Source organism: Pinus tabuliformis, chromosome J (genome assembly GCF_031772625.1).
Source record: "Pinus tabuliformis cultivar Carrire ecotype Pingquan chromosome J, CPIR1, whole genome shotgun sequence".
NCBI lineage: Eukaryota > Viridiplantae > Streptophyta > Pinopsida > Pinales > Pinaceae > Pinus > Pinus tabuliformis.
The window spans coordinates 346,652,756-346,724,844 of record NC_142295.1 but is presented as its reverse complement, the minus strand read 5'-3'; the positions used below and the strand labels follow the sequence as shown (position 1 = coordinate 346,724,844).

The 72,089-nt window shown below is 36.4% G+C and overlaps 4 protein-coding genes across 4 annotated transcripts; all 4 read left to right on the top strand.

Moving 5' to 3' along the window:
• Nucleotides 1-2,888: 2,888 nt before the first annotated feature.
• LOC149227162 (uncharacterized) lies at nt 2,889-4,205 on the top strand. Its single transcript, XM_089375437.1, has 2 exons — nt 2,889-3,227; nt 3,313-4,205. Exons 1-2 carry the CDS (start codon nt 3,114-3,116, stop codon nt 3,898-3,900), a joined length of 702 nt encoding a protein of 233 aa, XP_089231563.1. The 5' UTR covers nt 2,889-3,113; the 3' UTR covers nt 3,901-4,205.
• Nucleotides 4,206-19,209: 15,004 nt separating this feature from the next.
• Nucleotides 19,210-20,131, top strand: LOC149227161 (uncharacterized). The gene is made up of 2 exons (XM_089375436.1): nt 19,210-19,446; nt 19,527-20,131. The coding sequence occupies exons 1-2, from the start codon at nt 19,333-19,335 to the stop codon at nt 20,067-20,069; spliced, it is 657 nt and encodes a 218-aa protein (XP_089231562.1). The 5' UTR covers nt 19,210-19,332; the 3' UTR covers nt 20,070-20,131.
• An 11,979-nt stretch (nt 20,132-32,110) lies between these two features.
• LOC149227160 (uncharacterized) lies at nt 32,111-34,906 on the top strand. The gene is made up of 3 exons (XM_089380420.1): nt 32,111-32,556; nt 32,742-34,497; nt 34,661-34,906. Exons 1-3 carry the CDS (start codon nt 32,111-32,113, stop codon nt 34,904-34,906), a joined length of 2,448 nt encoding a protein of 815 aa, XP_089236546.1.
• Nucleotides 34,907-36,863: 1,957 nt separating this feature from the next.
• Nucleotides 36,864-37,428, top strand: LOC149227159 (histone H1-like). The gene is made up of 2 exons (XM_089380419.1): nt 36,864-36,977; nt 37,075-37,428. The coding sequence occupies exons 1-2, from the start codon at nt 36,864-36,866 to the stop codon at nt 37,426-37,428; spliced, it is 468 nt and encodes a 155-aa protein (XP_089236545.1).
• Nucleotides 37,429-72,089: the final 34,661 nt, after the last annotated feature.

The window sequence follows — 72,089 nt, the reverse complement described above, 5'->3', positions numbered from 1 at the left end:
ATCCTTTCTAACACACCATTTTCTTGTGGTGTTCCTGGAACTATCTTCTCTCTATGAATCCCATGGTATGAATAGTAAATATCAAACTCCTTGCTGCAATATTTGCCTCCATTATCTAATTTGATACACTTCAACTTATCTCTTATCTCATTCTCAACCAAAGTTTTCAATTTTATAAAAGTATCAATGACATCATATTTGTTGCTAATGTAACAAACCCAAGTTTTCCTAGTTGCACCATCAATAAAAGTAACATAATAATAAGATCCACCAAGAGATAATACTTGAGTTGGTCACCATACATCTATATACACAAGATTTGAATTTAACTCTTATTTTCCTTCCCAACTCTAAGAAATCTAACTCTTTTTTGTTTTCCATAAATACAATGATCACAAAAGTCTAAATCAACCTACTTCAAATTTGGTAATAATTTTCTTGAGTAGAGAATCTGCATCCCCTTCTCACTCAAGTTCCCGAGTCTATGATGTCATAGTGATATATCCTACGAGGTGTGGCATGAAATGAAGTCATTGAGTCTATCACCCAAGAATCAATAATGTTATCTACTGAAAGAATTAAAGATCTTATAACACACCACTTGCTACATTTCCTTCCTTATTATTATTCTCATGTTTTCCATCTCTCTCTTTTTTTTTTTAGAGACCAACAATCTTTCTTCTTGTGTCCTTTCTTCCCACAATGCCAACATTCCAATCTCCCTTTGGTTTTGGATATGCCTTTCTTAGACTTTCCATGATTCCTTGGGCTCTTTCACCTCTCTCCCTTTGTCTTCCCCTGTTCTCTATAGTCAAAGCATTACTTGGCATCTTACTTGTGCTTTTTTGTCACATTTCTTGCTAAGGATAAAACTTAACAACATCATCAAATTTTAAAATGTTTGAACGAGAAATATAATTACTCACAACCATGAATAAGTGATTCCAAGTTTTTGGAAATGAGCACTAAATCAAAAGGGCTTTAACCTCATCATGAGTGTTTACTCCTACAAAACTCATTTGATTGGTGACCGTGTTAAATTCATTTAAATGATCAATAATAGACCCACCTTCTGACATCTTCATATTAAATAAATTGTTCACAAGAAATACCTTGTTGGAATTGAGGGTTTTTCATACAGTTTAGCCAATGTTGTCATCAAACTCTTTATTGTATTTTCTTTCGAAATGTTGGAAGTAATCAATGTTTCCAAACATAACCGTATTGTTCCTAGTGCCTTTCTCTCAAGAATATCACATTCTTCGTCTTTCATAGTCATTGGCTTCTTTGATATTCTACCCAAAGGTATAAAACAATCGTTTTGATATAGATAATATTCCATTTGCATCTTCCATAACTGATAGTTTTGGTCGTTAAACTTCTCGACCCTAAAACGTTCTTTCACCATTGCTCCCACTCGAACTAGGAACCCTCCTTTTCTATGAATTCTATCCATCAAATAAACCTTTGACTTTGATATCAGTTGTTAGAATAAAATCACAAAGAAATACAATCAAAATGAATGCATATTTAAAACATAGAATGAAACAATACAAAAGAGACATCGATATACGTGGTTGAACTGATTTGGGATATATCCACAAAGAAATAACTAGTCCTTTGTATTCCATCGAATAAAATGAAGGGATTATAACCTGCAACACAATCGCTGCAACCTCCTCTAGTCTCCCTCACAATATCCTCTCCCTCAATTATAATGTTATCTCAATAATACATAACAACAACACAATTCCCTCATAAAAAGAGGGCGACCTTTTAGGGAAAAAAAACACTAACATAACATCTACTATAAGATCTATGACCTAATGATGAACAATCCAAATTGACTATGAAATTAATATATCCTACAAAGCAAATTTCCAAAATATTCTCTTTAGGGGCACTTCCCCTGAAACCCTACCAAGGGGTCTCCAAAGAGTTGTCACCACACCTTTCGATATCCCGGTGATGATAGTTAGGGGATAAGCCTCTCTGCGCCCCTCATAAGGAATTAAGGTCCCAATGCAGCTAAAAACAAGATGTCTAAATCAGGAAGATAATCAAGCTCCACAACCAACACATTAGGCCTTAAGTTCAAATCTCATAGAGAACATTGAAAATAAGAGTCAATTGTGAGATTTACACAATCTTGGTGATAAAGCTCAACATATTATTTATAAAAATTAAAGAAAAGTAAAAAATATAACATTCCTCTAAACCACCTTAATTAAACTTAATTATCCTTTTAATAATAAATATAAGTACAAACACTAAAAATTATACCTAATAAATATTTATTAAAAAAATTCAAAACTATAACATATTGATAAAACAAAAAATTCTATTATAAATATTTTAATAAAAAACTTAAGCCTTTATAAAATATAAAATATTAATAATATGAAAATTTCATTCACCAATCTTGTCCCATATGATGTGAAGTGAATAATAATTATATAAATTTTATTTTTTTCTTTGAAATGAAAGAAGGATAGCAAAAATAACATTAATGAATATTAGTGGCCAACATTTTAAATAGAAAGAGGTATTAAGAGAGGTAGCCTTGCATTGAAATATATAACAATAAAATGAATTTTAGGTGGAAACTTTGCTTTATGTTTGAAAATATAGATGTAATTTATTAAAAATGTTTCTATAAGTAAAAGGAAAAAACAATTAAAAAATGTTTAAGTAATCCCAAAGGAAACCACCGAATTTACAGGTATGCTTCACAACAAAGTACAGCTCCTAGTTTAGTAAGGTATATACGCTTCAACGCACCAAACCGAAATTAAGAAGTTTCCTTTATAGCAATTTAAAATAAATTGATATAAAGATTTCGTGAGTGCGGTGACTTTGCTTGTGGAGCATTTCAGCGACCCAGAACGAATCTCGCTTTGAATACTCAATCAGCAAAGAACGGCCTAAAAATGAGCCGGTGACCTCCCTGGCCGACCAGGGGCGGTGAGCATTTCTAGGTGCTCTTGTCTTCCCCTGTCTATATAAGCAGCCATAACAATCCATTTTCTACCATCTAAACGTTATTTTCTCGAGATCTCGTTTCCTGTATCATTATCTTTTGTAGTTTTTGAGCATTTTGGCAATTTAAGCAAATGGCTTCAGCTGAGACAACTGCAAAGCCTGTAGTTAACAATGTTGATAAAGAAAAGAAGCCGAGGTCTTCCAAGGGATCGAAACCCTCACCTTCTCATCCTACATATCTTCAGGTTTCAATTCTTGGCCTCTGAATTGTTTTTTTTCACATTGTATTTAGAAATCAGGGGTTTCATTTTTTTCATTTTTATTTCGCAGATGATCACGGAAGCGATTACTTCTTTGAATGAGAGTACCGGTTCTAGCCAGTATGCTATAGCAGCCTATATCGGCAACAAGTACCAGTCCCAACTCCCTGCCAATTTCAAGAAGCTGCTAACAGTTCAGCTGAGAAATCTTGCCAGATCTGGCAAGCTCACCAAGGTCAAGAACTCTTTCAAGCTTTCAGAGGAGTTGAAAAAGCCGGTAAAGCCGAAGGCTGTGAAGCCAAAAGCCCTGGTCAATAAGCCTGCAGCTAAGTCCAAGGCGGTGCCCGGGCTCAAGAAGGTCTCGAGGCCTGCTAAAGCCCCTGCCAAAGTAACCGAGGTTCTTAAGGTCTCTACGCCGAAGCCTGCTAAAGCCCCTGCCAAAGTAACCGAGGTTCCTAAGGTCTCTACGCCGAAGCCTGCAACGTCCACTGAAAAGTTAGAGAAGGCAGCGGCACCTGTTAAGAAGGGGGCAACTGTAGAGAAAGAAGCTCCAGCCAAGAAGCTTGCTGTCGCCAAGAAACCTGCCAAGGCTGTAAAGAGGGGGGCTCCTCCTAAGCCCGAGAAAGCGGTGCCTGCTGCAAAGAAGGCCAAGAAATGAGATCGAGATTTCTAAATGTAAATTAATGTGATATTGGACCTCTTGTATGGCCTGCTGTTGCCATAGATGTCCAACAGGGGGAATGACATCTATGGCAACAGTAGGGGGGAATCAGTGGTCATGTAAATTCAGGGTTTAACTTCTTCTCTGGATTATAATTCTTTCTGGTCTTAATTAAAAATTGACAGAAGAAACAGCAAAGGGTTGATGTATTTAGTTGAGTTGAATTATCAGTCAAGTCAAGACCGATGTGATGATTTATCTACGCTTTATCACCTGTTATATAAAGAATTATAATTTCTGTATTAATTCCGCAATAATCATCGGGCAAAGGGACGTTTGTTGAGAAAAACTATTGTATACTTTTTCACATTCATTGGAAAATTGGGTCATGTGAAACATTTAAAATGATTGTAGATTGTTGTTGCCCTCTGGAAAATTTGTTTAAGACAATTCGTTTTGATGAATTTTTTTTTTTAAATAGAAATTATGACATTGACGTGAAAAGAAAGAAAGGTGATGTAATTTATCGGGCATGGGATAAGAAAGTTTTAGGGATTTTCTAAAATTGAGATCAACATGTTTTATAAAATTGATATCAACATGTTTTATAAAATTGATATCAACATGTTTTCTTAAAAAGCTAAAAGTTCGTAAATCTTTGTTGCGTTAGCTAGAGGCACTCTCCAATCCATATTTAGAAAATAAAATATTTGTCAGTTAAAATAAAATAATGAAATAAAAATAATATTATAAAAAAAAAAAAAAAAAAAAAAATGATCCATGGTATTGAGAATGAAAAGATAATTGATTCCTCACACTTGGTAGATCCAAATTTAAGATGGATCTATGCTCGTAAATATAAATTTCATAAATATTTCTAAAATATGTTGTATTGCACTTTAAACAATTTGAAGAGTGATATACTTTATACCTCGGTTATCATGTTGTAGATGTCACTATTACTAAGTTAAGAAGTCATTGCTTGGCACCAAAACATACTAGGATCATGTTACTGGGGTTTTTCTTTATGTTGTATTGCACTTTAAACAATTTGAAGAGTGATATACTTTATACCTGGGTTATCATGTTGTAGATGTCACTATTACTAAGTTAAGAAGTCATTGCTTGGCACCAAAACATACTAGGATCATGTTACTGGGGTATTTCTTTGCCATTCCTATTATGCAATTGTTGTTCCTATCATGTAAGCAAACCAGTGCGGTTCATCGTCAGGACAAGTTGAATGAACAGATCTTGCTATGCATTATAAATAGATCAGGCAGAATATCCCATGACCAAATTTCCAGAACAGGTAACAGCTAAAATGATAACAGCTAGATTTGACCCCGAAACAACTAGCTAGACTATGAAGGGCATAATTATAAAAATATGTTAGAAAAAGCGAGTTAATATATCATAAAATAATTCAAGTAATAGAAATTAGTTCATTATATTTTAAAATATAAGTTAAAGGGACATTTAATTCTTAATCTAAATTAAGTAAATACATGAATAAATTAATTAGTTATCAAATAGTTAATCAATCCTCGGCCATCAAGTTCACAAAGGAACAAGAAGTCGAGGGTTGCCTCCCGTTCCTTGATATTCTTATATCTAAGAATGAGGATGGTTCCCTCTCCCACCGAGTGTTTCGCAAGAAAACTCATATGGAGCAGTATCTTCATGCTAGTTCCCACCATTTCCCAGCCCAGAAGTTGGGGGTTCTCAACACCTTGGCGACTCGTGCCTTAAGGATCTTTGATGAAAAGAGCTTCGAGGATGAGAAGTCCCATCTCCTTAATGTCTTTGTTGAGAACTGTTATAGTAGACATTTGGAACAAGAGGCTTTCCTCAAAGCAGCTAGAAATTCGTGATCCATAAGAGAATCTAAGGAACGGATTCCTGGTGTCCATCTTCCTTATGTTCAAGGGACCACAGATAGGATTGCGAGGATTCTTAAGAAGCATAATGTCCCCGCAACCTTTAGACCTCTTAACACCATTTGTAAGTCCCTCATATTTGTGAAGGATCCTATTGACCCCAAGGACATGAAAGGTGTTTATATTATTCCTTGTTCTTGTGGGATCCCCTATATTGGTGAGACTAGTCACTCCATTAACCTAAGGATTAGTGAACACGTAGCGGACCTCAAGCATATGAGAACTAAATCTTCTCCTTTAGCAGAGTGTGTGGAGAAAACCAATCACCATGTCTGCATCGAAGAAGCTAGTGTGATTGCTAGAGTGTCGCAATTCCATCACCGGAAATTTAGGGAAGCCCTTGAGATTGAAAAAAGGCCGAACAATCTCAATAGAGAAGATGGCTGGAAGATCAGTAGTTGCTGGGTCCCGGCCCTCTTCTCCTAGTCGTTTTCTCCCTTGAGTCCTTTTTTTTAGGATGGTAATTTTTATTTTATTTATTTATTTATTTTTTATTCTCTGATATTTATTTAAACTCCTATTTATTTATTTATTATTATTTTTTTAAGTATGGTAATTTTTTCTAATTCTTGAATTCTCTGATATTTATTTAAACTCCTTTACTATCAAATTAAGATTAATTTTTTTTTTAAGTATGGTAATTTTTTCTAATTCTTGAATTCTCTTATATTTATTTAAACTCCTTTACTATCAAATTAAAATTAATATTTTTGTTTCTATTTTTTTTTTTTTTTTGAATTCGTTAATATTTATTTATTTAAACTCTTTGACTATTCCTATTTTATTTTTAATATATATATATATATATATTATTTTTTAACTATTTTTTACCCTTATAAAACTACTAATTAATATTGTAATTTCTCTAATATTTTTATATAGGGTTACTCTTTGACTTTGAATTTGAAGCTAATCCTTTTATTTTAAGATATATTCATAAAAATATATGTCATTTTAGCTTATATTTAAAATAGAATTAACTATTTATAGATTATTCTATTTTAGCTTATACAACTTACTAATATTTATTAACTATTTGATAACTAATTAATTTATTCATGTATTTACTTAATTTAGATTAAGAATTAAATGTCCCTTTAACTTATATTTTAAAATATAATTAACTAATTTCTATTACTTGAATTATTTTATGATATATTAACTCGCTTTTTCTAACATATTTTTATAATTATGCCCTTCATAGTCTAGCTAGCCGTTTCCTGGTCAAATCTAGCTGTTATCATTTTAGCCGTTACCTGATCTGGAAATTTGGTCATGGGATATTCTGCCTGATCTATTTATAATGCATAGCAAGATCTGCTCATTCAACTTGTCCTGACAATGAACCACACTGGTTGGTTCGAAACGTGTCGACTAAAATATTTCTATGTGATTTTCCGCCGAAGATTCTTCTCAAAATTAATATGGATCAGAAAAGCCTAAATTCATTAATAAAATAGTTTTATTCATATATTATTTTTTAACCTCAATGGTAGTGAATCATTCCCAAAAATGACATTAAGAAGGGTTTCTTCAAGTCATGAGGAGCACTAGTGATCAATTTACCCCATTGCTTACAAATCATGGCATGGCCACTTGTACATTGGATGGTGAGGGGAGAGAAAGCAACAATGACGTCTCCATGTGTGAAGGCATGCTAGGAAATTCATTTTGTCATGTGAATTTACTCTTTGGAGCCAAAATTGGAGGGTCGCGTTCAATGTGTTTAGCATTCCAAAATGATGTGACTTCCCAATAAGATGGGCAAGATTGCCATTTCTACATTGCTTTTATAAGATTTGGTAGGATAGTCATGGGGCAAGTTAAGGAAGGCCTAACATGGCTTTTAAAGCCCATTTTGTATCCTAGCTGATGAGCATTGACTAGCACCAACTCAATCTATGACTCTTTTGGACTATGACTCATAGATCTCTCTCTCTCTCTCTCTTTCTCTCTTTTGGACTACATAGAGCATGATATATTTGGAGTGACAAATCTCTCTCTCTTTGAGTGTCACTCCAAATAGATCACGTATCACTCCAAATAGATCACGCTCTATGTAGTTCAAAAGGAGAGAGAAAGAGAGAGTGAGAGAGTGAGAGAGAGAGAGAGAGAGTTGAGAAACACTCAGAGAGAGAGAGAGAGAGAGTTGAGAAACACTCAGAGAGAGAGAGAGAGAGAGAGAGTTGAGTGACACTCAAAGAGAGAGAGAGCTGAGAGACACTCAGAGAGAGAGAGAGAGAGTTGAGTGACACTCAGAGAGAGAGAGAGAAATCTACGACTCTTTTGGACTATGTATTGCATGATCTATTTGGAGTGACACTCATAGAGAGACAAAGAGAGATAGATTAGAAAATTGACTAAGTTGCCAAAGAGACAATTCTAAGTATACAAAAGACAGGGTATGAAAATATATTGTATTATTATTTGCTGATCATGTATACGATATATAGACAGTTTAGGAGGAAGAATCAATTTGATTAAGTTGAGGTTCCTAATGCATGCACTTAGTTAACTAGAAAAACACTTTCGTTACTTAGTAACTAGAATAAATTAGGAGACCCTAAATTAGAAAATATTCAATAATAGATTTAAATGAGTTATAAATTAGTTAGAAGTGGTGTAATAACTCTCACATGTAATAACTACCTAGTCAAACTCTAGAAATAGATTTGAAAGTTAACTAACAGGTGGTAGGTGAGTGGAGTTAGGTGGCAACTACGAAATTTAAGAAAGGGAGTGCATATTCAATATAGAAAGGCTTGTGCATGAGTTAGTATGACTTAATGGAGTGTAATTAGCCATGTCATCATCTAGTTAGAGTCTATTCAGTGCCATATATTATCATGGGTGGTACTTCCTTCTAAAAATAGACTTATTAGAAATAGAAAATGTCGAAAATAGGAGATGATCCCAAATGGTAGGGAATGTCTAGTAGTGAAAGAAAAGTGGTCACATGTTCCCTTAATAATGCATGGAAGAGGATCAAACAATTGCCATAGTGTAGGTCTTGATGAACTACTAAGTGCATTGTACCTCAACACTCTCCTTGAAGCACAATTAGGGAATATCCTAGTTAATTAGTCTCGACAGTTTGTAGCTATGTAAGGTACTCATGTACAACATAAATAATATATAAATTTAGGTAAATGGTAAAATCCTATGGGAAGAACCAACCCCCCTTCCCCCCCTCGCCCCCAATAAATAAGAGTGGCAAGGTCAAAATGTTTAGTTGCTAAGCAATTGTGTCTTTCACTCTAAGAACTCTCGCAAAGTTTTGAATCTCTACTAAGTGAAACTCTTGGTGAATATGTATGCAATATGCTTAGAAGAAGGAAAATAGTGAATATGATTCAATGACTCTTATATGGATATGATTTTCAATGTAGTGCATGTGAAACTTTTAAAAATGGACTGTTAAGGAATGACATTTTACTTTTCATTACTGATTCACTAACTTCAAATAGGGGAAAGATGAATTATGCCCCCTTCACACTCATAGAGATGGGAGGGTGAGGGAGATGGATATAGAGATACCATCCACTTAATCTTTCCAAATGTAATACTATTGGGATCTAAAATTTTCAAATCCCAACTCTCTGCATCAACCTATGGATAGAGAGAGGGTTTCCCCAATGAATGAATTCTTGGATCAACCAGAGTCTACTAGTATCTAATGCTTAAGACCCTTTATTGGGTGGGGGGATATGAGTTTCTTTTCTGATAAATCCATCACACTCCTTCACCCATTGATGGGTAAATGTTCAAATCCTCTGGTCTTTAGTTTAAAGAGAATATGTTCTCCTCCCTCTCCCTCACCCATATGATGGATTTCATGTTCATAACCTTTATTTTGGGGCAAGGGAACCTTGTAATTAGGTAGGGGATCCAAAATAGAGTGTTCATCCCTAAGGTCCTCACCCTTTCCCTTACTAGGTTGAGTGAGTGACTTGTACCTTTGTCCCTCACCCAAAGGATGGGTTAGCAACTTTGTTCCTCTCCCTTATGGTTGAGCATTAACACCCTTAGGTTCAGCAATAAGTTCCTCTCCACAATTTGAAATATGCTCGAGGTAAGCTTGATTTAGGGACAAGAAAGTTCTAGGAGGGAGTTCCCCCTAGACCCCCCTCTAAGACCACTTAAAAATAATTGGTTTCATTTTCTCTGAACTAGGCCTCTACGAAACTTGAAGTTAAAATCTATAAACCAATCTTTTTTAGAAAGTGTTACAAGCAAATGTAGTGTAACAATGCTCACTGCACCCATGTATTATACCTCTATTGATGAAATATTAGTAGTTTCCTGGTTCTCAGTGGACTGACTAATCTAGGTGGATGTTGGATCGCTGCTAAGAAATGCAGCAAGATTGTCTCCCAGACTAGGAAATTCATTTTCTGTCTTGTTCGCTCCCAAAGTAAGGGGAAGATCATAGCCACATCCATGACCCTCGCGAAGGGTTCCTCCACGCAGTAGCAGCAACAAAGGGATGCGGTCATGACAGAACATAGGAACAACTTTCAGGTGGGTGACAAAGTTTGGTTGCATCTATAGAAAGAACGCCTGACAAGAGCCCATCAGAAGCTCAGACCACTCCGACATGGTCCTTACAACATTTCCAAGGTTGTGGGAAACAATTCTTTGGAGCACAACATTCCTCCATTCCTTCGCTTGCACCAAGTGTTCACTGTATATCGCCCTTGACCATGCTTCCCACCATTGCTGGGCACATCCGAGATTGCAGAACAACTCAATAGGGACCAAGTTTATCAGATGGAGGAACTCAACGCAATGGGGACCATTGCTTCCTAAGGGGGGAGGAATGATCCAAGTGGATGTTTGTGGCCACCCACCTATCCCATTTGGACCCCCACAACTGTCTCTTTCAGTTTTTCAGTTTCCGTAATTGTAGCACAATTTACTATTTTTAGGAGTTTTTCGGGTCCTCAACTTCGAGAGCTGTTTTGAGGCCCTAAACGACGTTTTTTTGGGAAATCTGGGAGCAACACTGGTCCATGGACCAACGTTGCTCTTCCCAAAGTTGTAGTGCTCGGATAGATCTTTCTAACAAGATTTTGTACACGTCAAGCGAAGATCGGGTGCCAAAGTTACGACCCCGTGAAGTTGATGTACCAACTTACCCAAAACGGGGCCCACAATTTGGCGTTTCATCTTCTGGGGTTAGGTTTTGGGATGTTAAGGGTTTCCCATTGTTTCTCAACAATAAATAGGCCTTCGAGCCTCATTGTAACAAAGTTCAAAGGCATGTAGAAGCCACATCTCTTCTTAGAGATAAGCTACCATCGCCCTAGCTGGTTTATTCCATTGATGTTTGTAAGCATATTTCAGTATTATACATTAATGAAATGAAGTATTATTTCCGCTGCATCTCTGTGCTTATGGTTATCTCTGTAATTTGTTGCGTTCCTGTTTAAATTTGGATTAGTTGTATCAGAGCGGTTTGCGTTTTCTCTGTTTTTCTTTGCATGTCCCCAACGAGGTCGGGATATAAGGAGTTAGGGCTTGAATTGGTCGAACCTTTGCAAGGCCAGCCTCTCAAATCCCGATAGCCTCCCATGGCGGATGAAAAGAAAGATGAGGGGGCAGGAGATCATATCAAAATCTTGCTCGAAGAAGCCCTCGAGCAACAAAGGAACGCGATGATGGACAGCGTTACCCAGATCCTTTAGCAGCTACCCAGGGGTGATGCATCGGCTTCCAACAGGTACTCTGGAAACGCCACACCGTTTAAGGTACAAGTTAATTTTGAAATCCCCAAATTCGAGGGTTAGATAGACGTAGATGCCGTCGATAAATGGTTAAATCTGCTAGAGGGTTATTTTTCTGTTCATGATTTTTCCAGTCGGGAAAAGATTATTTTCGCTCTTCTCAAAGTAGCCCCCCACGTCAAGGACTAGTGGGAAACCTACTACGAACAGAAGGATGATAGTACGGGCTCACTATTTTCAGCCGCACCCACTTGGAATTCATTTTGAGATGCCATCAAGGAGCAGTACTACCCTGTCAAAAGCTATGATGACAAATACATAAAGTGGACCACGCTGCAGCAGGGAAGGGACCAAGATGTGGCAGAGTTCACAAACATTTTTCATACCCTTCGCACACAGTTGGGTATCAAGGATTTTGAGTTGCATTTGGTACTCAAATACCGCGAGTGCATACACAGGTACATCCAGGAAGAGATGGAGTTCCTAAACATTTCCTCACTTAGCACAACGTATCGATACGCTGTCAAAATCGAGCAGAAGTTCAAATAGAAGAAGCGAGGCTTTGGATCTGCGAATTCGAAGACCAAAGGACAAAGCCAAGGTGGGGTGACCGAAGATAACCCATCGAAGCCGCAAGACAAGAACAACACCACGAAGTCAAAGAAGGACACAAGAAAGTGGTGTGAGTTCCATAAGATCCCCACTCACAACACAAGTGAGTGTCGGACCAAGCAGTCACTGGTGGCCAATTTGAAGGCTTCAGAGTCAGATGCATGTTTCGACCCTGAGTCAGAACCCGACAAGGGGAATGGCAAAGGGAAGCAGATCATTGATGCAGAGCCCAGCGTCATTGTTGCCATCGCCAAGATCCAAAAGAATGAGCCCGAAGACCCAGAGGAGGGGGAGCTTCTTTTCCACTCACAAATGTGGGTGAAGTGTTCACTTCTGCAATTCATTGTTGATAGTGGGAGCCAGAAGAACCTCATTTCAGCAAAGGTCGTGAAGCGGTTGGGCCTACCAACTACACCACACCCGCAACCGTACAGTATCGGGTGGCTTCACCAAGGATGAGATCTCCGAGTTCGCCAACAATTCCGCCTTCCTTACAGCATCAAACCCTTCATAGACGAGGTATTGTGTGATGTTACACCTCTAGATGTTTGTGATGTACTATTAGGCCAACCATACTTGTGGAGGCGACATGTTGTATATGAGTCAAGGCCTCGTGCTGTCATTATTTCTTTGTGTAATTCATTATACAGGATATTAGAGGTAGCCCCACCTACCGCCACATCTTTGATCGCTGCTAAGAAATGCAGCAAGATCGTCTCCCAGACTAGGAAATTCATTTTCTGTCTGGTTCGCTCCCAAAGTAAGGGGAGGATCATAGCCACATCCATGACCCCCGCGAAGGGTTCCTCCACGCAGTAGTAGCAACAAAGGGATGCGGTCATGACAGAACACAGGAACAACTTTCAGGTGGGCAACAAAGTCTGGTTGCATCTATAGAAAGAACGCCTGACAAGAGCCCATCAGAAGCTTAGACCACTCTGACATGGTCCTTACAACATTACCAAGGATGTGGGAAACAATTCTTTGGAGCACAACATTCCTCCATTCCTTCGCCTGCACCAAGTGTTCAATGTATACTGCCCTTGACCATGCTTCCCACCATTGCTGGGCACATCCGAGATTGCAGAACAACTCACTAGGGACAAAGTTTAGCAGATGGAGGAACTCAACGCAATGGGGACCATTGCTTCCTAAGGGGGGAGGAATGATCCAGGTGGATGTTGTGGCCACCCACCTATCCCATTCGGACCCCCACAACTATCTCTTTCAGTTTTTCAGTTTCCGTAATTGTAGCACAATTTACTATTTTTAGCAGTTTTTCGGGTCCTGAACTTCTGGAGCCATTTTGAGGCCCTAAACGATGTTTTTTTGGGAAATATGGGAGAAACACTGGTCCATGGACTAATGTGGACCAATGTTACTCTTCCCAAAGTTGTAGTGCTTGGATAGATCTTTCTAACGAGCTATTGTACGCGTCAAGCGAAGATTGGGTGCCAAAGTTACGACCTCGGGAAGTTGATGTACCCACTTACCCAAAACGGGGCCCACAATTTGGTGTTTCATCTTCTAGGGTTAGGTTTTGGGATGTTGAGGGTTTTCCATTGTTTCTCAACAATAAATAGGCCTTCGAGCATCATTGTAACACAGTTCAGAGGCATGTAGCTGCCACATCTCTTCTTAGAGATAAGCTACCATCGCCCTAGCTGGTTTATTTCCATTGCTGTTTGTAAGCATATTTCAGTATTTTACATTAATGAAATGAAGTATTATTTCCGTTGCATCTTCGTGTTTATGGTTATCTCTGTAATTTGTTGCGTTCCTGTTTAAATCCGGATCACTGACATATGGGACCACAACCAAGATAGAGAAAATATCGTGATGTCGATATGCGATTAATGTTATCACTATCCCAATGTGAGTCTATATAACCAACATGATCCGAGGAAGATCCTATTGCATGGGGTAATCCATAGCTAGTAGCGCCCCTCACATATTTAAGAATTCACTTATCTACTTTCTGGTGTAGCTCATGTGGCTTTTGCACATACCTATAAACTGCTCCAATTGCATAAAAGATGTCTGGTATATAATGTCTAAGGTATAAAATAATCCCAATCAACTTTGAATATCTAGTAGATTCCACCAATTTTGTAGCACGACCATGCTTAACCGCTGAAAGGAAAGGAGTAGGAGCTTCCTTACAACCAATCATCTAAAATATGTCAAGAATTTCATTGGAATATTTGGAAAGAAATGGAATATGAGATTAGTAAAAAAATAAATCCGAAAGCAATCTAGGACAAGAAGAATAATTATGTAAACAAGAATAGAATGTATACGAAGTTTTCAGTGGGAGATCATGTGTATTTCAAAGTTAAACCATGAGGATTTCTTTGAAACTTAGAACTCGTGCCATGCCGACACATAGATATTGTGGGCACTATGAGGTCTTAGAAAGAATGGGACTAGTAGCTTATAAACTTGAATTACTTGCTGACATTAGGAAACATAATGTTTTCCATGTCTCATTACTAAAAAAATGGGTACATTATTCTAACTATGTTATTAATTGGGTTGTTATCCACATGGAGTTAAAGGGAGAGTTTTGGCTGAAAGCACCACACATCCTAGACAAAGGAACAATATTGGTTCAAAATTGAGCCATCACTCAAGTAAAGGTGTAATGATGACACTTTGGACTAGATGACTCTACCTAGGAGATGTAGGACGCCATGATGGAGACATATCCTTATCTCTTTTCATCATAGACATTGCTTCAATAACAAAACACCAAGGATGATGTTATTCCAAGGGGGAGGGGATGTAATGTCTTAGTTTGGCTCCCTTGAATATCTTGTAATTAAGCATGTTTTAAATGTTTTCCACATGGATATTTTATTACCATGATTCAATTAGCACCATGAAGAGGAAATAACATGGTGACTATAACATATTTTATAGAATTTAATGCGAGATGACAGAGTTGACTGAGGCATAAGAAACTAAATGGGATATGATACCATAAGTGAGAAGATGAGGGGGTCTAAGGTAATTCTATATGCCTAAAACCTTATGCTATATTTCTATTAATCTTGTTATTAATGTTTACATTTTGGAGGATCCTCTATAGTCAAATGTTGGAGTGGATGAAAACTTATCCTAAACTTAAGAAATCATCTCACATATTCTTAAAAATATATTTCCTATATTTTGAAGGCTTTCTCCCTACCTCCTTGGAACCTAATTTGAATTCCGAAAAATACACATGGCATGCTTTTAGATTATTCATTGATTCATTCATTCAAGATGAAGAATTCAAATGAGAGAGGGAGGAGAGCCCTTGAAAAAGAACAATGACTTGTGGATGGCTACGAAGCAATATTTTTCTATTGGAGCTTAGTAGATATCAATTTGGACCCTTCTATGCACATATTAAAGAGCGAATACATTTGAGGTACTTTGGAGCAGAGTAAGAAGATTTTCTTGTGTTATATGTGTAGGTATTGTTGGTGCTAGATAACTACTCCATATACAATTAAACCCAGTAGTGGAAAGAATGAAAAATTTGTTGGATTATAAAGACATCAATCCATTCCTTTTTCGTATACACATTAAAGAGCATTGAAGGAGGAATACTTTTGGGGGAATGTTGAACAAAAATAGTTATCTTTGTGTTGTATAGAGCTACTTTATCTTTAAAAATATTTATAGTAAAATACTTGTTGAGAAACTTTGTTTCATGACATAAATATTGGCTCTAAGTTGTTCTTGTAATGCCCCTTCACCTTGGTGGTGTTATAACTTAGGTAGGGGGTGGCATGTTATAGAAAGGTTAAGCAAAACATAGCCTCAATTTCTCAGAATTGAGATACTAGAAAAATAAGCATATTTTCTCTACTTTTTGTTTATAGATTTAACACTGTAGAATGGTGAGTACAATGATTTCATATATATATATATATATATATATATATATATATATATATATATATATATATATATATTGTAGATGATGATGAGCAAATGATGACTACAAAGAGTTTTCCAATTGAAAGTTTTAAAATTTTAGTATTTTTCTTGTAGTTGAATGTTGTGTTTCCTAGACCAATTTCTTTGTGTTTAAACATATAATTTTTAGTGTACACCCTATGGGATGAGTTGGAAAGATTCCTTGATGTAAAATACTAGAATTGTAGAGTTGCTATAGAACCATTAGGGTGTTGCTATGAAATGCTTATAGATTTTGATTTGTTTATATTTCAAAATATATGATTTGGTAAATGCGATCTTTAGTAGATAAAAACATATATTTAGATGAACACATCCGCCAAAATATTGGATACCGAGGTTGTACTTTAAAAGATATAGGTTATTCAACAAATGTATAGAGTTTGCTACGAAACCATCAAGGTGTTGTTACAAAACACCTATAGATGTTGATTTTTTTTTTAATTCAAAAAATGATCTTGGTAGATGTGATTTTTGGTAGACATGTACTTTATAGTTAGGTGGACACATCCACCAAAAATTTCAGATACCCAAAGTTTACTTTAAAAGATATAGGTTGGTTATTAGACCTCTAACATCTGCTACAAATCCATCAAGGTGTTGCTAGAGAATTCTTCTAGTTGTTGATTTGTTTATAAATATCTAAGCGAGTACAAATTTTTGTGTACATACTGATATTGTAATGTTTGAGATACATATTATTTATTAGATATGTAGCAATTACTATGGATTCCCTATAAAATATTTTATGAATCTACAAATCTACAATTGTTATAGATTTATTGTATATATTGTTTAAAATCTACAATAGATCTAAATCATCTATATGTGAGTGAATAAGTCCTCTAATTAGTACGCTCCATGTAAATATTTAAATTAAGAGAATTCTTCTAGTTGTTGATTTGTTTATAAATATCTAAGCAAGTACAATTTTTTGTGTACATACTGATATTGTAATGTTTGAGATACATATTATTTATTAGATATGTAGCAATTGCTATGGATTCCCTATAAAATATTTTATGAATCTACAAATCTACAATTGTTATAGATTTACTGTATATATTGTTTAAAATCTACAATAGATCTAGATCATCTATATGTGAGTGAATAAGTCCTCTAATTAGTACACTCCATATAAATATTTAAATTAAGTCCAAAGTCTAATTTATTAATGTGATCATCATTTAATTGTACATATAAAACATATTTTGAATCCTAATTTATAATTGAGTCAAAATGTTGAAATCTGATTAATGTGCATTCCTGAATTTTATTACCTAACTATTTTATTATATTTTTAAAAATAATTTATATTAAAAACATCTCATATATACCATTATTAGTAATAAAAACTTTAGTCTAACCAACTCTAACTTTAGTTATTGATATAGAGAAAATATTCTCAATATCGATAAGTTAATGTATTCACAAACAACTATTCATGCATTTACTCAACGAGTTGTAATAAGAATTTAATGTATGAACACAATGCTTCTTGATCATAGAGCTTGAGCACCACAATGCCCTTGTCCCTTACGATCCATTTTTTATTATTAGTGCCAAAAGCCTAAAAAAGTGATATTTTGTGAATTTTGACTGAAATGAGAATAGAGATAAAAAATTAATAATAAAGTTTCATTTATTTATTCTTATTAACCTAAAATATTCATAAATTTTTATATTGAGGGATTACATTATGATTAGTTATTTTTAAATATACTAATACAATCATATTAAAAATATTAATTTTTAAATATACTAATACAATCATATTAAAAATATTAATATGGTTAATATAATTTAAAGCTTCATAAATATAATAAAAAATATTATTATAATGAAAAACTATTGCAATACTAAGAATGTCTTATTAATGCATGTATTTCTCTGATTATGGGTTAATTTTAACTTGAGAAAAAAAAAGAATTATATATTTTATTGTAAAAATTATGGGTCAACTTTAACTTGAGAAAAAAGAAGAATTATATATCTTATTGTAAAATTATGGGTTAGCGGCTAATCTAATTTTTTAAATTTATTCAAAGTAATGGACCATGTTGCTAAATAAAATTTGCTTATATATAAATGAATGTTTTAAATAATAATGAAGAATTTATCATGCAAGAATTTATTAGAATTGGAATAATCTCAAATCCCTAGAAAGAAATTGGTGAGCGAAGAGCCACTTTGCAAGACTATAATTTTTTAAATTTATTAAAAATAAATACAACCTAACAAACTCTCTAACACACTACAACGCTTGATAAACATTTACTAAGCATATAGGACCATATTCCATTGAAATCAATCTAAATCCTTAATTAAAAAAAAATCAACAAAAAAGAATTAATTTTAAATGAGCCGAAAGTATAGACATCAATTTTTTTTTTTTTTTAAATAATTTGTGATTTTTTAGATTTATTTATTGAACTGTTCTCTAACGTTTTTTTGTTTTGAAAAAATAAATAGATTATGTATGGTAGATTAATTGATTGTGGGAGGTCAGACTTTAGATTTAAATTTCATTTAGAGAGTTTGCGTTTTCTCATCCATTTATTTTTGCTTATTTGTCGGAATTTTTGAAATTTACAACTAGTTCATCGGAAAGATAATTTCATAGGTTAAAAAAATGATTTTTTAATAAAATAAATGAATAAGTAGCCATAAAGGAAACTTAAAGCTATGCCTCATACTAAAGCAAAGTTCAAGTTCACCTCCTCGTTTAGGTAAGGTATATATGCTTCAACGCACCAACCCAAAGTTCTCTAGTTTCCTAATAATAATTTAAATGATTATGTCGAAAATAATAAATGTAAAAAAATAATAAGATTTTGGTGAGTACCAAGAATTTACTTGTGGAGCATTTCAACGGCCGAGAACGAATCTCGCTTTCAATACTCAATCCGTGGGAGGATAAGCGGGCGATTTCCAACCGTCGGATCAACTGCATGGCGGAAAAATGAGCCGGTGACCTGCCGCCCGCCCAAGGGCGGTGATCATCTCCAGGTACCCTCGTCTTCCCCTGTATATATAAGCAGCAATGACAATCCATTTTCCATCATCGGAACGTTATTTTTTCGATATTTGCCTCCTCACTTTCGATTTGTCTGCCGAGATCTCGATTTTTCGTTTCTTGGTATCATTTATTTTTTTGTTGAGCAATTTGGTGGTATAAACAAATGGCTTCAGCTGAGACAACTGCAAAGCCTGTAGTTAACAATGTTGACAAAGAAAAGAAGCTGAGGGCTTCCAAGGGATCGAAGCCGTCACCTTCTCATCCTACATATCTTCAGGTTTCCATTCTTGCCCTCTGATTATTTTTTTATTGTATTTAGAACGCAGGGGTTTCATTTTTTTCATTTTTATTTCGCAGATGATCACGGAAGCGATTACTTCTTTGAAGGAGAGGACCGGTTCCAGCCAGTATGCCATAGCAGCCTATATAGGCAACAAGTACCAGTCTCAACTCCCTGCCAATTTCAAGAAGCTGCTAACAGTTCAGCTGAGAAATCTTGCCAGATCTGGCAAGCTTACCAAGGTCAAGAACTCTTTCAAACTTTCGGAAGAGTTGAAGAAGCCAGTGAAGCCGAAGGCTGCCAGGCCTGTAAAGCCAAAATCCCTGGCCAACAAGCCTGCAGCTAAGCCCAAGCCGGCGCCTGGGCCCAAGAAGGTCCCGAAGCCTGCTAAAACCCCTGCCAAAGTAACCGAGGTTCTTAAGGTCTCTAAGCCGAAGCCTGCAGCGTCCACTGAAAAGGTAGAGAAGGCAGCAGCGCCTGTTAAGAAGGGCGCAACTGTCGAGAAAGAAGCTCCCGCAAAGAAGCTTGCTGTCGCCAAGAAGCCTGCCAAGGCTGTAAAGAGGGCGGCTCCTTTGAAGCCCAAGAAAGCGGTGCCTGCTGCAAAGAAGGCCAAGAAATGAGATCGGACGGTCATATTTCTAAATGTAAATTAGTTTGATATTTGAAAGCTTGCAGGGCCTGTTGTTGCAGGGCCTGTTGTTGCGATAGAGGTCTCTTCTCTTTTTTATGATCAGTGTTTTTTTTTTTTTTTTTTTGAACAGGGGAATCTGTACTCGTGTATTTTAGTAGGAAATTCAGTGTTTAACTTCTTTTCTTGATTATAATTCTTTCTGGTCTTGATGTATTTAGTGGAAACCAATGGCATGATTTCTTATTATTATTATAATAATTATAAAGTTGGTTAATGGTTTTTAATGGTTTTCTGTGGGTTGAAGACTTATAATTTCTGTATTAATTTAACACTAATCATTTTGCAAAGGGATCTTGTAATTTCTGTATTGATTCAACACTAATCATTATGCAAAGGGCTGTTTGCAGAGCATGGCTATAAATTTGGATTTTTTTGGATTGTGTATTTTATTTGATTTAGCTTTGTACATAGTATATTATAAACTAAATTGCTAATTGTCTTTGAAGGTGAAAGAATAGTGATTTTTGAACCTGCAAAGAGTATGTTATAATACTTATGTATATGTATTTCATCCTTGTAATATATATGAAAAAAGAGAGAAGTTTTTTGAAAATACTATGTTTTATGCCGAAAGTCTCTTGAATGTGAAATGGTTAAGAGTTTTTTTTAACAATGTGAGAAAACAAGATTTGCTTGTTTCAGTGAATTTTTTCTCTTTATTATGGCAAAGTAAAATTGTCATTGTTAATTGAAAAGAAAGTTTTAGGTGAGTGCAATGTTTTTTGGAATAAGGGAAAATTAAGGTGATGTTTGTAATTTGTAAAGCAAAAAATTTTTGAAGTAAAAGAGGAATGTTAGCCAATATTTTTAGAAAATATTTGTTTTTAAAGTTTTTTAGACAAATTTTGTAAGATATAATATGTCATACAAAAAAATGGGATGAGATGTGATATATAACAAAATTGAAATTTTGAAAATATGAAAAATTACAGATAAAAACTTTTGAATGATGCACAATGTTGAAGGGAAAAGAAAATGGTGGCTAAAATGTCATGAAGTATAAAATATTATAAAGAGAATTTCTATTCCAAGGTTGGAAGAAAGGAAATTTGTGTATTTTATTAAAAATGAAATGCTTGAACATATTGAGAATGAGTCCCCACCAACTTGTTGGGTGTGGAGCTTGATTATATTCTTCATTTAGAGGTCTTGTTTCAACCGAGTGTATACCCCAGGAAAACTGTACACCTCTTCATGTAGGGGGGCTTGGCAAGCTTTGGGTTCCCCTCAACTTGTGCTTGTTACATAAAGTTTATTAGCTTTTAACAAAACCATTAGTGAATTTTTAAGGATCCTTCCTAAGTTACCTATTACCTTGGAAGGTAAAATTCTCTTTATTGATTTTATGGTAGCCCAAGGTCCCTTAGATTTTAGTTTGCTCTTTGGGCGAGATTATGTCTATGCCATGAAAGTTGTCATATCGACACTCTTTTGTGTGATGTCCTTCCCTCACAATGGAAACATTGTGATGATTGATCAACTTTCATAGGTTGTTCTTGCTTCGACTTCCAGTCATTCAACACCCTTGAATGTTTCCTATATGGAAGTGGTACATACCCTGCCACAACTTAATTATATGGCAACTTGTCCAATGTTTTTAGTTACAGATGCAAGCGAGCCTTTCACAATTTGCTTGACTTCTTTTGACTTAGATCCAATAATTGACATGGTCAAAACTTCAATGGGGATATTTGAATACAATTTTCTTATTCCTATTGATCCCCTTGACATGTGTTCCTTCCAAAGAACTGTTCTTCCATTTGATGAAGACCTTTTGGAAGCCATGATCAAGGGGCGTCTCTTATGTGTGTTTCTTCCATATGGAAGCCATGAACAAGTGCATGAGGATAGTTCTTTTACTGTGTCAACCTCGTTAAAAAATGAAACATGGTCTCATGAGGATAGTTCTTTTACTTTGTCAACTTTGTTAAAAAATGAAACAACATTCCATGAGGATGGTTCTTTTATTGTGTCAACCTCATTAAAAAATGAAATAACTCTTTTTGAGGATAATTATTTTATTGTGTCAGCCTCGTTAAAAAATGAAAGACTCTTTGAGGATAGTTTGTTAAAAAATGAAAGACTCTTTGAGGATAGTTTTTTTATTGTGTCAGCCTCGTTAAAAAATGAAACAACATGCTTCTTTTATTGTGTCAACCTTGTTAAAAAATGAAATAACTCTTTTTGAGGATAGTTATTTTACTGTGTTAGCCTCGTTAAAAAATGAAAGACTTTTTGAGGATAGCTTTTTACTGTGTCAACCTCGTTAAAAAATGAAACAACTCTTCATGATCATAGTTCTTTTTCTGTGTCAAACTCATTAAAAAGTAAAATAAATCCTCCCCTATTTGAGTTGAGTCTTTAACTAGATCTCATAAATGTTAATTCGAGTCTTTTTGATCTTGTAAACAAGGCTTCATTTCATTAGTAACTTGTAATCTACTTAGGTGAATGAAATGAGTTTTGGGGGGATTTTCCCTTGCATTCATTATGCTGGGGGCATGAAAAATTATTTCAAGCACAATTTTCTTTGTTTCAAGCTTGTGTAAAAATGAAACCACCTTCAAGCAATTTTTTCTTATTTTCAAGTTTGTGTAAAAACGAAACTTATCTTGAGTCCATTTCGGTTATTATTTTCAAGACTCGTTAAACTCAAGAAAATCCCGTGCTCCTTATGCTATATTTTCATGCTCTTAAAATGCACATGAAAATACCAAGTTCTTTTTGTCTTTTCTTGCTCGTTAATTAAATTGAAAGTTGGTAAGATGAGTATATTTTTATCACTTTTTCGAACTTGTTAAAACTTACGAAAAGTGAAACCATAGATTCCTCTTTTAAAGCCCTTTTTAGACTCAAATAAGGAAAAAGCACTTGATTGTTTGAACTTGTAAAAGTAAATGAACAATTGTCCACTCATTACAAGTTTACTCCTTTTATGGACTGAACTGGACTATTTATGAAAAAGGTATATGTTGACTGATTATGGTCAATAGAGTTTTCGCGCTCGAGAGACTAAATATACGAAAAAGAACATGATGAAGTTTTCTTATGTTTTTCTTCTGACTCCCAAAAATTGAAAAACACATAGCTCTACTTTCTCTGAGTTCGTTAAAATTTTACGGTGAAAGAGTTGAATGAGTTTCCTTTGTGTCTTTTTCAGACTCTTAAAAGAAAACGACATTGAGTTACTCTTTTACTGGACTCGTAAAAATTAAATAGTATAGGACTCTTTTTGTATTCAAGCTTCTGTGATCCATAATGAATTAAGCAAAGTCTTTCGGTAGAAATCAAATAGGACTCGTTAAACATAACAAGATCGAACCACTCCTTAGGGTTCGTTAAAAATACTAAGATGGACGTATCTAAAGGATGAGCTTATAGGACAAGCATATGTTATCCTTCTCAAGCTTGTAAAGAATAAAGAGGTACTTGCTTGTAATGGTGGGGGAAAATTGAGAAGAAAAGTTTGTTTCTTGTATTTCAGGCAATATGTTGTTTTTGAACATGACACTCTGTCACATATCTGTTCGGGTTGGAGAATCCATTTGTCTCATAGTTAATCGAACCTTATTGAAAGTCTTAAGTTAGTTTTGGGTATTATCGTTTAGTTAAATGATGCCAAGTCATTTTGTTGTGTTGCCAATATGTTCAAGAGAAGTTTAAACCTTAGTTCAAATTACCTTGCAATTTAGAGCCTTCAATCACGTCAACCATCCCCAAGTTAATCCTTGCAAACTATTTTCCAAAACTTGAACTCAATATCTAGGAAGTTGATATAGAAACCTTCAGTACCTTGAGGTCTGCATCCCTTAATGACAAGTTTCTCACCTTCGACAACATGTCCTCATCATTGGCATTTGATCAAACCTTGAACTCATGTTTATTCGAGCCTAACCTCATTTTTGATGGAACTAATTCCCATTCTTCAAGGAGCCCTCATCCATATTTTAGTGGATCTCATCCTTGGATTAAGGATCTCAAAACTACTCCCTTTTGGCCTATTAATCAAGCCATAGGTGGGGGAGTTGAGGGAGGTTGCTAAGAGTAATTTTATGTTGAGGGAATCAGGTTGGAGAGCTTATCATTCTTGGAGAGGATTGAGATCAATGGGAGGAGCTTCACAACATCAAGGCACATGTTTTGTTGCTCCTTTATGTTTATGAAATTAATACAAACAAGCATTTCTTCTTAGTACATTGTTTAATGGATTAATTAATGAATTTCATGGATGGTTTATGTTATTTATATTTCTCCATTGGAATGATGTTTATTACCAGTCTCCTTGATCACTAGTTTGAATTATTGAATCATTTATGCTGCATATGCCTTTGATCCTTTGTTGTTTCCATGTGTGTAGGTTTTGATTCAAGCATGGAGGAGCTACACTGAAGCACAAAGGGGGGATCTTCATCAAACATGTCGTAATAAGGTATGAATTTCCTTTTCCCACCTTGTTAGCTTATGATTCAAGAAAATATAGTTTCAGGGAAGGAATTAGCTTGATTGTTTGTTTGTTACTAGTTTCCTTTAGGATCTAGGGAGATTGCTTATGTCCGCACTTGCAATTTATCCACCTAACAAGTGATTGAGGCTCATCATACTCAATCTGATCTTTAAATTCTAACGACAATCCATTGAAAAATCTCTAAACTTTGGTTTTTTCATCCTTAAGATACGGTACATACCATAGAAACTCCAGTAACTTGGTCGTATACTCCTCATCTATCATCGACCCTATATTTAGCTTATAGAATTCCTTAGATTTTTTGTCGTAGTACATCTCTGACAAATATTTCTTCCTGAAAAGTCTCTTGAATTCATGCCAACTCAACTCCACAGTCCTAATGTCTCTAACCTGCTTCACATCTTCCCACCAGATGTCTGATTTCTCTTTGAGACCGAAGGTAGCTATTTTGGTCTTCATGTTCTCTGTGTAATCATGCATCTCAAAGAAATTCTTCATCCCACTTAACCATGCCTCTACATCTTTTGGTTTTTTGAAATCTCCATCAAAGGTAGGTGGCTTGGATTTCTTGAACTCATCTAGAAAATATCCCTTGTTACTCCTCTTGTAAGGATGATAATGATGATGCCCATGGCACCTGTCAGAACTAAAACTAAAATAGAACCTGTGTCCATCACTTCTATCTGGTGTATCCAAGAACTTGCCATCTTTGATCGTGTCATCTCTATTCGACTTGTTCCCACCATGAGATCTACTACCATATGCCCCATTAGTCCTATCATCTTAACCATGGCTGATCCTAAGCGGTCCCTGTCTCTACAAGTATGAAAAAACTCTGAAGGATAACTGCATTAACCTCTGCTTGTTTCTCTTGTGCTAGAATGTTTTTTTCATTATCTGCTTTGCAACTTCTTATTTACGCCTTAAAACTTCTCAATGTGTCTGTTAAGTCAGAAGAGTGCCTACCACCATGCTGCTCATCCGATCCATAGGGAGAGTCTTATGAACTGTAGTCTACCATCTTGATACTCATATTTGATCTTCTTCTTGCAAGTATACTATGTCAGCTTAAACCAAAACATAACATAATCAACATACCTTAGTATAGTTCAGAGGAGGATATCTCGTCTGCAAGATCAACCAAATTAGCGCAATACATGTATAAACATAATCATAGCATTATATAAACATCATCTCGACCATCATCTAGTTACCATGGATAACTATACTAACCACATACCATGACCTCATGCACGACAACTATAACCATGTCAATGTATGCATAATGACGTATAGACACTGACATGAGTAATAAATGCATAATCGACATGCACTCACGGCAAAATACATCCAACAACAACACCATCAACTTTCACATGATGACACAAATGAAACAATTCCTACACAACAAGTACATAGACCACAAGCATAAAGAACACATATGAAATCGACATGTATGCATGACCAACACATTTCGCCCATCCAATCTAAGGGGTAAACCATGCTTTGCTACCACTCTGTAACATCCTCCTCCCAAATTCTGTGCCACTTTTTCAGGGCTAGGTCTCAAGCATGTGACCAAAACTTCATGATTAATTTCTAGAAGTGATAAATAACAATGAATTAAAGCTACTAATGCAAACATTGGTACAAGGACTTGACCTGACCCCTACTAGCCATGTCAAACATATCACAAATATGTAATTTATAGGTCATAACCATAGATCTGAGCATAAGGGTCTCATGCTTATCTGAGAATCGTCAAGAAAAATTGATGCCTTATCACAATACCTGCATTATCATCTATTAGGTCATATAATCGTTAAAATTTCATGTACTAATCAAATCATGATGAGAGCCATAACCAAACTCTTTCATGAACCATGCTTATAATCAACACATAACTAGCAGAATAACAATCATAAAACAACCATTAAAGCCACACATTAACAAGTACATTTACACATAAAATACAAGAGGAAAAGAGCTCTTATTGAATTTGCAAAAGCCAACCAAGCTAGGGACTTCCACGTACCACCCGACCATAGATTGGGCTGAACCAAATATTTCTTTCAGCCAATCACCCCCATGCCATATTCCAAGCATGAATGTGGGACTCACAACAGAACCAATGAAGGCTTCCTCGAGCTTTACCATATATCCACCAAGGGATTCCTAGGCCTGAAACCCTCATCAATACAACCAAGATTTACCACAATCCCACCGGATCACTAGGCCCTAAACAAGCATGGATGTCTCCGGATATCTCCACTTAAATCGTGAGGAATTTTTCTGTCTCCACCTCTAGGCTTTATCGTATATCCCTGCATTCATCGTTCGAGGATTCCTATTCCCAACGAGGCTTCACCCTCTATCCTTTACCATATATCCTACCATTCATCGGTCTAGGATTCCTACGCCTAACGAGGGCATACAAATTCAGGCTTTACCACAATCCCGCCTTCACTGGTCCATGGATTCTTAGGCCTTGTGTTTCTCCCCTGAGATCACCCCACTCAGTTTCAAAAACCATCTGGCAATCCAGCTCAACCAAAACAAGAGAGTGCCATCACACCATGACTATCCAGAAATGTAAAGGCAAGGTTGAAAACCACTGTCACACCTAGAAAAACCCATGCCAACGACAACAAGAGAACCAAATACGCACATTCATGTACCATGCATGATAAAACTAACAAGGAAATCATACATGCAACTCGATACCTGCAAGTAATCTCGCTGTAATCACTTGATCGATCTCTTCCTCGCTATATCCCTACTTCCCTTTTCTTTCTTGTCCTTCCTTTACTTTCCTTCCTCTAATTCTAGAGTGCTCCAGGAATTCTCTAAGTGTCCAAGAGTATGAGAGAGAGAGAATAGATAAAGAGCTCCAAAATTGAACTAAAAAAAGGTTGTGAACTGATTCTTAGAAGCCTTTTTATCAATGAGGTCTATTATATTTTATTCAATCTCCATTATTTTCCTTAATTTTCCTCCTCACATGCAACCTGAGACCTTTCACCTTCCTTTTCTCCCACTTTCCAATATTTTCATAAATAAAATGTTAATTAATGCCATTTTTCCTTTCCAAAGCCTTTGTGATTTCCTTTGCCAATTTCCTTAGCCATAATAAACCAAATGAACACCCACATTAGGATGTTTGCCCAACATTCAGCTTGGGATACATGTTCCATGACCTTGGTTATTATTTTTCCTTTATTAACTTTATTACATGGATTTTTGCCCACGGTTGTTACATTATTGGTGCTAGATAACTACTTTATGTACAATAAAACTCAGTAGTCGAAAGAATGAAATATTTGTTAGATTCTAAAGACATCAATCTAGTCCTTTTTCGTATACACATTGAAGAGCACTAAAGGAGGAATACTTTTAGGGGACTGTTGAACAAAAAAACTTCTCTTTGTGTTGTATAGAGCTACTCTATCTTTAAAAATATTTATAGTAAAATACTTGTTGAGAAACTTTCTTTTATGACATAAAGATGGGCTCTAAGTTGTTCTTGTAATACCGCTTCACCTTGGTGGTGTTATAACTTAGGCAGGGAGTGGCATGTTATAGAAAGGTTAAGCACAACATAACCTCAATTTTTCAGAATCGAGATACTAGAAAAACAAGTGTACTTTCTCTAATTTTTGTGTATAGATTTAAAATTGTAGAATGATGAGTACAATGATTTCATTATTATTATTATTTTAAATATTGTAGATGATGATGAACAAATGATGACTACTAAGAGTTTTCCAATTGAAAATTTTAAAATTTGAGTATTTTTCTTGCAGATGAATGTTGTGTTTCCTAAACCATTTTTCATGAATGTTGTGTTTCCTAGACCATTTTTCTTTGTGTTTAAACGCATGATTTTTAGTGTACACTGTTTTGGATGAGTTGGAAAGATTCCTTGATGTAAAATACATGCCTTTCTTAGATTTGTAGAGTTGCTATAGAACCATTAGGGTGTTGTTATGAAATGCTTATAGATTTTGATTTGTTTATAATTCAAAATATATGATCTGGTAAATGTGACTTTCAGCCAAGAAGAAGAAGAAGAAGAAGAAGAAGATACATACATACATACATACATACATACATACATACATACATACATACATATATATATATATATATATATATTGAGATGAACACATTCACCAAAATCTTGGATACCAAGGTTGTACTTTAAAAAATATAGGTTGTTTAACAAATGTATAGAGTTTGCTACGAAACCATCAAGGTGTTGTTACAAAACACCTATAGATGTTGAAATTTTTATTTTTTTATTTTTTTTATTTTTAATTCAAAATATGATCTTGGTAGATGTGATTTTTGGTAGACATGTACTTTATATTTAGGTGGACACATCTACCAAAAATTTCAGATACCCAAATTGTAGTTTAAAAGATATAGGTTAGTTATTAGACCTATAACATCTGCTACAAATCCATCGAGGTGTTGCTAGAGAATTCTTGTAATTGTTGATTTGTTTATAAATCTCTGGACCAATACAAATTTTTGTGTACTTAATCCTTCCGTTAATATTGCCACATTATTAAGTATTGATATTGTAATGTTCAAAATACATATTATTTATTAGATGTTATAGATTCTCTATAAAAGTTATTATGAATTTACAAATCCACAATTGGTATAAATTTACTGTATATGTTGTTTAAAATCTATATTAAATCTAGAGCATCCTTGAGAGAGTAAATAAGTCCTCTACTTAGTATATTAGTAAACTCCATGTGATTATTTGAAATGAGTCTAATTTATAAGTGTGATCATCATTTAATTGTGCATATAGAATATATTTTGAATCTTAGTTTATAATTGAGTCAAAATGTTAAAATATGGTTAGCGTGCATTCATGAGTTTTATTACCAAACTATTTTATTATATTTTTGAAAATAATTTATATTAAAAATATCTAATACATACCACTATTAATAATGCATTTTTTTTTGGCTGCGGCTCTAAGAGAACAGGCTAGGCCTCGGCTCTGCTATCCCCTTAGACCGGCTCCTCGCGCTTCCTGCAGACAACGCGCGAGCCCGCACTCTGCTGCCTAGCTCACTGCGGGCGTGTCCGCACGGAGCTCCTCCCCACCCTGTGGTCGGTCTGATCCATGGAGGGTTGAGCTGCTCCTTGATCATTTTTGGCAGGCTCCCCTTTGGGCTTGCGTCCATGGAGGTGCTGGGCACGCCCCAGACGCCTATTTCCCCTCCCCCTCTGCCGATCTCATCAGCTGAGGCTTTTAACCGGCTCTTGGAAGGACTCCCAAAGAAGAAGAATGTCGAAGATGCGAAATTCGTCAAGAAACCGGATGATATTCTAGAGATCTCTCTTCCTCTGGAAACCCCGATTCAGGTTGCATTGTCTTTTTCCGAGCGAGCTCTTATCGGCTAGTTCACTAGACTATGGCCATCCCCCAAAACCACTGAGAGCTGGGTCAACAGAAACTGGGCGCCGTTGATCAAAGAAAGTGTGACCTCTTACTTTCTGGGGCGAGGATTCTTCCTCTTCGAATTCACTTCAAAGGACGACAAAGATCTGATCTTTCGAAATGGCCCCTACTTCATGGGCCCTCAGGGTCTGTACCTGAATAAATGGACTCCGGACTTCGATCCAGTAGTAGATGTACCCAAAGCTGTCCCAGTGTGGGTCAGACTTCAAAACCTCCCAGTGCATTGCTGGAACTGGGATTCTTTGATGCACATTGGAAATGCCCTGGGGAAATTCATAGATCGAGCGAATAACAAGGACCAATATGATTGTGCCAGGATCTGCGTAGAGGTAGATCTGGAGGTGGGACTTCCAGAGGCCATCAAAATCAAGGTAGGAAGCTGGACGCATATGCAGAAACTAGACTATGAACAGTTGCCCTTCAAATGCCGGAAATGCCATGTTTATGGCCACTTCGCCAGAAGCTGCCCGTCCAATATTGAAACTGTGCAAGGGAAGGAGGACGGCTGGAACCAAGTCAAACGATCTAAAACTTCTCTCAAGACACAGAAGGCGGGAGGCACTAATGGCAAAGGTCCTCATCAGGCCCCTGCTCAGCAGATCCCGCCTAAGACTGCCCCAGAAAACAGGTTCGATCCTCTTAGCTCTCAACCAGAGGACACCCATGAAGTCGTGGTCCAAAAATCAGTGACTCCAGAGAAAGGTAATCTGCCCAATCTTTCCAAGGACTCAGGCATTGCAGAAAGCTCAAAAGGAACCCCAGACGAAGTTGAGGAAGAGGACCAAGAATTGGAAGACTCGGAGGAGGAAGGAGAAATAGGCGATTCCCAAGCCTCTGTAAGGAGATCTACAAGAGGGCGCAAAACAGATCGGGAGAAAAGGGAGTACGAAACATACAAGGACAAGTTGTAGGGTAGCCAACCAACTTTGGAGAGGTTGTTAGCAAAAAAGCCGAAGATGGCAAGAAACCAGCATCAAGGCTCCAAGGGAGCCCAGCAAAGCAAAGGTAAATAATGAAAATAATCTCCTGGAACTGTAGGGGTATGGGGAGCAAAATCAAAGAAGAGGCTATAAGAAATTTAATAAGAATAGAAGCCCCGGACATACTCCTTCTCCAGGAGACTAAGATGGAGGATTCAGACTTCCTTCATTCAAGTAAAAAACTCTGGAATAAGAGCAAAGCAGCAGCTGTCTCAGCCCGAGGAGCCTCTGGAGGGTTGGGAACTCTTTGGAATGATAGCACGTTCTCGCTAATAACTGAGATTTCAAATACCCACTGGTTGATGCTAAAGATGCAGCATCCCGAGATATCAAATACCCACTAGTTGATGCTAAAGATGCAGCATCTAGTTACTAAAGAAACCTTTTGCCTCTTCAATGCTTATGTGTTGGTCAATGCTGGAGAAAAAAAGACCTGCTGGGATTCAATAAGAAACCAAGCAGATCTGGGCAATCTAGAAAACACCATCATTGCAGGAGACCTAAACCTCACGCTGCATTCTTCAGAAAAGCGTGGAGGAAGCATTGTGCGAGACCCGACAAGGGAATGGGCAGAGGATCTCCTTCAAGATTGGGATCTGTTAGATATCAAGCCTGTTTCGGGTAAGTACACATGGTCAAATAAAAGAATAGGGCTTGGACACATTGCAGCAAGGCTGGATAGATTCTTTGTTCAAAGTGCCTTCCTTTTGCTTGGTTTAGACAGTAGTATGCATATCCTTCCTTGTAGCACCTCTGATCACAATCCTATCAAGCTGATTCTCCGGGCTCACTCTGATCTTGGCCCCATCCCCTTCAAGTTCAGCCCTCTTTGGATCAAGGAACCTAGCTTTTTGCAGATAGTCAAGGAAAGTTGGTCCCAGCCAGTCAACGGATCTCCATTTTACATATGGGAAGAAAAACTCAGAAGAGTGAAATCTGCCCTAAAGTGTTGGGCCAAAACTCTTCCTAACCCAGCAGCTGAAAGGAAAAAGATCCAAAGTTAGCTAGATGCCCACCATCTGCTCTCGGAGGAGGCATACATGTCTAAAGAAATTCTTGACAAAGAAGTCCATCTCCAACAGCAATACCATAAAGGCTGCCTGGACGAAGAGGAAACATGGAGGATTAAATCTCGCTGCCTTTGGCTCAAAGGAGGAGATAAAAACTCTTCATATTTCCACAAACAAACTCAAGCCAGAAAAAGTTTCAACTACATAGCTGAAATTAAAGAAGAATCTATTATCCACAAAGACTTTACAGGCATCAAGCAAGCAGCCTTTCTCCACTTCCAAAACCTGTACAGCGAAGAGGTGAATGCGACTCAGAACTCTTGTCTTCTGGACGGGGTTCCCCCTTCAATCTCAGCTGAGATGAATCACCAACTAGAAGCCAAAGTCACCATGGACGAGGTCAAAAGCGCTCTCTTTGCCATGGACCCAGATAAAGCCCCAGGTCCTGATGGTTTCTCCATTCCTGCTGGCACATTGTGGGAAAATATCTCTATAAAATGGTCCAAAAATCGCAAGCCTGTCAGAAAATTGGAGGAAGCACAAATTCCTCGTTCCTTGCACTTATCCCTAAGGAGAAGGGCGCCAACTCCTTCAATAGATTTCGTCCCATATCTCTTTGTAACATTGGCTATAAACTGATCACCAAAATCATTGCTAACAGGCTGAAGCACATTCTCCCTAAAATCATTCCAGAGAATCAAGGGGGCTTCATTCATGGAAGACAGCTGGTGGACAACTTCATTTTAGTTCAAGAGGCAATCCTCTCAAGCCAGCAGCGCAAGGAAAAAGGTATGGCCATCAAACTGGACTTAGCAAATGCTTTTGATCGTGTTAGACATAGCTTTCTATTGAATGTTTTGCAAAAATTTGGATTTGGAGAGAGCTTTATAAACTGGATCCGGGCTTGCATCTCGGAGCCATGGATAGCTCCTCTAGTTAACGGCAGAGCTGCTGGTTTCTTTAAAGCTTCAAGAGGACTAAGGCAGGGCTGCCCCCTGTCCCCTCTGCTGTTTGTTATTCAAGCCTCCATTCTCAGCTTTCACTTAAATAAAAAAATGCAAGAGCAGGAGATTCCAGGGATTTGCATTGCGAGGGGAGTTCAGAACATAAACCATGCCCTGTTTGCAGACGATACCCTGCTTCTTGGGGCTGCTTCGATCCACTCTGCCAACAGATTCAAAGAGGCTCTTGATGAGTTTTGCATGAGGTCTGGAAGTAGTCTCAACAAGGGAAAGTGCCACATCTACTGCTGGAATACCACGCCCCCTCTGCTTAATTCCATTGCCAGATGCTTAGGATTTGCTGCCTCCTCAGTATGGACCTTGTTTAAGTATCTTGGGCTACCTATCTTTCTCAAGCGTGCCTATAGCAGGGATTGGCTTCCTCAAATAGAAAAATTCAAGATCAAACTCCAGGCATGGGGATTTAACTGGCTAAATATTGCAGGCAAGTCAGTTCTTATCAAAGCCGTTCTCTGCAGTCTCCCCTTATTTCAGTTCTCAGTGCTCCTAGCTCCAGTCGGCATTCTTCAGAAAATGGACCAGCACATTCGAAATTTCTTCTGGAAGGGGGGCAAACAAAACGAGAGGAAAATCCCTCTTGTCAATTGGGAGACAGTCCTCAAGCCTCAGATGGAGGGAGGTCTAAATTTCAAGAAACTACCCCTGCAGAACATTGCCATGGGAGCCAAGCTTCTCTGGAAAATCATCGCGCCCAAGCCTGGCTGGGCCCAGCTAGCGCTTTGGAGGAAATACTTCAAAGGCGAGAGGACAAGATGTCTGGATGGGCCTCTCCCCCAAGGCACCTCTTCATTTGCTAGACTCTGCTCCAAAGTTGTCCCTCTGATCCGCTCCAAGGCCTACTGGATCCCTGGAAATGGGAAAAAAATTAATATTTGGACAGATCGCATCATGGATCGCGATCCGATTGGTGACTGCCCCTCCGTGAAGGCGCTGAGAGATTGGCTAACAGATTCAGGTAAATCCACGCTGTGGGATATTTCCACGTGGGAAGGGACGCGTTGGGCTGGCTGGAGCTTCTTTGATCTACCTTCGGATCTCCTTCAGGACTCCATCTGCCTCCGCGCTATGCTAAATGGAGCTGCCCCCTCGCACATCCGCAGAAAAGACAGGCGTGGCTGGGGTTCTTTAACTGCGGGTTTCACTGTTGCCCATGGCTACACGAATCTCGCCTCAATACCAAACGTCCCTCCTGATCCGGCTCCGTGGAAGGCAGTTTGGGGCATCCCCTCGCTGCCCAAAATCGACATGTTCAGTTGGCTCCTATGCCACAGAAAAATTCTCACTGACGACAACCTGCAGAGGCGTGGATTCTATGGCCCGTCTAGGTGCTCCCTGTGCAGAGAGAAGGCGGAATGTGCCACGCATCTTGTTTTAAAATGCAACTTTGCCGTGCAGGTCTGGAGAGAGCTGATGGACCATTGGAACCCCAATTTCGAACTTCCTGCCTCCATAACTGATCTTTTCGCTAACTGGCAGAACAGATATCCCGACCCCCCCCCCCCAAAACAAAGTGATTAAAGTGGCTTGGTCTTCTCTCCTCAAAATTTGTTGCTGGCAGATCTGGCTAGAGCGAAACAGCAGAATTTTCAGAAACATCCAGCATGATGTCAAGGTGGTAGCGGCTAAGATAAAGTTACAGTTAAAAGAATGTCTGGAAGATCAAAAAGATGACTCGAATCTCAATCAGCTAGATACTATTTGGGGGACCTCCTTAAACCTGCAATTTAGTCAAGCCGACAGAAACATTTTCTCTCCCGAGGAATGGCAAATAACTCATGATGATGAGATACTTTTATATATGTGATTTTATTTTGTATTAGTTCTCCATAGTTGAGTCCTTGATTGGACAATTATCAACGATCAACAAGATTTGATATCGCCTTTGATGTATCATTTTTATTTAACATCCACTACATCATATATATTAGTTCTTTCTTCATATTTATGTGCCAATGTATTTATTTCGTTTTGTTGTTGCTTTATATGCTTAAAATATGAAAAATATGAATATATTATGCATTTTTTAATGTTTGTCGATATTTTTTGGTATTTTGCCGATATTTTCACCGATATTGCCAAAAAGATGTTTTTAGGACCCTTGCCGATATTTTTTCAATGCCGATATTATCAACACTGATTTTAAATAGTTTACTAAAACAACTTAAGAATTTATAAAATATTAATAACATGAAAATTTCGTTCACCAAGCTTGCCCCATAAAATTAATAATATCCTTTAAAGTGAATGATTATACCAGCCTAGATCCACAAGAGATATTATCAACACTGATTATAAATAGTTTACTAAAACAACTTAAGAATTTATAAAATATTAATAACATGAAAATTTCATTCACCAAGCTTGCCCCATAAAATTAATAATATCCTTTGAAGTGAATGATTATACCAGCCTAGATCCACAAGAGATCAAATCTCTTTTCGAGTAATCTCTTTTCACTCTAAAAGAGGTTTGCATCTCAAGAGAGATTTGATCCCTCTCGGTGCTTGGTATATCTAGAGTTAAGATAGATTTATGTTGGTTTAATTTCCCTGTTTAGATAGGTTATATTCCACACGAATACCATGGGTCATTTTTGTTATTTTATTTTTAATTTTATTTTGATGGAGTTAAAATGTTTACATTACATTACATTAATATTTTTATTTATTATTATTTTCATTTTTATGTTATTTGACTTAGTCAAAATGTTAAACATTATATTACAACATCTCTATCGTATTGGATCAACAAAAATTACATTAACTAATATAATAGTGGTTACCATTTTAAACTGGAAAGAGGTATTAAGAAATAGAGTTTTAGATAGAAAAAGATAATAAGAAAAGTAATTTTAGGTGGAAACTTTGCTTTATATTTGGAAATTTAAATTTAAATTAGTTAAAAATGTTTTATAAGTAATAATGATTTATTGGAATCTATGAGGTGTAGATCATTTAGTTTGAGTGAGGTTTACTCCTAGTAAGTTTTTAGGTTCAAATCACATAAGAAGGGGTTAAGGATGAAAGCTATTTTTGGGAATTAAACTATTCCAAGGGGTGTAAGACCTAGAGGGGCAAAAGATGAGAGGGGAATTAAACTATCCCAAAAAACATCTGTGATAACATCTTAAAGCTAAAAATAATAAGCTCAACTTTATCACTAAAATAAAAATAAATGACAATAATTCATTAAAAAAAAATTAGCTAGAAAAAATAAAATAAAAAATTAATTAATTAATTAAAAAATAAAGTAACCTTAAAAGAAACCTCTGAATTTAAAGGTATGCCTCATGCCAAAGCAAAGTTCACCTCTTCATTCAGGTAAGGTATATACGCTTCAACGCACCACCCAAAAGTTAAGAAGTTTCCCTCTTGGTAATTTAAATTATTTTTATTTAAAATTAGTAAATGTAAAAAGTTCTTAGATTTCCGTGTGTTTCCTTGTGGAGCATTCAACGGCCGAGAACGAATCTCGCTTTGAATACTCAATCCGTGGGAGGAGAAGCGGGCGATTCCCGACCGTCGGATGAACTGCATGGCGGAAAATTGAGCTGGTGACCTGCCGGCCGACCCGGGGTGGTGATCATCCCTCGTCTTCCCCTGTATATATAACCCACCCATAACAATATATCTTCTACCATCCAAACGTTGTTTTTTCCAAATTTTTCTGCGCACTTTCGATTTGTGTGCTAAGATCTCGTCTTCTCGTTTCCTAGTATCATTTTCTTTTGTAGTTTTTCAGTAATTTGGTGATCTAAACAAATGGCTTCAGGTGAGACAACTGCAAAGCCTGTAGTCAACAATGTTGACAAAGAAATGAAGCTGAGGACTTCCAAGGGATCGAAACCACCACCTTCTCATCCTACTTATCTTCAGGTTTCAATTCTGGGCCACTTAATTTTTTTTTTTCTTTCTCACATTATATTATATTTTGAACACAGGGTCTCAAAATTTTGTCGCTTTTATTGTGCAGATGATCACGGAAGCGATTACTTCTTTGAAGGAGAGGACCGGATCTAGCCATTATGCCATAGCAGCCTATATCGGCAACAAGTACCAGTCCCAACTCCCTCCAAATTTCAAGAAGCTGCTAACAATTCAGCTGAGAAATCTTGCCAAATCTGGAAAGCTCACCAAGGTCAAGAATTCTTTCAAGCTTTCGGAGGAGTTGAAGAATCGGTTGAAGCCAAAGGCCGCCAGGCCTGTGAAGGCAAAATCCCTGGCCAATAAGCCTGCAGCTAAGTCCAAGGTGGCGCCTGGGCCCAAGAAGGTTTCGAAGCCTTCTAAAACCGCCGCCAAAGTAGCCGAAGCCTGCAACGTCCACTGAAAAGGTAGAGAAGACAGCAGCGCGTGTTAAGAAGGGGGCAACTGTCAAGAAAGGAACTCCTGGAAAGAAGAAGCCGCCAGTGAGCCTTGTTGTGGCATGATGCGTAGGTTGAATTTTTTTTCTTCTTGTCGGAAGGAACTTTTGTGTCGTGTCAAAAGGTTTATCGGCAAATATTTTTTTTTGAATTTTTTTTGATAATTATATAAGGAGTATTAACTTTTGTGAGATGTGATATGTTATTGAAAATTTGATGAGATGGGATATATTATAAAATTGAAAATTTTGAATATAGGAAATATCACAAAAATAAAATAAAAAATTTAAAGATACAAAATGTTGGAAAGGAAAACAAAATGGAGGCTGAAATGTTATGCAGTCTAAAATATCATAGAAAAGAATCAAATAGTGTAAATTATGTGATTTCTTTTAGAAATTGTTAGTAAGAAAAAAAGGTTTATTTGTTTTTTTTTTTTAATTGAGATCAACCAGCTTTTTAATTAAGAAAAAAAATTCTATAAATATGTTTAGAGAAACTAAAAGCTTGTCAATTTTTATTTAAATATAAAATTTGGAAATCTTTTTAAATATAAATTTCTAAAATTTATTTATTCTTTTAAGCCTATCATGTTGCATAAGCCATGATTACTATGTTGAGAAACCATTGCTCCGCACCAAAACACATTATGATCGAGGCCTTTTGAGGTGAGGTGAGACATCGATTTTTTTTTTCATTTAATTTGAATTTTTTAAAAGTATAAGTGTATATATATGTGTTTGTTTTGTTTTGTTTTATTTTTGTTTGGTTTGGTTTGGTTTGGTTTTGTTTTGTTTTTTTTTTTTCTTTCACAGATATTATTTTTGTTATTTTTGGAAAAAAACATCTAATATTATCATTTTTGGATATAAAATTCATAAAACATATTAATTTTTCAAACTATTCTGCACAAGTAAGTAGAAAACATGTATAAAAAATATCGTAGTTGGTCTCTCAAAAATGTAAAACTGGCATGGGCTTTACCATGCCTCATGCTGCATGTAACCTGTTGATATATGGCCTATGGTAATACTTTGATCGGTCTTGACCTTGGAGCTCATCTACCTGCCAGAGCTTGTGATCTAGGAGAATGTTGCCCTTAGAAACCCTATTGGCTTCCCTATTCATGTCCCTATAGATATGCCTACAAGAGAAGTATGTAAAAGAAAGATTTAGATTATGAATATCCTCCACAATATTAACCAAATGAATGTTCTTGTAATGTTGAACAACATTGACCCAATTGACCATCAACATGGAATCCCCATAGATCTAGATCTTATCACAACCCTTCTCATTAGCGAAAGCAATTACAGATCTACACACAAGTGCTTCAGCCCAATTATTTGTTTTAGAACCCATACCAATTTTGACATGATGTGCATGATGCATGAACATATTAAGAATGAATCCCTCACCAGCTTATTGTGTGTGGAGCTTATTCCCCAACATAATATAAGAGGTAGTGCGTGGATAACTTTGATCGACCTATCTCACTGCCAAGTAGCTACAAAGGATGGCACATCCCAATGAAGTTGTAAACCCAAGCTCATGCTACAATCTTTCCAAACTTATTGAGTGAAAGGGCAAGTCACAAATAGGCGATCAATTAATTCCTTGACCCGTTTTCATAGGGATCACTGCCCTTACCCAATGACAAACCTACGCTGCATGACCTCCCAAGTAGGCATCTTATTTGCCATGATACAAGTCTAACAATAAAACTTCATTTTTAGAGGACATTTTGCCTTCCAAAGTGCCCTCCACCACCATTCAGGCTCCACCAAATGAACTCTCATTAAAGAAATTGAGGTAAAAAATGGGCCTAAAAAATGTACAAGAAAAATAAACTTAATAAGAACCAATAGGATTTAAGATGATGATGTTAACCATGGGAGATGATTCAACCATTTTTGGAGTTAAAAACTAGATTTTCAACTTATCTCTCTGTGATTTTGCTTAAATTTCGAGCCAGAATACTCGTCGGATGCATAATTAAATTCCTGATTCAATAAGTATCCATGTTGCATACTTTCGATAGACATTGCTACACAAAAAATGAGAAATGCACAAAAAGCATGATTACAATAATGTTTTTTTTTAAATATATTTCTCATTTTTCTTGTAATAAGGTCCATCAAAAGTATGTAACATGGGTACCCCTTGGATGAGGAATTAAATTCTACATCCAATGCGTGCTCTTGCTCGAAATTTGAGTAAAAACATAGGGAGATAAGTTGAAAAAATAGTTTTTCTTTTTCGATCTAAAATTTTGAAGATGTAATCTAATATTATTTTATTATTTCCATTATTATTTTATAATATTCCTTAGGAGGCCCCTTTTAAACCTCAAATTTTTTGTAATGAGCATTTAGATTAATGTATCATAACTTTGGAGTGTATAAATCGTGAGGGGCGGAGGCCTAAACAAGCTCATCCTCACGATCCAATAGGATGATGTGAGCTTGCGTAAGGGCATCCAAGTACTGGCCCCATTCTGTATGCAAATCCTGAGGAATGTTCAAGTCCACCGCATTAAGCCATCCCTGTGACCACAAATTTGTTGTTGTAGAGTTACCAATCTCACTGAGTCTAGTATAACCTTCACCCCGAAGATATGTAATGAGATTTTGAGATAAAAAATAATTGTCCTCTCTCCCTGGCCAAGGGTCATAACCACGTATGACTTTGTGTCCATTCCCGATCCTCCATGCAAGCTCTAAAGAGATCAGATCAAAAGAGTTTAACACAACCATCCATACAGTTGATATATTACCTCTTACTTTGTTAGGACACCTAATCCAGTCCTCCAAATAATCTGGCCTAATGTATTTCTCTGTGACAACATCCATCCAAAGGCTAGAGGTGGTAAGGAGCCTCCACATGAATTTTGTTGCAAGTGATTTTGAGAAAAATAAAATATTTTTTAAACCCAAACTCCCTAGGAGCTTGGGAATCACAATCCACGACCATTTAACCCATGGAAATACAAAAGATTCTAGTGTCCCTTCCTGTAGAAATTTGAAACAAATCCTTCTAGCCTTTTTCAAAATCCCCTTTGTGATCCATGCTAAGGACATCCCAATACACAATAATTGCTTCAAGAACCAATTTAACCAATACCAAATGCACGACTCATGAAAGATATCTATGGCTCCACTGTGAAAGTCTATTTTCTAGCTTAGCCAGGAGCCAAGACAAATATTTATTTCTATAACAACTAGGCTTGAAGTAAAAACCCAAATACTTGAGCCCTAAATCAAAGTTTAGAATCTCAAAAGGATTTTTTTTTAATATTGTTGATTTCCTGAGGATCTAGATTGTGCATGGTAATAGTAGATTTTACTGCATTTATAACCATATCGGTAGACTTGTTGAAGAGGTTCAGAATTTCGTGAAAAAATTGCACATCCCTTATCTCACCATTAAAGAAAATCAATATATCATCCACCAAAAGTAGATGGAAAATAGCCAAAGCACGAGTGATACTTCTTTAAAAGCACCTCTCCGTTTAACATCCTTCAACATCCTACTAATACCTTCTTCTACCAATAGGAAAAGGAGTGGTGATAAGGGTTTAACCTTGTTTGAGACCCCTATCTTCTCTGAAAAAAGGGGATGCCACACCATTTATAAGAACTAAAAAAGAATATGGCATCATACAACTCATAATCCAGTTTATAAAGGGAACTTCAAAGCCAACATGAGTAAGAAGGAGCGATATATAGAGCCAGATCACTAGATCATGTGCCTTAGATCTATTTTTATGACTACTTCTTTGAGTCATCTATTGATATATCTGCAGTAGTTAAGAAAAAATTGTAAAGTAGGTTTTACCTAGTTTAGCTAGGCCATCAAAGTTTGAGACTATTTTGCCCAGACGGTCTTCCATTTTCCAAATAATATTTGCCATTTTCTGACTCTTCACATAAGTTTGGAATTTTTTATTATATTATCATCTCCTTTCACTAACCATATAACACAACTTTTTTGTTGGACAATTGATGGTGGTTGTGCTAGTATTATGCATGAAGGTTGGCACTGATGTCAACCAAACTGGCAAGAATGTGTGCTGCAACAAATGCATGGCTCAGAAGGATTCCTATGGTAGCTGCAGGATCATCATGGTGGGTGTGATATCAACTTTCTAAAGAGTCAATGAGTAGAGACGTTTTCAGTCATATTCCAAGTAGGAAAAGGACTCAAAGCCTACATTAGATACTCTTCATTAGAAAGTGCTCTGAAAAAGGTTTCCAACGATATGTGGAAGTTCAAAAATGGACTCCTGGATCAAAAGATATGGTTTGATGAAGTTTAGGGTTGTGAAGCCTTAGGAAGGAAGAAATATCGGCATATCGGAAGTCAAGGATATCTGTGCATCAGAATATCGAAGATCAGCATAATCGACACATCGACATATTAGAGAACAAGATGTCAAAGGTTAGCTTATCAGTGCTTAGGCATATCATAAGTCCAACACATCGGAGTATCGACATATCGAAGATATGGATTATCGAGACATCAGAGTATTGGGGCAAGTGGCACATCAAAGTTTGGAGCCTTAGCACATCAGAACATTGGCATATCGGGGATTAGAATATCAAAATTTTTTAAAGTGAAGAACCTTTAAAAGTTGCGATTTTTGATAACTGTCGATAAGCCTTTATAAGCGTTGGGGAATTAGAAAAGAAAATTAACAAAGGATTTCGGTGCAAAACCAAAGGTTGATAGGCCCTCTTCTCTCTCCTCCAGCAGGACACATGGCAGCATATGATTGGCTTCGACAAGCTGTAGTGGCGTCTAACCTCAGCATGATGTGGCAGTATGGAACATAAAAACATTTATTTGATAAGAAATATTAAAAAGTAAAGTTAAGATAAAATGTTTTAAAGGATGCAAAATGTTGGAAGGGAACACAAAATGATGGGTGAAATGTCAAGAAATCTAAAATATTATAGAAAAAATTTATTCTAAAATTGGAAGAAGAGATTTGAAAACCAAATACAAGTAAAATTATGTGATTTTTTTAGAGATTGTTGATAAGAAAAAAGTGTTTGCTTTGTTAGATTGAAATCAACAAGATTTTTAATTAGGAAAAAAACATTCTACAAGCATGTTTAAAGAAGGTAAGCACTTGTAAATCCTTTTAATTATAAATTTCTAAAATTTGTTTTATTGCACTTCAAACACTATCAAGACTGATATCTTTTAAGCCTTGTTATCATATTGTAGAAACCATTATTACTATGTTGAGAAACCATTGCTTGACACCAAAACACACTATGATCATGTTAATGGTGCATTTGTTTGCCATTGTAGAATTCTTGTTCCTAGCATGTAAGGCAAAATTGCTCTAAATATCATGGTTTTTTAAGGTGAGGAGTTTAACATTTATATAAAATGCAAAGAAAAATTACTACAAATATTGAAATTGAACTTCAAAAATTAAAATTTAAATCAAAATTGTATCTCACATTTTTAATATAAAAATAAGTTTTTAAAATATTTAAAATAGTTTTATTTATATATTTACTTTCTAATCTCGATGGGGTGAATCATTCCCAAAAATGACATCAAGAAGGGTGTCCTCAAGGCATGAGGGAGCACCAATGATCAATTGACCCGATGACCCCATTGCCCATAGCACACAACATAAGGATGGAAGGGAAAGCCAATTGGTGGTTGCAAATCATAACATCTCCATCTGTACATTAGACAATGAGTGGAGAGAAAGTAGCAATGAAGTCTCCATGAGTGAAGGCATGTTGAGGCATTCATTTTTTCATGCAAATTTACTCTCTTGGAACCAAAATTGGAGGCTCACCTTTAATGTGTTGAGTATTCAAAAATGATGTGACTTCCCAACAATATGAGATTAGCAAGATTTCCATTTACTCATTGATTTTATAAGATTCAACTAGATAGTTGTAGGGTAAGTGAAGGAAACAACTTAGTCCTTGTTGTTATTGCTTTGTAAATTGAAGGACTAGACCCTCTTAGCTTGGTCCCTTTGATCACAATCACTGTTGACTCTTCTTAGAGCCTTGGTCCTTACCATTGCGAAAGGAATCTTGCTCTTTTTTGTTTCGGTTACTCCATTTGTGACACTGCCCAGGTATATCATAGTGCATCCTAATAGTTATTTGGTTTAAATTCTTCATTGATTTTTCACAATGCCAACAAAGCAATGTAGGGCCAATCTTTTCTTGTCCCTACCTCTGCCTTTTACTTGCTATCCTCCATCAGGTATACATCACCTTGAGTACCTTATTTCTTTTATTCTTGCACTTGTTCATGTCTGCCTTTTGCTCTTTTTATTCCAAGCTATGTTTTCCTCTTGGGTTATCACTTTTCTCTTTCCCTAATGTTCAGGGAGAGAGCCCAAGTGCAGCTAGGGTGAGGTGGAAAAGGCCTACAAGGTAACTCCAAAGCTTGAGCCCAAGTGCGGCTAGGGTGAGGTGGAAAAGGCCTACAAGGTAATTCAAAAGCTTTAGCCCAAGCTTGAGCCGCAACAAAACACTATTATGAGAATGCCTTAGAGGTTGTGCACCATGAATTATCTAATACTGAATAGGAGTTGGTGGATCAATGAACAAAATTATTAAATTTATATGCCTTGGCCAAGGTGGACGATTGGGTCCTTGACTTGGGAGCACCACAAGTTAGACGAAACTAACCTACACATGGTGGACTTGTATTGATATCTTAAGCATTTGTTAGGAAGAGTATTGTTCAATCACAGTGAGAGTAGGGATGAGCTTATCCTTTGCATGTAGGAGATTCACTTGCTCTATCAAATCATGGATGGTCGACTGCAATATCTGGAAACCGCTTTGCTCAGGGACAGTGAACAACCACCTTCGGTGAGGTTTGCACCAAAGAAATTGGATGACAATATGGACTTCTTGTGGCTCATTTCCACTATTCGTAAGAATATTTTTTGCTACAATATAAGTTTTCATGTGTTTTTTAGTTTCTTACTTATGTGCCTATCATGGATTTTAAAGCCCATTTTGTATCGTGTGTAATGAGCATGGCTAGCACTAACTCAATCTATGACTAGGCAATATGATTTTGGACCAACCTTCTATGCCTAGTTTTTGCTCAAACATGCTAGAGTTGGTCATGAATTTGATATTTGACATGCTTTGTACATATATATTTCCATAATATAATGTTGTGAAGATATATACATATTAAAATTATGCTTTAATTTATTGATTTTATTTATAAATTCATTTTTCAACTTATCTTCATACCATTCTTCAAAATATAATTGATTAAAAACCAACATAGATCCATCTTAATTACATATCTACCAAGCGTCGAGAGGGATCGAATCTATCAAGATGCAAACCTCATTTTGAGTGCAAACTTGAAGAAAGGTTTGCACCTTGAGAAATTTGATTTCTAGATCCGAAGTGAAAATAGATCTATATTGGTTCTTAATAGTATTATTTATATTTATATAATTTTCACATTTATAAGATATTCTAGTTTTTTTTTTTTTTTTTAATTATTATTTTTTGTTAGGTAATGTGAGTGTGCAATGATTGACATGTTTAAGCTATGGCTTGAGTAATCACAACCTAGGGGCATCTAAGATGTTAAAATCACCTATGGATCAAACAAAGTTACCAACTTAATGAGAATTGTAACCTCAAAATGAAAACTCTAGCCTAAAAAACCTTTATTTTTGTGCAAAAAAACATGAAAAAACTCCTTGAAAATGAAAAGTGTTGATGTTGCATCAACATGGTTTTTTAAATTCTATTTTTTTAGCAATAACATTAAAAACCAATTTTTTTATGCAATAAACATGAAAAACATCAACAATTATATATATATATATATATATATATATATATATTGATATTGATATTGCAGGTTAAAATTCGATTCTTTTAGTAGTGGCATTACAATCTATAATTTTCGTGCAATAAACATGAAAAACACCCCGGAATCGAAAGGTGTTGATGCTACAACAATGTTCTTTTTTTTTTGGTTAAAATTTCAACATTTTATTAGCAATGGCATATAAAACACATATCATGATGTTGAAAAACCTTAAAATTCCAATAGTTTTCGTCGATATCGTGAAATATAAAATATCACATCTCCAAAAAACATAAAAATTTGAACACTTTTCAACCATGACGTTAAAGATAAATGTCATGACTCCAAAAAACCATTAAATTTTTGACAATTTTCAACCATGGCGTTAAAGGTAAATGTCATGACTCCAAAAAACCTAGAGTATTTTTTTTAATGTAGAAAATATAGCTCTTTTAAAATCTTAACCTAAGACAACTTGATACATTGCAATGAAAATTTAAAAACCAACCATCAAATTGACATGCAGTGGTATGGGCCTTGCCCATTGTAATGAAAACTTAAAAACCAATGATGCAATTGACACACAATGAGGTGGATTTGATCAATTGTAACAAAAACTTAAAATCAACTATCAAATTGACACATAGTGAGTTTGGGTTGCTGGTGTAGCATTGATATAACACTTGCAGCTAAAAAAAATTAAAATTAAAAGAAGAAAAACAAATTAAAAAAGAAAAAAGAAAAAAAGACCAAAAATAACCCATAAGGAGAAAAATTCAAGCATAGTGTTTTTTATAAAGTAAAAAAGGGGAAAAATAAATAAATGAAAAAAATTCTCGTTAAAAAAATATAAAATTAAAAATTTGACCGAGAAAAATTTAAAAATATTAAACATTAACCTAGAAAACAAATTTAAAAAAAAAATTACAATTTTTAAAATAAAAAAATATTAAAAAAACATTTAAAAAATATGTCAAACAAACTTAGCTCAAGTGGTATGGTTCATGATTTGTGTCACAAGTAGCATGGGTTCAAGTTTCTAGAGACATGTTGGCCCTTGTGGCATTTATGAAATATTGGTTCTACTAGGTGGAATAATGGCAACCATTCCTACTAAGTTAATGATCGTGCCTAGTGGAATATACTCATTGTTGTTTAAAAAAAAGTTGAAAAAAAGAAATAAAAAAATCTTGGGGTGTGTGGTCAATGGATCAAGGCCCAGCCCTGCCTAGTGTTAAAGGGTCGCGGGGAGCCTGCCGCCCTAGCTGACCTACTTGTGGCCCTTTGGTAATGGGGTGAGGGCTCGATCCCTATGCCCCATTTTATTTTTTCAAATATATATATATATATATATATATATATATATATATATATTATAAAAATTAAAATAATATTTAAAACAATTATATCTATATATATATATATATATATATATATATATATATATCTAATTGTTTTAAATATTATTTAAATTTTTTCTAATATCTTTATTTATTTTATTTTTCATTTGATTTGTAATTTGATTTTTCAATTTTTCCTTTTGTTTCTAGTTTGTTTTGAATGTTATTGTTGTTGTTTTTTTTTCCCCAATATTTGAAACATCTAGTTTTTTTTTTTTTTTTTTTTAATTGTTTAATTTTTTTTTCTTATTCCATTAAAAAAATTGATTTTAACTTGTTTATAATGTTTTAATTTTTTTATTTAATTTTTTGCCCCATATATATTCCAATTTTTGTTTTAAATGTTTTTGTTTTTGTTTTGTTTTGTTTTGTTTTTTTTTTTTTTTTTTTTTTAAATTGTTTTCTTATTTATTTTTATTTTTTGTTTTTTAAGTTGCTTTTATTTTTTTTTATAATTTTTTTTTGTTATTTTTACTTCATATTTTTTTGTGATTCATTATTTTTGGAAAAAAGCATCAAATGTTATCATCTTGAACATAAAATTCATAAAAAAGTCATAAAGTTTATTTTCTTTACAACTTTTTTTTTGTTCAATTTATTCCATAAAAATCATTTATTTGACATGTCATTTGTAGTGAAAACGCTAAAATGTGTATTTTATTATTATATTTATATGCAAAATGTATATTTTTTAGTTGAGTGTTTTTTTGTTTTTTGTTTTTTTTGAAGAAAAAAAACTATAATTTTATTCATTTTAAGATGAAATTACATTTATCATATGCACAAAAAGGAAGTGCATTCAGTCAGGAGAAAGACTCCCCCACCCAAACAGAGCCAAAAACAAGGAAGGCTCAGCTCATATATACATAAACATTAGTCAATAAGACAAAACAAAAGTCCCCCAAAAATACAACAAAACATCAATTGTTCCAAGCATGAAGACAATACAAAGTCATTGTGAAAATGACAACAAAAATCCCTTTGTGGATAGGGAGTACGAAAAATGACAATTAACCATTGTGCACAAGGAAGCAAAAAACTTGTAGCCAAAAAACATCGCAGTCGGTGTCTTAAAAATGTAAAATTGACATGGGATAAACTATGCCTCATGTTGCATGTAACTTGTCCATATATGGCCTATGGTAATACTCTAACCGGTCTTGACCTCATAACTCAACTACCTGCCAGATACCACGATCCAGGAGAATGTTGACCTTAGAAATCCTATCGACTTCCCGATTTTTGTCCCTATAAATATGCCTGCAAGAGAAGCATGTAAAAGAAAGACTAAGATTATGAATATCCTCCACAATATTAACCAAATGAATTTTCCTGCAATGTTGAACAACATTGACCTAATTGACCATGAACATAGAATCTGCATAGATCTGGATCCTATCACAACCCTTCTCAATGGCGAAAGCAATCTGAGATCTACATGTAAGTGCTTCAACCCAGTTGTTTGTTCCACAACCCATACCAATTTTGACATGATATGCATGATGCTTGGACATATTAAGAATGAAGCCCCCACTAGCTTGGGCTCCTTCCCCTTGTGAAGCCCATCAAAGAATCCTAGGGAATTGATTTGTCCGTATTTTCCTCTAAATTAGGTCTGATTGGATGTTGATCTTTGACTTGTAGAAAGAGCTTTAGTATATAAATACACACAACAACAATTTTCCTTGGACAAGATGTGAGATCATTAAATATCAACTTGTTTCTAGCAAGCCATATTCCCCAACATAGTATAAGAAGTAGTGCAGGGATGACGCTAATCAACCTATCTTGTTACAAAGGATGACCCATCCCAAAGAAGTTGTAAACCCAAGCTCATGTTGTAATATTTCCAAACTTGTTGAGTGAAAGGCAAAGTCACAAATAGGTGATCAATTAACTCCTCGGCCTCTTTGCACAGGGAGCACCACACTGACCCAATGACAAACCTGTGCTGCATCACCTCTCAAGTAGACACCTTATTTGCCATGATACATCAACACAAAAACTTCACTTTCAGACGACATTTTTCCTTCCAAAATTCCCTCCATGATAATTCAGGCTCCGCCAAATGAACTCTAGCATTTAGATAAATGTATCATAACTTTGGAGTGTATAACTTGTGAGGGGAGGAGGCCTAAACAAGCTCATCCTCAAGAGAATCTAACCTAATGTATTTGTCCATGAGAACATTTTTTCAGATGTTGGAGCTTTGAAATTTCAATCCCCAGCCATTTAACCCATGGAAATACAAAATATTATTTGCGTGCCTTCCCATAGAAATTTGAAACAAATCCTTCTTGCCTTTTCTAGAATCCCCTTTGGGATCCATGCCAAGGACATCCAATACACAAGAATTTCTTCAAGTACTGATTTAACCAATACAAAATGCCCAAATCTTGAAAGCCATCTATGGTTCCACTTTGAAAGTTTTTTTTCTATCTTATTCAAGAGCTAAGATCAATCTTCATTTCTATAGCAGTTGGGATTCAAGTAAAAAACCAAATATTTGAGCCCTGAATCAAAGTTTATAATCTCAAAAGGACAAAAGCATTCTAAGGTTGTTGATTTCCTGAGGATCTGAATTGTGTATGTGTTGACGGTGTTGAAAATCTGTTAACCAAGGGGTCTCCCTGATGTGAAGTCCCAATGAGCCCTCACACTGTTTGGAGTAGGAGCCTCATCTGAAATATCGGCCTGGTTGATAGTTATCTTAGAGATATGCCTTGGATCTAATTTTCAGCAAGAGAGAGGAGTGCACATGTGCCTACGAAAAGCAAGGGGGTGTGTCTAGTGAGTGTTCGATCATATGTGTGTCAAAGTTCTTTCACTGCGGAGGGGAGGAGAAGTGATCCTCTAAGAGAGAGGTAGTAGTACCATCCTAGTAAAGACACACATGAACAAGAAGGGTTCATGCAACATCAAGAAGAATAGGCCACAGAGATGCGATAGTCATTGAAACGAATATAACAGGGAATATCTGTCTAATATCCAATGGAATGGGCCATGAGGATGCGACAATGATAATAGAAATTACAACACATTCTAAATATGATAAGTACCAAAATAACTGAAATAGTTCAACTACTTTAGCACAGATGAAAGAAAACATGAATTACAAACATTCACAGAATAGTCTTACAAATATCCATAATCCATGCATGAAGAACGTGTTGGCCTTGAAGGCTTATGTTATTAAGTAAAAGTTCCAAGACACATGTATACAATGAACATCACTAGCTCCAATAGTGGAGCATTGGAGCCACTCCTTACTCCTCAAAAGAATTGATTTGTCTCTCTAATGCCTTGCGGGAGGAGCCAAGGTGAAAAAGTTCTTTGCTCATACAATGAGGGAGTATATATAACCAAGGGGTGATGCTTCCCCTCCTTGTGACTCTTTGACTACCCTCATGACTGTTTGACTTCCTATGACTTTTCAACTTACATGACTCTTTATATTCCATGTGTGTCCTTTGGACTTCCACTTTACAATACATTTTGAATACCATTTACATGATCCACAATGACGATGTGGCATATGACAACTCATGACATGACATTGCTGACATAGATTTCTTGATGATGTGGCAATGTTAAGCCACCGCTGCTACTGAGTGCGTAATGTCTTCTTGAGAATGATTTTCTCTTCACCTCTGCATGGATTGATGATGATGAATCTTCAATGGTCTCAAATCTTCAATGGTGGTTGAAAACTAGTGTCCCTTCACTTTTCTTGATTGATCGAATTCTATGTTCAACTACAAGTGTTTATTTTAGCATGCTTCCATCCTTCATCTCCTTCTTCATCATCTTTCCATGGTATGATAGAGTACCTGCATCTGCAATTCACTCATGATGAGATGACATCAGTGTGAAAACCCCTAGTATAAGATATTGAATTTTGATCCATTAACTGATATGAAGTCAGGTGATAGGTTGGGAGAGAGGGCTCAATGACTGTGCAACTGCACAGTTCAAGCATCCAGGGGTGAGGCTTGAGTCGTGAGACTGCGTAGTCTGTAGTTCATGCAGGACTGAGGGAAAAAACTGCGCATTTCTGAGAGTCAGTGGGATAGGCTGTGGGGATGGGCACTGAGAGAACTTAGCCTTCTCAGAAATGACTAAGTCTAAGACCGGTTAGACATATGTGAATAGTGATAAGACTTAGAATGTGATCTCACACTTAGAATACTTTACAACATAACAACATAGATCACCTATGACACATGAAAAATTCATTTCCTTTGATGCGAGAACTTTATGACCCATTACGACAAGTGCAACACTTAAGATACACATTGTGACGATCGTGACAACCCTTGTAAGACATTGCTTAAAACTTTGTGAATGAGTGTGACGTGTGTTTACATGGTTAGAAAAAATCTTATTCACAAATATAGACCCTTGAAACCACCAGAACAGTCTTCTACACATTGTGCGACAGCATATCATGCGAAAATACGTCAATTTACCCAAATTGCAAAGGGGAGAAAAATACTTCAAAAAAGTACATGAAATGAGTTTTAGTGTCCAAAAACAATGTGAAAGACCAAGGTAGGATCTGAAATTGAGTGTAAGCCAAAATTTTGGAGGGGGTTGTAGGAGCTACAACACTTGGTGACAAACAGGTAGAATTCCAGCTTCTTTACCTCGGTTAACTTCTTCTGTGCAGGGCCTTGGTTCTTCAGGGAGTATTGATTCCATGCTGATTACATTGGTCTACCCACTTCCCCATGAATAGGCATGGTTCCCTTTATTCCTTCTCGATTGGACACAACATAAGATTCAATGATATCACAATGTTTGAAGTTGGGAAGGGTAGTGTAGCTCATGAGCTTAAGATTTTTAGAATATATTTTTTCATCTTTGGTGTTGCTTCGCTGCCAGTAGGCTTGGACAATACCTTGCGGAGTAGGAACACAAACATTTCTCTACTACCATTGAGCATGGATAGTACCCCGACGGAGTTGCTTTCTTCACTTCTTTGTGTAGGAAGCATTTCTCTTCTTTCGCCTTTATTTATTTATTTTAAAGAGGAATGTGCATTAACACTTATTCATTTTTGAGTGGAAGAGGGATCCTGACTTATTGAGAGAAGAATAGGTTGTTCCTTCAGAGAAGCCTATAGAGACCTCTGATTTCGGTTTGCTCGTTTAGATTTTCCCCTTCTCCTCTTCTACTGATTGGATAAGCATGAAAACACTAAAACAAAAAACCAACTATAGGCATAAGATTTCTTGAGTAGACACAGGTTCATGGTTGGACCAAAATTCTCCTTACGAATGGATCATATTTTCCATCAGAACTTCATCGACTAAAAGATGTAACCGACACAAATAAGACAAAATGGAGGTTAGCCAAATGTTGAAGTGTCACACAACACTTTAGACTTCAACCACCCACATACTAAGAAGCCAAAACAAGTCCAAGCACAACACTTATTTCCATGATGAAAACAAAATGAGACCAAAAACAAGAAACAAAAACAAAATAAACAAAACGAAAGGAAAGACAACACACAAGGAAAGAAAACCAGAAGACAAGAAACAAAGCTAAACCAAAGAATAATGCAAGAGAAAAGTAAGAAAATACAAGAGAGACTAAAGAGAACAACACGAGATGGGTGCAAGAGAAGGAAAACTAAGATGCAACTAATCCTATTCCTAACCTAACAACTAGAAGGACAAGGTCACTTATAATGGATTTTCTAATATAGCCACCGTAATCGTTCCTGACCCACAATCACAAAGATACAATCGATTAAAACAGATACAAAGCAATGTGCAAGAGAAAATATGAGATCTTGAATAATTTGCACAACAAAAGGAAGGTCTTTCCTGTGGGCAGAAAGGTGTGTCACAACCACTACTTTCATCCAATTCACATTCTTACCTTTTTGATGAATACCATCTTTTAACAAACCTCGAAAGCTTCTCACGGATGTGTCTCCATCTACGCCGACCTCCATAGAAAGCCTGAGTGGAGATCGAAACTTTTTATTTGCGATGAAGCTTGCTAGGTAAGACTATTTCAACCATTCAACGATTGGATCGTAAAATTCATGATGATCCTCTTGAAAACTCTAAAATCTTTAAAAAGATAAATTTTCAATTAGAGGTATGGGATTACGATGGGAATCTTGTGAGGGAAAATAGATCTAATCATATTCAACAATCATGTTGAGACAGTGAGGACCTGACATAACCATCAGTGAAGGTTGAAGTTCCTCAACTGCTCGATAAAAATCTGAATAGTGAGATATTGAATGATGAAGATTGAAGGATGTAAATCAATTGTCATTGGATGTTCTGATAGAAACATGATAAGTTGAGTGACAATCATCAAAGATTGAATAATGATCAGATGGGATGATTAAAGCATCATATCTCTTGTTTGTAATTAACCAAGATAAATCAATTTGGACAACTCTACGAATGCTCTGAACAATTGAACCAAGTTCCTCGCAAGCCAAATATGACAAAGAATTTTCTTGTAACTAGTGACAAACTATACAAACAATGTAGTAATTGAAATAATTTAAAAGGGATGTCAGCACAACAAATACATGAGACCATCCAAGGCATGGTGAATGGAGAAGAAATTGATTCATGCGACAACTCATGCATTCATTGTCACTCAAGAGGATTTCAGGTGTGATGAAGGGAAATATTTGCAATATAACATTCAAAAGAAGAACTGGGAGCTGACTATTAAGGAATGAATTCGACAAGCATGATTCCTTCAGCCAAAGATAGTCCTTGGAATGATAAAATTTGCAATTCCATGACTCTATGAGAGATACACATTCCAAACCTGAGTTTGATGCGAGATATTTGCATGAAGATGAATGAACTGAAACAGATTCTTGAATTAGGTCAGAAGTAAAATCTTGATAATTTGAAAGATCCTACCCAGAATACCAGACATTTTTCAAAAATAATTTTCATCAAGTGAAACCATGCGAAGAGAAGGATTGTGTGGGAGAAACTAGATCTGACTTAGTTTGGGGGGCTTACTAGAGTCACGAGATCCTGAAAAACCGCCAATGGAAGTTGAAGTGCCTCGACTCCCTGGAAGATCCTGAAACTCTCCAAGATTGTTAAATCACATTTTGAAGATTGAACCAAAGCATGCATGGCTTGAGGATGGTTTCTACCATTGTTTTCAGTAATACCACTTCTCACTGGATGGAAACCATCTTTTTCAATGGTTCGAACAAATTCTTCAACTTCAACAACCAGATTACTCAAGTCGAAAGATTCTTCTGATCATAAATTTGAATATGAATGAATCGGGGAAATTTCATGAGCAAGATGATTTGGTGAGTTGTCTTCATGCAAGAGAAGGGATGATGATGGATGGAAAGAGTACTCAATGATCTCACCACCTTTTTCCAATCAAGAGATTGACTCATCAGATGAAGGACTCGAAGAACATGGAGTATCCCCGTCACAAGTAGACGCATTGAACACAGTAGAGCACAAGGGATAGTGAGATGAAGAGGAAGTAAAATATTCATGAGCAACCAAAAGATTAGTTGATACACCTGGGTGTTCATGATTGCATACATCAATAGAGTCATCATCATCAGAATGGTTCTTTCCCAAGGCTACAAATTGATCGAAAGAATTGATTACATTTGACTCAATACTTAGATTAAAAAATTGAAAATCATCCAAGAATGGAAATGCCTTGTTTTGACATGGAGGAATTTGGAAAATAGAAGAAATATTGAAGGCATCTTCTCCTTCCTTCTCCCCTACCTATGTAATGTGACTTCCTTGTACTTGATTGCAATTTGAATGAGCAACACAAAAATAAATAGAGCTTGAAAAACTAGCTAGTGGAACAAATTGGTCAAGCGGATCATGGTACCAAGTGTCATAGCCTATAGATGATAAAGGATAACAGAAATGAACATCAAAATTGAGACTACAATTATGAATAGTAATATCATCTTGCAAAATGGAGGAGTTAGTCTCCACCGTAGGCTCCATGAGCCAATTTGCTATTTCCTTCATTGAATATGAATCGTGAAAAGCAGAAGAAGAATGAGAAGATGGATTAGGAATTTGATTTGTATATTTCTCAACTTTACAATCACCGTAAGGATGCACCCACATCGAGACTGAAAAATGAGGAGGACAAGGATATATATATACACACAGACACTATGAAATATGAATCATAGCCCCCACTAAGGTTGAATTTTTGCAATCCGTTTCCATGTTGACCAATATTAGTTTAACATTGACCAATTCTTTATAATGTTCAACTTGAAAAATAAAAATTATTTTTCAATATTATTAAAAAAAATATTTTTCAAACATTTAATTGGACCATAACTTGAAGGTCCATTTGCATAATATAATGTTATGTGGATAATTGTCTCACATTATTTTTGCTATAATTTATGGATATGGTTTCAATATTCAAGCATGCTTTTTAGATATTTGTGTAGTGATTTTTCATTCTTAAGCTTTGCAGGCTAATAATCTAAAAATAAAATCCTTGAAAATAACTCATTCTCAAGTAAATAACATATTTACCATCTTTTACTTCCCACCATAATTTAACCAAGTCTTTGGATAAAAAATGGATAGGAATAAGATGTAAATAAATATACTTATCAGCCCCTTCCATAACATGGAGTGTAGAAAACTATTTCCAGTAAACATTTCCAAGACATGTAGTTGACTTTGAAAAATTTGTTGAATTTCCTATAATTTATTATAATATTATGTTTTTTTTTGTAAGCTTGGTGGTACCTTTCCTTTAATTTTCATAAATAAAGTAGGTTACATCCATCTGTCTAAGAGTTAGGTGGCCTCAACCTGCTTAGAGGGAAACTAGATATGTTGGCCACCTAATCACAAAATATGCCATCCACAAACAAAAAATGATAAATCTAACCAACCACGCTATGTAAACCTAAGAGTCTTTGTACTTCCTATTTTCTAAATAACTATAAACATAATTGATAATAAACCTAAAATTTTGGGACTGTATCATGCAAAATTAAAAGCAAGGATGCAGTGTCGCTACTCATCATCAGCTGAATCCACTGGAGCAAGATCCTTCACAGTGGAACCCGACAGCTCCGTGTGGGTTATGCAAGGGATATGTTGCTCAATTCGGCTCAGTCGACCACTTTGTTACTGTAATTGAAACTGAATTTTTTGAAATTCTTTAGTGTAATCCAAGTGACCCTGAGGGGCTGCATGCATGTCAGGAGGAAACTTCTCTATACAATGCTCTTCATCATCTAGAATATATGGACTATCTGCTTATATTGAGATGATCTGCCATGAGTGTGGCCTGGGTCCAGGATCATAGTTTGCCACTCATCCATATCCAATTCAAAATCCTCCTCGGCCTGCCGAATCTCAGCCTCCAATATGCAATCAGTTGCTTGACCGGGTTGGAGCTGCTAGGATGGTAAGCTTGAGCCACTTCCTGAATTATATGAGAGGCAAGCTTATGTCCAAAACCCGCCCCATTGACCTCACTAGAAGAGTTGGGTTGGATATTCGGTGACAAAGAGGCCTTCCTCTTCTTTCCTCGGCCTCGACCCCCGTGACCATTCTTTCATTTAACAGCTGCCTGGGCCATGATTGTCCTGCTACCTAAAAAAGGCTTCTCTTCTTCCAACTATGGGTATTGACCAGAACAGGGTTGCAGCTTGGGTGCTCAACGCTACCAAGGGTCACGCCAACGTTGTAGACCTATTAAATAAAATTCAATCGAAACCATCCAAGTAAGGAACTCGCTCCAAATTTTACTATCAACCAGCTGCTAACACATGATAATGGTGCCACTATTTTCATTCATCCTCCTTTTCCCATTGCGGGGCCTGGATGGACCAACCATACCATCCATATTTAGGACCTCTGAATTGTCCCAACACGTCTCATAGTTTTTGAAATTCACCAGTAGAACATTGTACAAAGAATTGAAAGGAAACTCGAGCCAACATCTACATTGAGCCCGCAACCCACCAAACCCCTTCCGACAAGAATCCATACAGAGAACATAAACCACAGAAATCCATCCACCTTGCCCAGAAGCTAGCTTATGGTGACAGGCATTGAGCCATAACCAACTCTGAAGCCAGAATTGACCCCTAGCCAAACATGAATGCCCAACCTAATAGACTCTGTTCCACATGACCATACTAACCCTAAAAATGTCCACTGCGACTCTTCTACCTTCGCCCCTATGCCAACAAAGGACATAGATGATGTTACATACACCTAAGGCTCGACTTTGAGCTCACCCAAAGCCTACATACCTTGGAACCAAATGAAATTGTTCACAAACCCAAACCCCTTCTGGCTCATTCTTATCCGAGCAAGGGGGGCTTCCACATCCAAAACCCGTTACCAACTAGACCATGCAAGCACCCATGTGGGACAACCAAATTCTATACTTGATAGACACCATGACATACATAACGATGGACTTAACCACAACCAAAGCCCAACAAAGTCATGCCTCTAACAATTCCAATTCCCATCATCCCAAAACATAGACCTATGCATCTCATAGGTTGAAGGTCGAATAGACTCCTCCATACAAACATAAGGTGATAAGTTAAGACTGGAAACTTACCAGTGAGCTCTGCGAGATCCTAGAGAAGACAACGACCACCAACTACCCAAAACTACCCACTCAAACCAAATCCACAGGAACGTAAGTTCGCAGACTCACCCAACAAGCCGGAGGGATTCTCATTGTTCCAACTATCCTTATACCTACGCCACCCTCGAGTTGGGGCATTAGAATTTGCCTATGCACTACCACCTCTCCATGTGTTGCATGCATGCAAAGGGTGGCTGGAACAATCTGCTGGATTCACATTGATTGTTGGGTCAAGACAAGCCCAATGAGGCTGACTCGCACCTCGATTGGGGAAATTTATTATAATATTATGTAAACTACAATAATTATGAAAATATTGTAAATAAAATAATTACCTTTTATTTTTATTTTTTATAAATGAAATCCCATTTTTTTGATTGGTTGAAACACTTCAAAAAACTAATTACCTATGGTTAGATGTGATATATATATATATATATATATATATATATATATATATATATATATATATATATATATATATCTATATCTATATCTATATCTATATCTATATCTATATCTATATCTATATCTATATCTATATCTATATCTATATATATATATATATATATATATATATATATATATATATATATATATATATATATAGATATATATATATATATATAATCCAAGTGGCAGGTGACAATGCCTAACAATTAAAAATTGAACTTAGTGATAAAAATACACTTTCAGATTATGTATATTTATGTGACAAAACATGTCATACACACTTCATGTTTTTGTATTGTACTCAAAATGAATAATAAAGAACATACCAAGTGCTTTATGTTTTGCAAGATTTAGAAATAAAATCATTGCAGAATCACATATTTATTCAAGGCTAAGGACTCTTCATATGAGTTCTTAATAAAAAATATATTCACTAAGATTGTTTCAAATTAAAATTTAATTGAAAAATCAGAATATCAATGATAAAATCTCATTGCTAATTTTCATTTAGATTTACACTGTTTAGAAAGTGGTAGGTTCAATCCAAAAATTAATTTAAAAAAAACTTAAATTCAGTTGGATTTATGCTGTTAGAAATTGACAGGGCATAAGCAACATTTCATTTCAAACCTGAGAGATAAGATAAAAATTTATTAAAAAAATGTATTCTATCCATTTAAGAACGATCAAATCCCAATATTGATTTACAATAGTATTTGAGTTGACATAGTGTGGAAGGGCATAAGGGGCACTTTACTTTAGACCCGAGTCACAGTGGAATAGTGATAAGATAACACACCTTGACCATTTAATATATCTCTTCAATTACTGAAAGGGAAATTTGGGATCCATGCTATAAAACTTGGCATGGAAAAGTGGAGTTGAAATTGCATAGTCCATCACTCATCTAACATCCCGCAAAAAAGTTGTAAAACCTATCAGTCATTTAACATCATACGAAGAGATGTAAAACTTGTTATGAAGTAGTGTTGAACAGTGTGCGAAAAAGACAAATAGAAAGTTTAAAGTCTTTGAAGTCATCCAAGCATCCATCGAAAATGAAAAATATAGAGGAGTCATCCGAGAATCTTGTAGATAGAGAAGCATCCAACAAAAAAGAAAAATATAGTCATTTGAGCTTCTTGCGGAAAGAGAGATGCAGAAAATTTGTAAGTACATCATATTTTTATGCTCTTGGTACTTTGTTTTTTTTCAAAACATTTATTTTCAATGTGTTTCAAGTTGAATAATATTTTCTTGGTTTTTTGTGCTTTGTTTTATTTGTTTGTTTGTGTATTTAAAGTTACACACATTTGTTCGTTTATTTGTTTCAAGTTACATTTATTTTGTTGACTTAAAAATCTGCTTCCATAGAGTATGAAACAAAAAATTAGTTAACATTAATTCAATTGCTTAAAATATGAAGAACCAACCCAGTTAACAATAATACAATATAGTCATATTGTAAGTGACATCACTGGTAGGCCATGGGTTAGAAGAAGCATATTGGACTCTTTGCCTGATATGTATATATTATGGTTATCATATATCTTATGTTTTGACCTGATTTGTATATCTTATGATTGTTGTATGTTAGAAATCCATGCCTTCTTACCTTATTACAGACATTACCGGTTCTTCAACCCATCTTCTGAGTGAAATGCCTCGCAAAATTTCATTGGAAACTATTACTTGAAATGATTAACTTTTTTTTTTGTACAACTTGGTTGGACCTTTTGTTTTCTATTTATAAAAGACAAGTTTACACTACATAGATGAGATAGGTGGCCTCAACTTTCCTAGTGGGAAACCAAGTCTGTTGGCCACCTATCCTCGTTATATGCCATCCAAAAATAATATAGTTTAAGGCAGTCTACCCAAGCTATATATACATCTATATCATGATAAGAGTCTGAGTTTCTTTCTATCATAAGCATACATTAATAAAAGTAAATGTTATCCGCTAAAAACCAAAAAACATTCAGGAACCTGACTATTCCTTTTGATCCTCTGAGGCTGAGTCAACTGGGATCGGGTCTTCAGCTGAGTCACCTAGTGCATCTGTCAGGTCAATAATGCAAGGGATATGCCTTTGAATACGGTCTAGGCAAATTTCCTGCTTGCACAACTGGAACTGGATGGCCTGCAGATCTTTCTTGTAGTTTGGCATGTCCTGGAGGGTCATTTCCATCCCCATTGATAACTACTCCATTGCCTTCCCCATGAGGCTCTTCATGAGCCAATACAAGTATAGAGTCTGCTTAAATTGTGTGAGTCTTCCCCTAGTGTTCCTTGGGTCCGAGATTGCCTCACGCTAGGCCTCCATTTCCTCTTTTGAATCCACCTCCTATTTTATCTGTGCCTCCCAATCTTCTAAGATTTTCTACATGCCTGCATCCGTCCCTACCTTGTACGTTGTTGTCGCTTCATTGATAAGCCTTTCTACTGGCTTTCTTCCACGTCTGGGATCTGAGGTGCCCGGGTCAGCTGCACGAGGTAGCTCCCTTCCCCTTCTGCCTCGTCCTCTTCCACGGGTTGGTCTAGCCATTTCTCCTACTGTGTGAACCTGTTCACATACATTTCAGATTAGATCACAGACAGTAAGTTCCAGACTTTCCACAATGCTGCCGCTTCCCCTCTCCTCGCATTTCCTGCCACACTCGTCTCTGCCCTGATGACCCTCTGCCCAAGGCTGCAATGCCTCTCCTCTACCAGGATTATCAGCGCCTCTCCCCTGCCAAGCAATATCCTCTCCACCCTTTTGGTGTTTGCCTCTCTCTGCTTTGCGCCTGGGGTTAGTATCCTGGTGCCCAATTCAAATGAAACTTATGGCACTGCCCGCTCGCCCCTCAAACTAAATAGCCACTACAACCATCTGCACCTCTTCACCACTCCTAATTACCCTCCCTCGCACTTGCTTATCTACCTGGTCTCCTTCCTCACTGGTTATTGGGAAGGCTAGCTTAATTGTGGGTGTTTCCTCATGGTCGCGTCCTTGATGGTCTCTCTCTTTGCCATTTACAAGTTCAACCCTAGTCCCCTTCCTTCCCAGAATCCCTAGGTATCTCCCACCTATATCCGTACTCCCCTCTCTGGTCTTATCCCTCATTCCCCCTCCATGGAAACTCATAGACAACATTGCAATATATGAGTAGAGCCAGTTAACATACCCTGTGTCACTTCAAAGTTGTCGTTGCAGGTAATTGGGTTGATATTCCACGTCTTTTCTCTGTCTCTTCTCTGTAGCTATGCTCTCCCCATCACCCTTCATTCCTTCATAATCCCCTTCCTTCCTTCTTTGTCCCATCCATCCTCCTGTCTTGTCCTTCCCACCTCCGTCACTACCCTCGCATTGGCTGCCACTTCTCCATTCCCCTCTGTACCTTGTCATGCGGGAGGCCACCGCACCCATCGCCATGAGCGTGTGGGCTGCGGTGGCTACTTGGCATTTAGTTTTCCTCATAACCATATTTGTCCTTCATCCTCGAGCACTCACCCCAATTGGGTGTACTTGAAATCATTAACTTTATTTCCATAATTGCATTAGAATTAATAAGAATTTATAAGCGGGGTATTTATCTCACATGCTTATAGACATTAATATATGCACATGGGTCTATGCATGAAATTTGGTTACATATTTTCACAAGCGCACGTTGTGGGTGAAAAAAATAACTTGATTGAGCAATCTTTGAGCCCTCGATCAAGTTGTTTGAGGGTTTAAATATTGCTCAATCAAGCATTAAAACAAACTCTCAATAGTGCTTCTGTGTAACTTGAGGTTAGGAGCTCGATCGAGCTTTTAGCTTCATGCATAGACCCTAAAGTATATTTGATTTATATATAGATAAATAGATACATGTAAATTTTTAATTTTCTCATTGTTAACAATTTTAAAATTGATATAAATATCAATAATGATCTAGAAGCTTTAAAATTATAAGTATTTGATGGTATATATATATATATTACATTTGAATAGGTAATTAACAATTGTGTGACTTAATTTCCCATTACATTATTTCCTTTCTAACATTTTGGTGTAAAGATTAGAAAAATGTTTCCATCTCACTTGCAATTGAAATTGTAATATTTTTATATTTATAATTTGGTAACTTAAAAATTAGTTTTAAATATGATTTAAATTTTCAATATTCTAATTAAAAAAATAAATTTATTATAAATATAATTGAAATAATAAATGGATTAAACATAAGAAAATTTATCAATTTGATTTCTATAAATATTATAATTTTTTATATGAATGTGTAACTCAAAAATGTGAATTTGAGGCTACTGGAAATGTATATTTTATAAAATTCACTGAAGAATTAATAAATGATGAGACACGATTCCCTGGATCATAATCATGTTTATTAAAATCAAACTTATATATATAGATATCTATATATATATATATATATATATATATATATATATATAATGCAGTAATATCCACTTGTTCAAGGAAAGAACTAAGTGCAGTAATAATTAACGTAGTTGTAATGGTTGTAGTGCAGTAATAATTAATATAGTTGTAATGGTTGCAATGGTATTTGCGGTTATAAATATCTTTCAACCTGTAAAATGTGATTGCACTCAAGTTTAATTTTTACTCCTAACTTAGGTTTGCAATATATATTTTTAAAATAATAAAAACATAATGAAATCGTACATTTTAGAACATTATTTGACTAATTTGAATTTGAGTAATCTAGATTTAAATGTGCATAAGAAATTATTTTTAAAATACTAATAGTATAAAATTTTCAAAAATTTAACGTAATGATTTGAAAAAATATAATATAATATATGATTTTATTTTAATGATTAATGAAAATTATGTTCGCTTGGGGTAGCTCAATTGGCAATGGCCGTGGAAATGAAGTCTCATTGAACGGGAAGTCTTGGGTTCAAATCTTGTACTACCTTGATCGGGGTGAGAAGTCGAACATGATGAAGAGGTTTTCGTACTAAGCTTACAAAAAAAATGATTAATGAATAATCTACTATAAATTCTTTAAAATTAGTGTTTAATTTTGTATTATACTGTGAACATATTTCAAGTTGATTGTATGGTGACAAATTTATAAATGGGAGTAGGAAATAGATGAAGTTGTAGTCCTACTAAGCTTATGAAAAAAATGACTAATTATAAAATCTTTATAATTAGTGTTTATTTTTTATATTATACTGTGAACATATTTCAAGTTGATTGGATGGTGTTATAATACAAAAAACATGATTAATGAATAATCTACTATAAATTTTTTATAATTAGTGTTTAATTTTGTATTATACTATGAACATATTTCAAGTTGATTGTATGGTGACAAATTTATAAATGGGAGTAGGAAATAGATGAAGTTGTAGTCCTACTAAGCTTATGAAAAAAATGACTAATTATAAAATCTTTATAATTAGTGTTTATTTTTTGTATTATACTGTGAACATATTTCAAGTTGATTGGATGGTGTTATAAATGGGAGTACGAAATAGTTTCCTTTAGTTATTTTATTTATTTATTTAATTTTATTGAAAATTAATAATAATAATAAAATGATTAAGTACCAAAATATGTTATATTTAAATTCAAAACAATAAACAAATTATCATTTTAGAGATTTTCAAAAATTTAAAAGCAAAGCTAAAATATTTTATAGAAAGTTCTTCATAGATTATTATAATTATTTTCTTGGTAAAATAAAATAAAATTTGGATTTATAATTAAGGAAAATTAGAGTTTGGAATATATTTGAATATTTATAAAAATTATTTTTGTGGAATAAATAATTTTTATAATTCGGTTAAAGGAAATTATTGAGAGGCGTTGTTATTTTTATAGATAATTATGATAGCTCGGTCGAGCCTTTGTGTAACCATGTTAAGGGCTTGATCAAGGGTTTCTTAAACCCTCAATCGAGCTATTTGAAATTTTGTCTTAAATATTTGAGTGAGCATTTTAAGTGCTTTATCGAGTTGCTGAGGGCCTAAAAGACAAAGTTTTAGCTCCTTTTTTATAGATTGCTCTGAAACACCATTTTGTACCCTAGTAGACTTTAGGAAGAATTTGTCCTTAAGTGACAAAGTTGATTATGTTGGATTCAGGAAGGAATCCTCTATCAAATTTCATATGAGTTTGACATTTTTGAATTCATATGATATTTTTTATCTAATTTCTTTTAAACATAATGCTTGATTTTTTTTTGAAAATTTCAAAGCGGATGAATACAAAATCAATAACATAATACAAAACGAAATTTAAAAAAATGCAAATATCTTCATTTATGTGTCCTCTTAAAAATGATACTCTTGGTTTTTGAATTTATTTAAACAGTAGAAAAATATCTTAGGCGAACACATATTGCAATTGAAATATTACTTGCCAACTTCAAAAAATAATTTATTTTTTATTTATTTATTTTTTAATTTTTATTTTTTTTTTGCATAAAAAATACTTTTTTAATATGAAAACCTTAGTTCTCTCTGTGTAGTTCATGTTTATATATATATATTAGACTAATTTATTCTACTTGAACACACACATACCTCTTAATATGTGCAAAAATTTACAAGGACAAACATTTCATTTAATGGAAAATTGACATATTATAAGACACTAAAATTTTATGCAAAAAATATCATTAGGACAACAACATAATTCTCACAGATTGTCTTTTTACTTTGAATCAAAATTCACAATGCTTATATGAATTTTGAGGGCTTCAATTCGATAAAAAAGTAGAATTTTGAAATTTCATCGCCACATTTGGCCCAAAAGTGTAACCCATCTTCCTGCATTCACCCACATACATGTTTTTGTTAATAGAATTCCTGAATTCACTCACATACATGTTTTTGTTAATAGAATTAATAAATCTTGTTTTCTGAAATTAAAAGTTTATGTGTGAGTATAAATCCCTATAAAATCGGGATGGAGGAGACGGCGAGGGTTTGGGCGTAGGTGCATAGGCCGAAACCAGGGCCAGCCGGGCCGAGGGCCTAGGGCCCAATAGCAAACGACACCGGATCGCATTGAAGCGAGGATCAGCACTTTGGTGGATAGCGACAAGAGGAAGGATAGCTGGAGGTTGGGAACATCGCAGGGTTGACAGCTGGGAGTCATCGCGTTGAAGCACATTAACAAGGGTTTTACTGAGGATAGCAAGGAGACAGGACCATTGTGCTGGCAACGAAAACGATCGGCGAGTAATCTGTGAACCCTCACAGTAACCATGGTTAACCCTAGCGAACTTGTTGACCTAGACCCTGCAATGGAGGATATCCTATCGGTCTGGGGGAAAGACCCAACAACCCAGAACATTGAACGATATTTTGGAGCGCCAGAAAACTTAAGTTCCGACCCTCTTTCACCGGAATCGCTAAGGATTAACCATCCCTTTCTTCAGTCGACAAAGAAGTTGGAGGGGAACGTCTATTTTCATCAGGACTCCAAGGATCTGCAGCAGTCAAGCAGGGCGGGCAGAGATGAGTTGCATGCAGGCCCTCGACAATCCTTCCAAGGCAGCAAAGGGAAACCCTCTTCCATCGGTCCGGTTCTCTCTGGAGGTTTAGAGGATATCGTAAATTTCGGTTCAAGCATAGGGCAAAGGACTGAAGGGGGTTTTGGAAGGGTTTCGGCCGTTACCAGAGCATCCATAGCCAAAGGTCAGGGCAGCCCCAAAAGGATTGAAGGACGGAAGGAAGCCGAGTCTGAAGGACTTCCAGACCCACGAAAGAACCCTACAGGATCAGCATTGGGGACTCAGGTACTAAATCAATCCCTAGCAGAGCCTTTCAATTACTCCATAAGCAATTCGTTTCTAGCCCCTTTCGAGCCAAGGCTTTCCCCTTTGAATCCCGGCTTGGAACAACAAGAAAGGAATGAGACAAACAAGGAAATAAGGGAGGAGGACGTCGGGACAAGGAAAAAAGGGGAGAAAAGGAAAAAGCAGAGACCAATCAACTCGCAGGATTTGGAAGGGAATTTGGTTTTGGGAATGGACGTGCAGATTGAAGAGGCCCTGGAGGTGGCTGAATGCACCTTGGTCGGCAGGGCGAGAGGGAAAAAATTCACTTCCAACTTCATCAAATCATGGGGGGAACAAAATTGGCAGTCTGATCTCATTAGAGGATTTGAGGTTTCGACTCTAGCAAAAGGCTGGTTTATGGTGTGTTTTGAGCACAAAGAGGCGGCAGATTGGGTGGTCGAAAAGAATTGGGCTTTCGGGAACATCCCTGTTCTTTTAAAAAAATGGAGTCCTCTGTTTGACGCTGTTCATGAGAAAACAGATGTCTTTCCGGTTTGGGTAAGGGCACCGGGGCTGCCTTCCTTCCTTTGGGTCGAATCAGTTTTCAAGGCAATAGGGAATAGGCTGGGTACATTTCTGGAAGCGGATATGTCCTTCCTGCAAACCCAGAATAAGGCTATGGCACGGATTCTAGTCAGCCTAAACCCAAGCGGAGGACTAGCAGAGAAGATCAATCTCCAGTACAAAGATTTCGTCTTCGAACAGATCCTGGACTATGAATATTTGCCCTTCAGGTGCCATAGATGCCATGTCTATGGTCATTTGGCCAAGGAATGCCCCTTAGGTAGGCGACGGAGACGATTCCAGAGGACATCAGCTCAATTGGAGAAGGCAACCCGTCACAATCAGACTTTCCAGAGAAAAGAGGCCTCAGTACATCAGATAGAAGAAGAAATGGAGATGGATTTTCAACAGGGGGGGCAGACCCATATGTAGCAAACCAAGATCCTCTGATCAGAAGGGCAGACAAAGATCTCGAGCTCGGGAGCGAAAAAGCAATTATGGAGACCATTGTGGAAACGACAGCAACACAAAATCCCATCGAGAGCGAGGGCGCAAAGGGTATGTGCTTAGATCCAAAAATTTCCCCTATTCTTAATTCAGAAATAAAAGAAGATTGTCTGGTCCCTGAATCTCTTTCAAAAAATTTCATTTCTGATATCAATGAATTTATTGAAAGTCATGAAGGAAACACTGTGGAAACCTGTATTGAAATCATCTCGACCGCAATCCCCTCCTTAGATCTGAATTGTGAAGGTGTTTCTTCTGAACCAATCCCCCCGGTCCATCATCCCATATGCCCATATAATCTTAGATCCCTGGACAATAAATCTGATCCCTTAGATACTGTGGGTGGCATAGGTCTGTCCCCTCCTCTGAGTCTGAAAAGGAAAAAAAGGGGAAGGAAATCAAATCTTTCCATGGCCCAGATTAAAGCAAAGCATGATGTGGCAGATGGGAAGCAACTGTCAATCACTGGGGCACTTAGAGCGGTGCAGGCCCCTGAGAATGTTTTGAAATGATTCTTACATCATGGAACTGTAGGGGTTTAGCCAGTAAACCCAAAAAACTGGCTCTTAGGGAGATGGTCATGAATTCAAAATCAGATATCCTTCTACTTCAGGAGACTTTGGGGAATGGAGCAGAAGTAGAATTGGTGCTAAATGCCCTCCTTCCAGGCTGGAAATTCTCGGCTATGGACTCAGAAGGACATTCAGGAGGACTGGCGGTAGGATATAGGGAAGGGAGAATCAAGATAAGGAACCAATGGGGCATGAAGCAGGTGATGGGTATGGAACTTCAATCCCCTGAATTCGACTTCCCATTAACAATCTTAAACATTTATGGGCCTTGTCAGGGGAGGGTGGCCTTTTGGAACGAACTGATGTCCAATTCGACAATGAAGAGTAAATACATGGTGCTGGGCGGAGACTTAAACTTCTCAATAGGAAGAGCGGAGGCCTGGGGACCCTCGGCTAGGGAAGATCCGCTGACAGATTTCTTCCAAAATCTCTTAAACGCCAACAATCTAATTGATGTTAATCTTATTAAGTTAAAGCCGACTTGGAGGAACAGGAGAGTAGGAGAAGCAAGAGTGGCAAAAAGACTGGACCGGTTCCTCATTAATGAAGAATTATCCTCCACGATCCCAATGTTTCGGCAATGGGTTGAAGAGGGAGGGCCTTCAGATCACTTCCCAGTTTATTTAGAACTCTCTAAACCTCCTCCAAAGCCGCCAGCACCCTTCAAGTTCAATGCATCTTGGTTGCAAGAAGTTTCTTTCACCAAACTATTTAAAGAAACATGGAGACATCCTGACAATAGCACCTCAGAGGATAAAGGGTTCCTGTTCATGGAAAACCTCAAAAGACTGAAGAAAGCAACAATTATATGGGCGAAGGACAGAAAGGCAAAACAGAACGAGGAAATAACCTGGATAAGTGAGGAACTTCAAAAGCTGGAAAGTATAGAGGAGGACAGATATGCAACACAGGAATCAAAAGAGAGGATCCTCCACCTTGAGAAACTCAAAAATCAAATTCTTCTGGCAAAAGAGGAGGAATGGCGGCTCAAGAGCAGAGCGATTTGGCTTAAAGCAGGGGATGAAAACACAAGTTTTTTCCACAACTATGCAAAAGGGAGGAAGACTGCAAACACTATCTGGAACCTAAAAAATGAAGAAGGAAGGGAGGCAAAGACTTTTGAATCTCTGTCAGCGCTAGGGCAAAGTCATTTCCAGAACTTATTTGCAGATCAAGGAGAGGTCACCATCGCCGAGGTTATCAAAACAACGCAATGTTTCCCAAGGTACGTGGAGGAGGAAGAAGCGGAGGAATTGATAAGCCCAGTAACAAAGGAGGAAGTTGAAAGTGTCATCAAATCTATGGCAAAAGAAAAAAGCCCTGGGCCGGACGGATGGACCATAGAACTCTTTCACCATTTTTTTGATCTGATAGGAGCAGAAATAACTGAAGTAGTAGAAGAGTCCAGGAAGAAAGGAGAGGTTTATAGTCCTTTCAATGCAACATTTATAGCCCTCATCCCAAAGAAGGAAGTTCCTGAAACCTTTGAAGATTTCAGACCAATTTCATTATGCAACAGTATATACAAGATTATTGCAAAAGTGATTGCGATCAGAATTAAACCAATTCTGTCAAGGCACATTTCAATGGAACAATTTGGGTTTTTAAATGGACGACAAATACATGAAGCTATCGGTGTGGCACAGGAGGTACTGCATAGTGTCAAGCAGAAGAACAAGAAGGGTGCAATTATAAAAATTGACTTATCTAAAGCTTATGACTAGGTAAATTGGATATATATCCGTTTTCTTCTAACTCATTTAGGTTTCAAAACGGATTTCATCAGCTGGATCATGGGGTGTATTACAAACGTCAGCTATGCAGTTCTCATCAACGGCGCAACCACTCCATTTTTCAAAGGACAGAGGGGACTGAGGCAAGGCTGCCCCTTGTCCCCTCTACTTTTTCTTTTAGTAGCAGAAGTGATGCAGGGCTAGACCTGCAAATACCAGGATCTTCCTTTCAAGCACATAAAAGCTTGTTTCCGCATTATAGTCTCATGATTTACAACAGCGCCCTTAAAGACACATATTAAAATCGGACTTGCGCATAATCCCTTCTGCACCTCTCTGCTCTGGTGCTGGCAGTATGCTGGATTTATTTTAAAACAAATCTCCCATATATATACGGCACTGACTTATAGGCAGGCTACCATATATCAATCGCCCTAGCGGAATGGCATAGCTCGGATTGACACCGATTCTTCAATCAACACACATATAAATCACGCTTTCCAAACAACAATCGGACTGGTGTCATTATATATCACAATTTATATGATATCGTTCCAATTCTAATGCATCACAGCATAGGCGCAATACGATGAGGTTTTCGACGCTGATAGAAACACGGTTATACTGTTCGCCTCCCCGAATTGTCACAGTTTAGATGCCTTTAACAGTCACGGTTTTGTAAACAAAGTGTAAGCAAAACAGGTTTATAGACTCGGTACACGTCAACACAGCTTCTTATTCGTCTCTCTCTGCAGAGAGCAACTTCCAGTTGATGATTCGCTTCCGCCACACTGGCCCCATCTTGCTGTGAGTCACCGTCGCCGGGTTCCTGTTTGTTGTACAAACATAACAGTTTTATGGCCCTTGTTATGCCATTCAAACTTCCACCGCAAACAACGATCATTCAAATAATACGCAGAGAATAGAGAATTGGAGAATTCAACTTACGCCCGGCTCTGATATATATATATCGGTCTCATAACCACAAGTCGCCTCTGTGCATATATATAATGAAGTTTCAAACAGTTATTACACCTCCGCCTACCTCCTCCGCGTGAAGTTCTGTCCAGCTCCCTCCGATCGACTACCATCTACTCGCACCGGTTCGTAATACATGGCTATGCTCCCTCCACTCGCGCAGAGAATTAAAAGCATGCCACTGCTCCTCCGCTGCAATCCGGATGTATTTCAAATTAAATCAAATCATTCTCAAATTTCTGGAACTTGTCACAGCAATGCGCAGGGAATTAAAACTATTAACCACGAATCTTCAACGGCTGTATGCAAAAGAGATATCCTTCACGCCATCGCTGATTACACTTTGAAGGTTTGGATAACCTGAGATGGGATTTAGCTAAGACCGAATTCAATTGTGCGTCCACAATTCTGTTAAAGAATGACACCTGCGTACACAGTGTTTGAACTCGATGTCCGTCCACAAGTTAAACATATAGATATGGTTCAGCGCTTCCGCTATGAACTCACAAGGGGAAATCACCGTATTAATACACTACAATACGTATGGAATCATAACCAGAATCACCGTGCCATTCAACACTATTAATTGTATATATGTGCGCCATATAAAATCATTTACAAACAAAGGCAGAAATTCCAGAATCATCAGTGCGCATTAGCAACCATCATACGATGCTTCAAGGAAGAGGAATAGTTCCACACTATACGCAATATTTAAAGCCATTCAGTGTTATACAATACCGAATTCAGCCACAGGTGCAAAGACCAATCTTAGCATTCGTAAAGCACAAACATATCCATCCTTATATTCACGTAAACAATACTTACAAGAGATTTCCACCCATGGCCAGATATACAGATCCATGGCCCTTTTACAAACTGCCCGAAGGCTGAGAACACTTCCTTACTTCTCACACTCACTCCTCACTCCTATTCTATCTCTTTCTCAAAGAAAACCATTCCTATTTACATACTTAACTAATTAAATGCTCAATCCCCTTAGTATCTCAACAAATCCCTAAATCTCTCAACATCCCTAAAAGATAGATTCTCATCCCTAAGACTTAGAAACTAATTCCAACTTAGGCTCCCTCATTAATTCTAACTCTATTTCCTCTCATATTCCTTAAAAGAATATTTACAAAATCCTCACTTTCTCCTATTTTATTAAAAATAACAAATTAATTAATAAAATATTAAGAATTGTCACACCCCCTCTAATCACATATTTACAAATGGAAAAATGGTCTTGATGCTCCTGCATCAAGAAGGTTTAAGCCAGCTGATTCAAAAGGCCAAAAGGGAAGGCAAGGTAAGAGGTATAGAAGTAGCAGTCAACTTGTACATTTCTCATCTCCTTTTTGTTGATGACATATTGGTTTTCACAAATGGAGAGTCTAATGAAATAAAGGAATTAAAAAACATTCTTGATCTGTTCTTGAAAGCAACTGGAATGCAGATAAACTCCAGGAAATCTCAGTTAATAGTGGAAGGACTAGACAGACAAGAAAGAGCACAGATGCATTCGTTCTTTCCTTATCAATCGAGTAATATGGAATCCCCTTTCAAGTATTTAGGTTTCTGGCTAAAACCCAATGCCTATAAGAAAGAGGATTGGAACTGGTTGATCGCCAAAATAGAAGCCAGAATCTCTCATTGGAGCTACAAATGGCTGTCCAGAGCTGGGAGATTGACTCTAATCAAATCAGTGCTACTGGCCATCCCAGTCTACTGGGCAGCTTTAACATGGGTTCCTAAAGGAATCCTGGAGAAAATAAGGAGAATTTGTAGCAGATTTTTGTGGGCTGGCTCAAAGGAGAACTCTGTCCTCCCATGGGTTGCCTGGGAGAAAGTGGCAAGGCCAAAAGATTGGGGAGGATGGGGGATAAAAAGTCTTCCTGACTTCAGCCTCACGTTGGCTGCCAAATCAGGCTGGAGACTTATAAAGATGGAAAATTTATGGACAAGAGTGGTGAAAAGGAAATATATAGACCCAACTCCTTTAGAAGAATGGATTAGAAACCCAGCAAAGAACAAGAAGAATGTCTCGGTGGTATGGAAAGCAACTGTGGAGTCCTTCAAAGTGATCGAACAAGGATTGGCATGGAAGATCGGGAATGGAAGGAATTTGAAGATAGGGAAGGACCCTTGGGTTGGATGCAATGAAAATTATGCATTATCCCCTGGGTTAATCA

Bases quoted from the DNA above. Each gene is read 5' to 3' on its own strand.
- LOC149227162 (XM_089375437.1), top strand. From the start codon at position 3,114: ATGGCTTCAGCTGAGACAACTGCAAAGCCTGTAGTTAACAATGTTGAT. The intron at 3,228-3,312 runs GTTTCAATTCTT...TTTATTTCGCAG, and splicing joins CTCATCCTACATATCTTCAG to ATGATCACGGAAGCGATTAC.
- LOC149227161 (XM_089375436.1), top strand. From the start codon at position 19,333: ATGGCTTCAGCTGAGACAACTGCAAAGCCTGTAGTTAACAATGTTGAC. The intron at 19,447-19,526 runs GTTTCCATTCTT...TTTATTTCGCAG, and splicing joins CTCATCCTACATATCTTCAG to ATGATCACGGAAGCGATTAC.
- LOC149227159 (XM_089380419.1), top strand. From the start codon at position 36,864: ATGGCTTCAGGTGAGACAACTGCAAAGCCTGTAGTCAACAATGTTGAC. The intron at 36,978-37,074 runs GTTTCAATTCTG...TTTATTGTGCAG, and splicing joins CTCATCCTACTTATCTTCAG to ATGATCACGGAAGCGATTAC.
- LOC149227160 (XM_089380420.1), top strand. From the start codon at position 32,111: ATGTCTAAAGAAATTCTTGACAAAGAAGTCCATCTCCAACAGCAATAC. The intron at 32,557-32,741 runs GTGGGAAAATAT...CATTGCTAACAG, and splicing joins TCCATTCCTGCTGGCACATT to GCTGAAGCACATTCTCCCTA. The intron at 34,498-34,660 runs GTCTGGAGAGAG...TGTTGCTGGCAG, and splicing joins AATGCAACTTTGCCGTGCAG to ATCTGGCTAGAGCGAAACAG.